General features: G+C 41.1%; 1 long non-coding RNA gene, 2 other non-coding genes and 1 pseudogene across 3 annotated transcripts; 1 reads left to right on the top strand and 3 right to left on the bottom strand.

The window, feature by feature from the left end:
• Positions 1 to 17,744: 17,744 nt before the first annotated feature.
• LOC125937176 (uncharacterized) lies at positions 17,745 to 17,857 on the bottom strand (annotated as a pseudogene).
• A 1,422-nt stretch (positions 17,858 to 19,279) lies between these two features.
• Positions 19,280 to 46,628, top strand: LOC125936661 (uncharacterized). Its single transcript, XR_007462091.1, has 2 exons — positions 19,280 to 19,366; positions 41,874 to 46,628. It is a non-coding gene; the product is annotated as an uncharacterized LOC125936661 (long non-coding RNA).
• On the bottom strand, positions 26,110 to 26,213 carry LOC125937230 (U6 spliceosomal RNA). Its single transcript, XR_007462314.1, has one exon. It is a non-coding gene; the product is annotated as a U6 spliceosomal RNA (small nuclear RNA).
• Positions 46,629 to 49,132: 2,504 nt separating the features above from the next.
• Positions 49,133 to 49,263, bottom strand: LOC125937204 (small Cajal body-specific RNA 20). Its single transcript, XR_007462299.1, has one exon. It is a non-coding gene; the product is annotated as a small Cajal body-specific RNA 20 (non-coding RNA).
• Positions 49,264 to 65,563: the final 16,300 nt, after the last annotated feature.

Here is a 65,563-nt window from a genome sequence, read left to right as displayed (position 1 = left end):
GGGCTGATGGCTCGGAGCCTGGAGCCTGTTACCGATTCTGTGTCTCCCTCTCTCTCTGCCCCTCCCCCGTTCATGCTCTGTCTCTCTCTGTCCCAAAAATAAATAAAAAACGTTGAAAAACAAAAATTTAAAAAAAAAATTTTTTTTTAATATATATAAAAAATAAAAATTTAGAGGCTTCAGTATTTTCAGCACTCTGCAGGCTGATTTGTGGGTACAAAATAAAGGCACAGTCTCAAGGCATCGCTGGGTAGTTTAGTTGGTGAAACACCCAACTCTTGATTTCAGCTCAGGTCACAATCTCAGCATCCTGAGATTGAGTCTCGAATAGACCTCCACCCTGAGCATGGAGCCTGCTTAAGATTCTGTCTCCCTGGGGCACATGGATGGCTCAGTCAGTGAAGCTTCTGACTTTGGCTCAGGTCATGATCTCATAGTTTGTGGGTTCAAGCCCTGAGTTAGGCTCTCTGCTGTCAGCTTGGAGTCTGCTCTGGATCCTCTGTCCCTCCTCTCTGCCCCTCCCCATGCTCTCCCTCTCTCTCCCTCTCTCTCTATCTCTCAAAAAAAAAAAAAAAAGATTCTCTCCCTCTCTCTCTAAAATCAGTTTCCAGTTTAGTTAGGAAACACCTGAAGGAACAAAAATCATGTTCAACATAGTGTTTTGCATTAAAATTTTGCATGAACTCAATACCTTGAACATCATACTATTAATAATAGCATATTTAAATGACAATAGTTTGTAAACTATTTTCTATACATTATCCCATTTATTCCTCTAAATCTGTTTATTTATTTATATCAAATGAAATTAATTGATGGGATCAGACTATGATGCAAGTGGTCACAGAATCTTCTGGAAGGAGCTGATTGATGTAGATCATTATAGAGTTAAGGAGTATTTTTTCAACATTTTATTATGAAAATTATCAGTTGAGATCATTGTATGTGCCTACCACCTATTTTCATTTTTTAAAGTTTATTTATTTATTTTGAGAGAGAGAGAGAGAGAGAACTCACACAGGGAAGGGGCAGAGAGACAGAGAGAGAGAGAGAGAGAGAGAGAGAACTCACACAGGGAAGGGGCAGAGAGAGAGAGAGAGAGAGAGAGAGAGAATTCCAAGCAGGCTCTGTGCTGTTTGCATGAAACCCGACATAGAGCTCCTTCTTATGAACCATGAGATAATGACCTGAGCCGAAATCAAATGTTGAATGCTTAACCAACTGAGCCCTCCTGGTGCCCCCACCTATTTTACATTTAATATTTTGTAATGTTTGCTTTATCACATAACTATGTACCAACCCTCTGTCTATCCCTTCATCCAGCTTAATTTTCAATTTTTTTAATTTTTTATTTTTAAGATTTTATCTTTGGGGCACCTGGGCAGCTCAGTTGGTTAAGGATCCAACTTCAGCTGAGGTCATGATCTCAAGGTTCATGAATTTGAGCCCTGCATTGGGCTCTTCAGAACCCACTTGAGATCTTCTGTCCACCTCTCTCTCTGCCCCTCCCTGCCTTTCAAAAATAAACACTGAAAAAAATCTTAATGGGGCGCCTGGGTGGCTCAGTCGGTTAAGCAACTGACTTCAGCTCAGATCATGATCACTGGGTTCGTGGGTTCCTTGGGCTCTGTGCTGACAGTTCGGAGCCTGGATCCTGCTTCAGATTCTGTGTCTCCCTCTCACTCACTCTGCCCCTCCCCCTCCTCCTTCCTCTCTCTCTCTCTCAAAAATAAATATTAAAAAATATATATTTTAAGAAAAAAAGTCTTAAAAACATTTTATCTTTAAGTGATCTCTACACCCATTGTGGAGGTCAAACTCACAACCCCGAGATCAAGAGTTGAGTACTCCACCGACTGAGCCAGCCAAGCACCCCTTTAACACTTTTTGAATAAATTATAGACATCAGTACATTTATCACTAAACACTTCAGCATTGCATATTCTTTTATTTTTTATTTTTTTAATGTTTATTATTTACTTTTGCAGGGGGGAGGGGCAGAGAGAGAGGGAGAAACATCTGAAGCAGGCTCCAGGCTCTGAGCTGTCAACACAGAGCCCGATCCTGGGCTCGAACTCACAGACTGTAAGATCATGACCCAAGCCGAAGTTGGAAACTTAACAGACTGAGCCACCCTGGTGCTCCAGCATTGCCTATTCTTAGCTAGAATTTAGTAGTTATGATTTTTTTAAGGAGGTAAATTTTACAGTGATATGCACAAATCTTAACTGTACTAATAGATGAGTTTGACAAATGCATACAAATCAAGTAATATTTAAAGTGAAGGAATGGTAGAAGCAGGAATAGAGAACCAGACAAAGCAATATATATTTATCCTAAAATATCCTGATTTGACTACCAGAGAACTGAATAAAACATTGCAATTTAGGAGGCAGTGTATTGTTTAAAAATGTCTGCTAATGAGGCTAAAAATGGCTCAGTTGGCTGAGCATCAGACTCTTGATTTTGGCTCAGGTCATGATCTCACAATTTGTAGGTTCAAGCCCCATATCGGGCTCTGTGCTGACAGCATGGTACCTGCTTCAGATTCTCTCTCTCCCCCTCTCTCTCCCTGTTCCTCCCCGTACTCTCTAAATAAATAAATAAATAAATAAATAAATAAATAAATAAGTTTAAATAAATAAACATTTTTAAAAAATGTATTTGTTAATAGGGGGGCACCTGGTAGAGCATGAAATTCTTGATCCCAGGGTTATAGGGTCGAGCCCCACATTGGGTATAGAGATTACTTAAAAGTAATAAACAATCTTGGGACTCGGTCAGTTGAGTGACTGACTTTGGCTCAGGTTATGATCTCACAGTTCATGGGTTCAGGCCCTGCCCCATGTCAGGCTCTGTGCTGACAGCTCAGAGCCTGGAGCCTGCTTCAGATTCTGCATCTCCTTCTCTCTTTGCCCCTCTCCTGCTCACACTCTGTCTCTCTTTCTCTCTCTCAAAAATGAAGAAACAATGATAATAATAAATCTTAAAAAAAGTATCTGCTAACAGGTCACCCTGAAGGGAGGAAAGGAAAGTACAGCAGGTCAGAACCTCCCCCACAGCAGTCCTTGGGTCCAGATAACTTCTCTCCTGAACCTCACTATTTTCTGGGAAATGGGTTTGATGCTCGGATGACCCATTCATTTGGCTGGCAGACATATACGGACACTTGATGTCGGTCCTGCGGCAGAACAGGGCCTCAAGCTGCAGTCACTGTCTAGCCCCCTTCTGTCCCTCCTCTGTAGGGCCCAGTGTAAGGATGCTGTGGGGTTGAAACAGGCTCATGATGGATCCTCAATAAACAGTAGTCAAGTGGAAAAAAAAATCTGTTAACGGAAGCAAAAAGAAATGCAATCAAGCATAACACTGCAAAAGATTTGGGATTTAAGCGAATCTAGCAATAGGAGGATCCTGCTGACGCATCACAAGATGGAGATATACCTTGAAAATCATGGATGAAAAACAAAAGAAGCATCAACACACAATGATTTTGAATGAAAGCATGTGATTACATGATATGAGTGAATGGTCCTGTACAATGAACAGCCCAGAAAAAAAAGGATGTATTTAGCAGGCTCATTCATTCTTTTTTGGAGCCGGAAAAAAATAAGTCCTTAGCAATTATTTTCTGGAGGAAGCCCAAAGAGACATTATACGTCTAAATATCTCTAAATAACCAAGTCCTACATCCTTATATAAGTGAAACATCTGAGTTGGAATCTATGCAGCATGAACATGACTTGTATGCAGTGGTTGCAAAAGAAAATAGAGATGTTAGCAAGAATGTGGAAAAAGTAGAACACTCAGACATCACTGGTGGAAATGTAAAATGGTGCAACTCCTGTGGAAAACAGTTTGGCAAGTTTCTCTAAAGGTGAAATATAGAATTACCACATGACCCAGTAATTTCACTCTTAGGTATAGACCTGAGCACTGAAGATGTATTTTCAGGGGACCTGTCTGACTCGGTAGACCATGTGACTCTTGATCTTGTTTCAAAAATACTTAATATGTTTTCAAACAAATACTATACACAAATTTTCATAGCACTACTATTTGTTATAACCGAAAAAATGGACACAATCCAAATGTTTATCAACTGATGAATGCATAAACTGTGTTTATATCCAAATAATGGAATATTATTCAGCCATAAAAAGGAAGTACTGATACATGCTACAAAGTAAATGAACCTCAAAAACATTATGCTAAATGAAAGAAGCCAGACACAATGTATTATCATAGGAAATGTATTATCATAGGAAACATTCAGGGACACCTGGGTCGCTCAGTCATTTAAGCATCCAACTCTTGATTTGGGCTCAGGTCATGAACTCACAGTTTGTGAGATTGAGCCCTGCATCATTTTTCGTGCTGACAACCTGCTTAGGATTCTCTCTCCCCCAACATCAACATAAATAAAAAGAAAGAAAGGGAAAAAAGAAAGGAAAAAAGAAAAGGAAAGAAACATTCAGAATACGTAATTCCATAAAGATGGAAAGCTGACCAGTGGTTGCCAGGGAGTGTGGGGAGGGAAGTATGGGGAGTGACTATTTAATGGGTATGAGATTTCCTTTTGGTATGATGAAAATGTTCTGGAACTAGCTAGTGGTTATGGTTGCATAACATTGTGAATGTACTAAATGCCAAAAATTAGACATATTAGCATGGTTAATGATTAATTTTATGTTATATGAATTTTACCTCAGTAAAAAAGAAGGGAAAAAAAGAAAAAGAAAAGGATCCTCTAGAACAATATGCTGGAGGGAGAAAATGGAAATGAAAAGGCCCCAAATCTCTGCTTTCTAATATATATATCTTATCGTGTAATGGCTTCATTCTCCATTTCCAGGATATTGAAATATTTCCTTTAACAAATATATACTGAATTTTTACTATGTGGCAGTCCCAGGCACTGGGAAAACAAAGGAGGACAAAAACAGTCATGGCCCCTGCCCTCCTGGAACTTACAATCTAGTTGGAGGAGGCAGGAGTTAATCAAAAGACTGTAACAAGTAAAAAGATGTACAACTGTGAAAAATGCTACAAGAGAAGTCTAAGGTGTTATGAAAACATTTTAAAGGAAGATTTAGTGCAAGGAATAGCATTTAATAGGTAAAGAACAGTTCAGTCAAAGAATAGAATATGCAAAAGGCCTGGTAGCAGGAGGAAGTATGCTGTCTTTAAGGATCTGCCAGAAGGTTATGTGACTGTAGCAAAGAAGCTTATGAAAAGCCAGACCATGCAAAGCCTGCCTATCAGGTGAGTCAGTTATTAGATATTTTTTCAGCTCCAAATCTACCCTCTGCTTTATGATTTTGGGGTTGGGACTCTGCAAATACTTTGCCTTTGCCTACTGGCTCTCTGTTAAGCTCGCCTAATAGAGACTACTAGAAGAACACTGCAAGGCTCACAAGGAACGATGGAAGCCTTCCTGCTTGCTTTCTGTTGCCCTCTGTGGCATCCAGCAAAGCTTCAATTCTAGCAGTGGCAGCTCCTTCCCATTACAGCAGCTCAATCAGTTTGCAGTTTTTACAACACTCATAGAACCAGTCTCATTATTCCCTCTTCAGAGACACTGGCACTGACTGCCCAGTGTCTTCTACTGGCCGGTCTGGGTCCGAACCCCATGGGGCCCTTCCTCTGAATTCACAGACACAAGCACCTGCCAAGCAGCACCTTCTCTTCAGACATCTGAATTTCAGCTCTGTTTGGCCCTTCCTTTATTTGTTTGTTTGTTTATTTATTTATTTGTTTATTTTTAAGTTTTGTGTTTTAATAATTCCAACCTCTTCCCTTTGTTTCCTAAGCCCTAGGAGTGGTAGCTGTTCCTGCAATTACTACCAATGTGATACCTTCGATTTCTCATTTTACTTCCTCAGTTATATAGTTAACAATCCATTATATTAAATTCTCTTTGGTAAAATGTGGTTTCTGCCTCCTTAACATGAATGACGACCGGTATGTAAGGATCTGATATTTAGTCCTCAAGGTCCAGTTCAAATGCTACCTTCTATGTGTGTCTTTCCCCATCACCCTCAATTAAAATTATTCTTTTAGTTAATTCATTTTTCTTCCCTTCAGTTATTTTTTTTTTACTTTTTTTTAAAGTTTATTTATTTTTGAAAGAGAGAGAGAGCACGCGCGGGGTGGGGGGAGGTGTAGAGAGAGAGGGACAGGGGATCTGAAGTGGCTCTCTGACAGCAGAGAGCCCAATGTGGGGCTCAAACTCACAAACTGTGAGATCATGACCTGAGCTGAAAGTAGGACGCTTAACCGACTGAGCCACACCCAGGTGCCCTCCCTTCAGTTAATTCTTAATGCCTTTCTTAAGGGCTATAGGTTTTTGTTTTTCTAATCATAAGCCAAATCACACCCACATACCTAATAACATCCTTCAGTTGCCCTACAATTACATTGAAACCTCTTCACTCAAATTAACTCTGTGGATCTAAGAAATTCACCCACCAATTCAATCTAGTAGAGAAGGGTAGAGAAGGGTAGGTGTAGAGCAGACAGGAACAGGCATGGCTTCTCATCCATTCTCCTACATATTGTAATTCTGTATAATTTATTTAATCTTTTAGTTAGGTTTCACTTTTCCCAGCCTCACAGACGGCTATGAGGATTAAGTAAAATGATATGAAGAAGACTAAGTAAGATAATGTATGTGAATAACTTAGCACAGTGTTCAACTCACAGTAAACATTCAAAAACATGAGCTATATTATTCAAAAAAACCCAAAAACATTAGCTATTATTTTTGCTATTGTTTCTGATTTATCCAGCTATGAATACCAAGATAAAATGTTTGTTTAGATAAAAAAAACAATGCCCATGTATATTTATCACACTCTTCCTTACAGATTCCCCTTTACTCTCTCTGTTCCAGGCAACTGGCTTCCTTGTTGTTCCTTAAATACCCAACCTACATTTGTACCTATAAGAACCTTGCATTTATGAAGTTTTGCTTAGGACATTCTTCAAGACAGATGCAAGTCTGCCTCCTTACTATTTCCTTAAAGTCACTAATCAGATGTTAACTTATTAAAAAAAAATTTTTTTTTTTTTTAATTTTAGAGAGAAAGTGTGAACAGGGGAAAGGGGCAGAGGGGATTGGAGAAAGAGAGAGAGACAGAGACAAAAAGAGAGACAGAATCCCAAGCAGGCTCCACACTCAGCTAGGAGCCTGCCTCTGGGCTTGATCCTATAACCCCAGGATCATGACCCAAGGAGCTGAAATCAAGAGTCAGGTGCTCAACCGACTGAGCCACCCAAGGGCCCCTCTGTTTTAAATTCTTTTTCTCTTAGAGAGAAAGAGCATGAGTGTGGGAGAAGGGCAGAGGGAGAGAGAGAATATTCTTTTTAATATTTATTTGGAGAGAGATAGTGCAAATGGGGAGGAGCAGAGAGAGATTTTTTAACGTTTATTTATTTGGAGAGAGAGTGCAAATGGGGAGGGGCAGAGAGACAGGGAGGCAAAGAATCTCAAGCAGGCTTGCACAGGGGTTGCTGCAGGGCTCGATCTCACAAACTGCAAGATCATGACCTGAGTTGAAACCAAGTCAGATGCTTAACCAAGTGAGCCACCTAGGCACCTGAGAGAGAAAGACTCTTAAGCAGGCTCCATGCTCAGCACGGAGCTTAAATGTGGGGCTCGATTCCATGACCCTGGATCATGATCAAGGGTTGAAATCTCAACTGACTAAGCCATCCAAGCACGCCTAGATGTTACCTTCTCTGTGAGGCTTTCCCTGACCATCCTCTAACTCTCTCTAACTACTTATTCCCCTTTCCTGTTTTATTTTTCTTCATAACATTTGTCATCATCTAACATACCTTATATTTTACTTATTTGTTCATTGCCCATCTCTTACCATTAGTCTACAGACTCCATGAAGGCAGGTACTTTTGTTCATTTTGTTCATTATTTTGTCTCCAGGGCCTTGAATAATACCCAAGACTACCAATGGTATGCTGATAAATTGTCTCTCTAAAAAAAACAAAAACAAAAACAAAAACAAGAAAGCCTGATGTGTAATATTTGCCATAATGTAAATATTCCCACTATTGCCTATTTTAAGCTCCAACTGAATATTTATCAGCTCTTGCAAGCCAGAAGAGGCTGGCTCCAGCAGGCCACTATATGTCAGTAACACTGAGGGACTCATTTAACTTGTCTTAAGTCTCAGTTTTCCCATCTGTGAAATATCTGTGGGATAATAATAATACCTACTTTATCAAGTTGAGACAAAAGTTAAATAATTTAATACAAGTAAGGCACATAAATCAGTAGCTGTAACATAGTGTTAGTTTCATTATTTTTTATTATTTATATATTTATCACGTTTACTCTTCTCTATATGCCACCAACATTTATTTGTCATTTCCGATATTTTTTTTTTTTGCTACATTTTCCAATGCTTGTATTGATTGAAACAGGGCTATCAAGTTCTATGGTGTTCTTTGATCCATCAACAGAATACCTAGTTTGCTGGCCATGGATTTGATGATAAGCAACAGGTACAAAATTTTGGCAAACATTTCTCAAGATGATGACTTATTTCTTAAAGTTTATTTTTATCTATTTTGAGAAAGAGAAAGAGAGGGTGCAAATGGGGTAGAAAGAGAATCCCGAGCAGGCTCTGCACTGACAGCAGGAAGCCTCATGTGGGGCTCACACTCAGAAACCGTGAGATCATGATCTGAGCTGAAATCAAGACTTGGATGCTTAACCAACTGAGCCACCCAGGTGCCCCTCAAGATGGTGACTTATTATCATATTTCTCCTTGTGTTCATGATTTTTAAAAATATTTTATTATTAAATTTTTTTTTTAAGTTTTTATTTACTTACTGAGAGAGAGAAAGAGAGAGTAGGGGAGGGGCAGAGAGAGAGGGAGAGAGAAAATCCTTAGTAGGCTCCACACAGCATAGGGCCTGACGCAGGACTCAAACCCATAAACCATGAGATCATAACCTGTGCTGAAGTCAGACACTTAACCAACTGAGCCACCCAGGTACCCCCTTTAAGATTTTGTTTTTAAGTATTTTCTACACCCAACATGAGACTTGAATCACAGCCCAGAGATCAAGAGTTGCATGCTCTACTGAATGAGCCAGCCAGGCACCCCATTTTTTAAAAGGATTTTGGGGCACCTGGGTCGCTCAGTCAGTTAAGCGTCTGAATCTTAATTTTGGCTCTTGGTTTCAGCTTAGGTCATGATCTCACGGGTCGTGGGTTTGAGCCCTGCATGGGTCTCTGCATTGATAGTTCAGGAACTGCTTGGGATTCTTTCTCTCTCCCTCTCTCTCTGCCTTTCCCCTGCTTGTGCTCTCTCTCTCTTTCTCAAAATAAACTTAAAAAAAGATTTTATTTTGAAATCCTGTGTTCATAATCTATTCATTGATTTTGATCATTTTCCTATTGGAGATTCTCCTATAATGGAGTGCAGTGGTTTCCCACTGACAGTTTGGGGAGCACAGAGGAATCCAGAATGCCCTATCATCTGTTTTACCCCACTTTTTAATCTGTTTGTAAAGTCTCAGATGGCCTGTATCTCCATGCCTAGAAAATATCTGTCCTTAAATACGTTCGTGTTTTATCCTCTAGGAAGTTGGCCATTATCCTGCCTACACTTGTTAGACTCCATCAATCTCTCATTATTGCTCTTATTGGATTGTAATCCAGCTTACACATTTGCCTTTACTACCAGATTGTGAGCTACTCTGAGAACATGGACTGCTTCTCCTTTATCTCTATCCTTCCCCTCTCCCCTAGCTCCTAGCATCCTGCCTGGAATGTACTGGTTGTTTAACAACTATTTGTTGAATTGGTTGGGGTTGCTTTGGAGATGCATCAATGTAAAGCCGGGATATAAAAAGGAAAGATGAAAGATCTTCTCAGATATAGAGCACGTTGCCCAATGACAATTAAGTATAGACAAGCAGGGCATGTTCTCACACAGACAGGAATTCTGTACAATTCGATTGCGTGGGTGAGTTGAAAAGTCAGAGACGATTTCTTTGGAAAGATACATAAGTACTAATTTGTGAAAGGTCTTCCATGCTCTGCTAGCCAGTGATGTGCTGGAGGGTTTGTACCAGCTCATGAACCAATTATTAAATGTCCAGGAACTTGTGGAGCCAGTTGATCTCACACTGGTAGTTTGAAATCAGCCCCAGTGTGAATATTTACACTACAGATAGATCTACACATGCTTAAAATCGACCTGTTATTTTTTTCTCAGTTGTTCACAGGCCACTGAAAAGTTTGGGACATCACATTTAAAGAGTTGTTAAATCTTATAAGGTTGTTATAAAGATTAGGTGAGAAAATAAATGTGTAAAGAAACTTAGAATAGAGGGCATAATGGAAGTACTCCAAAAACATTGTTTGATATTGCCATCCATGAGACATTTTAAGTACCTCTTTCATGCTAGACATTATTCCATGCACTGGGGATATAGCAGTAAACAAAACAAAGTCCCCACCCTTATCAATTTTAAATTCTGAGGATATGAAAGATTATTATTTATTCATTTATTTTTATTCGTTTATTTTAATGTTTATTTATTTTACAGAGAGAGAGAGTGCATGAGCAGGGGAGGGACAGGGAGAAAGGGCGACAGAAGATCCGAAGCCAGCTCTGCTGACAGCAGAGAGCCCAATATGGGCCTTGAAGTCACAAACTGTGAGATCATGACCTGAGCTGGAGTTGGGTGCTAAACCGACTGAACCATCCAGGCACACCTGAAACAGATCTTAAATTTTTTTTTTAATTTTTAAAAATTTTTATTTATTTTAAAGAGAGAGAGAGAGAGAGAGAGAGTGCATGAGCAGGGGAGGAACACAGAGAGGGAGACACAGAATCCTAAGCAGACTCCAGTCTCTGAGCTGTCATCGCAGAGCCTGACACTGGGCTCGAACTCAGGAACTGTGAGATCATGACCTGAGCCGAAGTCAGACACTTAACCGATTGAGCAACCCAGCGCCCCTTAAAAAAAAAAAAAAAAAGTTTTATTTGTTTAAGTAATCTCTTCCCCCAACATGGGGCTGGAACTCAAGACCCTGAGATGAAGAGTTGCATGTTCTTCTGACTGAACCAGCCAGGCACCTAAATAAATACATATTAAAAAAGGGGGGGGGTAAGATAAAGATTTGAAATACAATAGGAAGGGGAGATAGGCAAAGGTGAGTGTGTAGGAGTGAAAGAAAAAATTGAAAATCTATAGGGAATATAAATATAAATTTTATTTCCCCATCTGGCCTTTGAAAAGTCAGAGGTCCTACCCCAAGGCATCTGATGGGAGGACAGAAGCCTTCTGGGGCAGGGAGAGTTAAATGTGGGCAGGATCCAACTCTCTTGTAATTGTCAGGTTTTGTCATTTGGGTTTTTATGGCAATTTTCGTCTCTACTTTAGCCAAGTATGCAGAGGTTTTTGCCTCTATTTTACCTCTTGCAATGAAAAGCCTCCCCTGAAAATAAAAGGAGGAGGAGGGATGGTGATTTAGCAACTAGGATAAATAAACCTTTGAAAAGTATAGAGACCCAGAGGTGCCTGGCTGGCTCAGTCAGAGGAGCATGTGACTCTTGATCTTGGGATCATGAGTTTGAGCCCCACTTTGGGTGTAGAGATTGCTTAAACAAATAAGTAAACTTTAAAAAAAAAGCATAAAGACCTAAAAAGGGTTTATGAAGAAGCAAGGAAAAAAAAAAAAAGACAATGATATAGTCAAAGAGAGCAGAAAAAGTGGAATAAGGTGTGAGAGTACCTGGGACTACCTGTTTCTCCATAATTATCACCCAGTGACTTTTAGAGTGCTATTTAGAGCCTGGAATTTGGAATTAAGATTGGATGTGAGATATGGTTTTAGTCCCAAGGGAACCGTGGGCTGTGCTGGGTTGGGTGAAGTCACGGAGGTGAGATTTCAAATGCACAAGTGTGGGGCAGCAAGAAGGTGAAGAGAGCTTTTGGGTCTTAGTGAATCAATAAACAGGCAAGAAGAAATCCAGTGGGATTTGGGCAGCAGAATGTCAGTTATTAACGTTCTTCACCATCACCACCATCATCATCACTTTTTTTTTAAACTTCAAATACATGTAATTACACGGATATACTCAGGATATACTCATATTCTTGGTTCACTATTTTCATTAAGCCAGCCCAACTCCACTTTTTCTCTTTTTCTCCTGTATTGAATATACAAGGCTGTTTAATGAAACATTGTTTATAACAATTGGAAACGTTATGAATGATCATCACTAAGAATTAAAAAAAAATTTTTAATGTTTTATTATTTGTTTTTGGGAGAGAGAGACAGAGACAGAGTGCGAGCAGGGGAGGGGCAGAGAGAGGGAGACACAGAGTCTGAAGTAGTCTCCAGGCTTTGAGTTGTTAGCACAGAGCCCAACTCGGGCTCAAACTCACAAACTGTGAGATTATGACCTGAGCCAAAGTCGGAAACTTAACTGATTGAGCCACCCAGGCACCCCACTAAGAGAATTATTTGTTGCAACATTGTTTCTCTTCCCCCCTTTTTTAAAATAAAATATCTCCCCAAAACATCATTTAAATAATTAAAAAAATTTTTTTTAACATTTATTTATTTTTGAGACAGAAAGAGACAGAGCATGAATGGGGGAGGGTCAGAGAGAGGGAGACACAGAATCTGAAACAGGCTCCAGGCTCTGAGTGGTCAGCACAGAGCCCTACGCGGGGCTCAAACTCACGGACCCCGAGATCATGACCTGAGCTGAAGTTGGACGCTTAGCCGACTGAGCCATCCAGGCGCCCCTTTTTTTTTTAAAAAATAATTTTTTTTAAACGTTTATTTATTTTTGAGACAGAAAGAGACAGAGCATGAATTAATTTTTTAAAATATTTATTTATTTTTGACAGAGAGACAGAGCATGATGGGGGGAAGGGCAGAGAGAGAGGGAGACACAGAATCTGAAGCAGGTTCCAGGCTCTGAGCTGTCAGGACAGAGCCCAATGTGGGGCTCAAACCCATGAACCTCAAGATCATGATCTGAGCCAAAGTTGGACGCTCAACCGACTGACCCACCCAGGCACCCTCATCATCAATTTTTTAATCCTCCCGAGACTGGGCTTCATTTTAGCCAAAACCATGTTCTATCTTAAGTAGGTTTTCTTTTTTACCCCCTTTTCACTTTTTCTTAATGCAGCATCGTTTATGAACATTGGAAACAAAGTGAATGGCCCCTCTTTGTTTGAGTTACACTTCCTTAGCCTCCATTCCCAGTCTCATTTCCCTACATACCTGAAACTATCTGTTTATGTATGTTATATTTGTGGATAGAATAGAATTTTTAAATGTTGTTCAATATATAATATTTTCCTTAATGGCTTGTCCTTTCATGCTTAAGGATATTTTATTCTACATCAAAATCATCAAGATAATTTCTGATATATCTCTTTTAACGACACATGGGGGGGTGACATTGACATATATGATACACACAATTGTGCAGTGTGTTATACACATTTGTAAGTAGAAACTAGAACATTACTCATTTCTTTCCTTACCAGGAATGAAAGTAAATGAGACTAAGATAATGGGAATAATTTTGAAACTGCTTCTGTCGCTTAAACTGTAAATAAATTGCTGGATTTTAATTATTGCAAGTAACAGATTACTTGCGACACATTTTGCAACTGTGGAGTTATATATCTTTGCGGAATCTATAGAGGGCAAATTGCAATCTCTAACAAAGTTATAAATGCATATATTGCTGTGGCTCATAGCTTCCATTTCTGAGAATTTAGAGTACAGTTTGTCTGTGCACATGTGCTTTACAATTTGTAAATGGAACATTGTTTTTAAACTGCAAAAGATTGGAAGTACCTGTGTGGCTCAGTCAGTTAAGCATCTGATTCTTGATTTCTGCTCAGGTCATGATCTCATGGTTCATGAGATTGAGCCCTGCGTCAGGCTCTGCACTGACAGCTCAGAACCTGCTTGGGATTCTCTCTCTCCCTCTTTGCCCCTCTCCCACTCACACATGCATGCTTTCTCTCTCAAAATAAATAAATAAACATTTAAAAAGAAATAAATTGCAAAAGATTGAAAGCAACCCAAATTTCCTTCAATAAGGGACTGATGAAGCAAATTATAGTACATCCACACAAGGAATACTATGCAGCAATAAAGTAAAACAAGATAATGAGGAAATTATTTTTATGCCATTGTACAAAATGTATTCTAGGGTGTCTAACCTTGTTTAGCAAAAAAAAGTAAGATGGAGGACAACATATATAAATGCTTCCTTTTGGGGGCCCCTGACTAGCTCAGTGAGTAGATCACGTGACTCTTGATCTTGGGATTGTGAGTTGAAGCCCCACATTGGTGTAGAGATTACTTAGAAAAAAAAATCTTAAAAAAATGCTTCCTTTTGAATAAAAGAGTCAGAATATATTTGAATTTATATACATATATATATAGAGAGAAATCCTGAAAGGGGGCGCCTGGGTGGCTCAGTCAGTTACGTGTCTGACAGCCTGTTTGGGATTCTCTCTTCTTCTCTCTCTGCCCTCCCCTGCTTATGCTTTCTCTCTCTCTCTCAGAATAATTAAATAAACTTAAAAAAAAAAAACACCTGTGTGGCATTAAAAAAAAAAAGAAATCCTTAAAGTCTTCCTAAGAAAGTAAGAATAGTGATTAACCAGTGGAAATAGGACCAATGACAGATAGGAATTTGAGGGAATTTTGTATTGTATACCTTTTATATAGTTTCTGGCATTTGAACCATATGACAAACCATTAACTATTTAAAATTAAATTATAAGACTTTTGGGGAGTGGAGCACCAGCAGATTTAGAGACTGTTCATTTCATCAACTTTTTAAACCTCCATTCCATTCTTTTAGTCCCTAGGGCTAAACTCCTCCCCCCTTTCTCTTTATCTCTGATTGGCATGAGTTTCAACTCACAAGAAATATGCATTAAGTATGCTTAAAGTACAGGGAACAGTGCTAGGTATTGGGGTCCCCAAGGTATAGAGCTGAACAGGACATAGTCCCTTGAAGTGGTCCAGGGGAATTTTATCACTCTTTTTAGTAGCTAGGACAAGAATAAAAAAATGTTCTCTCCTTTTCCTCTTCTCCCTCCCTTCTTATAATCTTGCAAAATGCTGGAAATTCCTACTTAATTCTCCTCCCCCTCACCTGGAGAGCACTAAGGCTCAAGAACTTTCCATCAGGTCCAGACTGGAAGACCTCAGGCCAGGGCCAAGACTCAACTTGCTTCCCTTGGGCCCCTGGCGCCTTGTGAAGGTTCTTGGACCTCTCAGATGCTGCTGTGACTGTGGTTTCCGGCTTCCTGAGTTCTCACACTCAGCTGGGTGCTGCAGATATCATGCCCCAGTTCCTGCTCTGGAGACTGACAGGCTCAAGCTTGGTGATGCTCTGAGTATATGGGGTCTGTTCAGTATGAGTCACAGCTAAGGGGCTTGATTTCTATTTTAGTTTTCCCCTTTACTCTGGACAGACTCATTGTAAATACCTTGGGGTTGCATAAGGACAGAGTGTAAAGGTTTGCTAGCTAGAGGCTGAGAAAGATTAGTTTTCTCTAATTGAATATCCTATCTCACTTAAGGCCTTTAGTTCTGCTTCTCTTTAGTCAAGGACATTTTGAATACTCCAGGTGATGACGAATCTAGGAAGGAAGCAATCAGAAAATCATTTATATAGAGCTTTGCAGTTTATAATACATTTTCTCATATGCTATTTAACCTAAATGTGACAATTTAAGAAGAAAAGTAATGAAGAGTAATGAAGAGTAATGAAGAGATGCTTAGGGAGTGAGAGGACTTTCCGTGTAGCTACTGAATGCCTCTTGTGCTGCTGTATACCTTGGGTGTATGCACAATTTTGTTGTGGAGCTGTCATTTTACAGGCTGAAGCCAGGGTTCTAAATTGGTTAGATACTTAGCAGGAGAGATTCTACTCTGTGGAATTGAGGCTGCTTTACATTCATTCACTTATTCACTAATTACAACTATTAGTTGAATGCCTATTTTGTATGAAGAAAGGATCTAAGAAATAATTGGGAGGTTGAGACCAACTACTAGTGAGATGCTGAAGAGGTTGGTTCTTAAGGCCCAAAGATGGATGCAGCCAGGGAGGCAGTGGTAAGACCAGGCTTTTGATCAGAATTTGGCAAATGGAGTTCTGTGACTAGCAGCCAGTGAACATCCAGTTTAGAAGAAGCTGGCAAGCCAGGTTTTGCAGGAATCAGAAAGAGTTTAACTCTCAAGATACTTTATTCATATCTGCATCAAGTTATTTTTGCCTGGCCAGCATCAGTTCTCCCCTCCCTCCCCAATTTGCGGGAATATCCTTAGGGGCAGATTGCGCCTCTCCTCTTTCCCTGGCAGCTTGAACTAATTCATGTGACCTGAGATTGACCAATCAACAGCGGCTCCTGGCCAAGATTTTTTTTTTTTTTTTTTTTTTTTTTTTTTTGCCTTTTAAGTGAGTGACTCAAAGACAAAAGGATGTTAGGATTGAATCCCAGCTGTGGTGTGTAGTGCTGCTGGCAGAAGCAGCTGCTTCCTGGTGAAGCTCCTTTTCTGTCTGCTGATTTTCCAAGCCTGCCCTCCTCCATGCTCTAGGCCCTCGATATCCTTTTTTTTTTTTTTTAAGTTTATTTATTTATTTAGAGAGAGCGAGAGCGCATGTGTGAGCAGGGGAGGGGTAGAGAGAGAATCCCAACCAGGCTCCGTGCTGTCAGTGTAGAACCCCAGGTGGGGCTCGATCTCACGATTGTGAGGTCATGACCTGAGCCAAAATCAAGAGTCCAGCTGCTTAATGTACTGAGCCACCCAGGTGCCCAGTCCTCAATATTTCTGTAATATAGTTCTCTTCTGCTTGTGTTGGCAACAGTGTCAGTGATTGTACTTGCAACAGCCAAAGAGAATTTTAACTTACAGGGGTGCCTGGGTGGCTCAGCCGGGCAAACATCCGACTTTGGCTCATATTATGATCTCACAGTTTGTGAGTTTGAGCCCTGTGTCGGACTCTGTGCTGACAGCTGGGAGCCTGGAGCCTGCTTCAGATTCTGTGTCTCCCTCTCTGCCCCTTCCCCGCTCACGCTCTGTCAATCTGTCTCTCAAAAATAAACATTAAAAAAATTTTTTTTAAGAATTTTAACTTACAAATTGTGATGATGTTTTTAAACTTTTTTTAAAGTTTATGTATTTATTTCAAGACAGAGAGAGTGAGCAGGGGAGGGCTAAGAGAGAGACAGAGAGAGAGAATCCCAAGCAGGCTCCTCACTCTCAGTGCAGAGCCTAATGTGGGGCTCAAACCCATGAACCGCGAGATCATGACCTGAGCTGAAACCGAGAGTCGGACACTCAACCGACTGAGCCACCCAGGTGCCCCCAAACTGTGATGATTTCTTTTCCAGGCTTTGAGATCCTTGACAGTAGGGCCCAAATGCCATTCTGCCCTGTGTCTTTGGTGCCCAGTTCAAGCGTGGATCTCAATGCATACATGTTGAATAAGTGAAGAAACATGTTGTATTTATGCAGGAGTATTGAGTCTGGGATTCTTGACATTACTATGGTTGTGGGACAATAAATTCTCCATATGCCACAACAGCCACTAACATTTGAATGATTTCGTGTTAAACCAAGAAGATCCTGGGAAGGTCCTTTCTTAGCTGTATTGGAGCACTTAGCTGAGTTTATGCAGGTGGTTCTGGTCCTCAGATTCCTGAAAAAAATTTGTTTACAATGGAATATTTCACTAATTTGCATGCTATCCTTGGGCAGGGGCCACACTAATCTCAGTATTGTTATAATTTTTGTATATGTGCTGCCAAAGTGAACACAACTGAAGCTTTTGTCCCTGGTTTCCCAGAACCTCTTCCTAAGAGCACTGCCCTCTGCCCCAAAGTAATGCCCTCTTCAAGCCTGATAGGCTTCTCTTTCCCTTTCATTCTTTCCACAGATACACATTGAATATCTATTATTTGTCAGGTTTGACAATTCAGTTAATATAAGACAGCCCCTAATTCTAATTTAGGAAATAGACAAATACAATCAAGAGAACAAATGAAATAATTAAAACTGTGTTAAGTGCTTTGTTGAAAATGAACAGTGATAAGGCAGAGAGTAATTGTCATGGGGCAGGCATGTGATGGAGGGAAGCTCTTCTAGATAATGTAGCTGAAGAGAGTTTCACTGAGGAGATGATAAACTGAGACCTGCATGATGAAGAGTCAGCTTTGCAAAAAGCAACAGCTTATTCAATGACCCAGGAGCTGGAAAAGAACTTAGAAAGAGCCATAGAAACTGACAGAAAGTGTGGCCAGGGGATGAGCAAGGGTGAAGGATGCAGATGAATAGACAGATTTGTTGTTTTAAGCAGTACAGTGACATAATCGGACTTACATTTTACAAAGTGCAATCTGGCTGCTTGGTCTTTCCAATGTAAAATAAAGTCCTCATTGGCTCATAAATAACAATTGTTTAGCACCTCTCCTTGGGACTTCCAAATTCCTTTGGGAAAACATATCATACCCTTTTGGTGTGGTTGCAACTCTGATCTCGCTCCCCAAAGGCAAACTACAGGTCCTCTCCACACCAGCAGTTGGAATCCTTTCCTAGGAGTTAATGAGGCGAAGTAGAGAAGGTATTAGTGCAAAGACCCCGAGGCGGCAAGCAACCTGGCTTGAGCAGAGAACGTTTGGAAAGCGAGATGTGAGAAAATGTGAGACAGGTAGGTTAGGTTCAGCCTTTGAAAAGCCTGATTGATAGGCTACCATGAAGATTAAGATTTCAATCCGAAGAACAGTGAGCAACGGGCTTTGAGCCGGGGATGGCTGTGATTATACTTGAGTTTTGAAAAGCTTCCACCTCTGTATGTGAAGAACAGATTGTAAAGGAAAAGGGTAATGCGATGGAGGGGACCACCATCATCCAAGAGAGAGGTGGTTTAGACTGCAGTGTTGGCAATGGGATGGAGAAAAGTGGGAGGCTTCGAGACGCATTTAGGAGACATTATTCACAGGTGATGCATAGTGTCCAGTCCCAGGCTTCGTGTAACCTCAGTGGTTATGGGTGAGTGGGGACTTCGTGCTGTGGATCCGGGCGCCAGCGTGGTTCCCGCGCGTCAGGGCAGGGGGCGTGGCCCGCCGGAGCCGTCGCCACGGGGATCGGGCGGGGCGGGGCCGAGGGCGGGGCAGCTGGGGCGCTGCGTCACTCGGTGGTGGCGATGGTGCGTGTGTGTGGGGGGCGGGGGATACGCTGGGCGCGTCCCGGGGGTCACGTGGTGCGCAGCACGCAGAGTCCTTCTGTCGGTTGGTCCTGGAGCGGCGCAGCCGGAGCGGGGCTGTGAGGTGAGCTCGCGGCGAGGCGCGGCGAGGAGAAGCCGGCTGGCTGGGGCCGGGTTGGGCCGGGCCCACGCCGTGCGCGCCGTGCTAGCGGGAGCGGTGACGGCCTCCACCGCTGCTCGGGTTCCCTGCCCGGCCTCGCTCCCGTCCCGGCCCCGCTCGCCCAGCCCGGAGGGAGGCCCCGGGACCGCTGTTGAGAGCGTGGCGGGCGTGCGAGCGGCGCCCAATCCCCAGGGCTGCCCTAGGGAATGACGGCGGCCGCGGCCAATCAGCGCCGCCCGAGGGGGCTGGGCCGCGGGGTGCGGGCTTGGGGCGCGGAGCGGGCCGTGTTGGGGGTGGGGGGTAAGGGCTAGGGCTAGAACCTGTGCTGTTGTGGCCCCCGAGAGCTCCACCACCAGCCTCTGCTGTTGCCTTGTGCTTTGGGAACGCGTTTTCTTTTATTGGCTCTTTTATCCTATTCTGGGGGAGCACACCCCTTTCTCAAGCCCCTGACTATGGGAGTGTCCCCTTTCTCTATAGTTTAGAAAATGTGGTGCACCCCCTTTCTTAAACTCCAGCCCTGGGGTTTTATCTTAATTTCCAAAGTCCCTCAAACTGAGGATGTACCCCATTTCCCAAGCACCCACCCCCAAACTGGGAGGACACTCCCTTTTCCGAGCCTCAATTCTGAATACGCACTCCATTTCAAATTTTGGGGTTTGCCCCATTATTGAGTCTCAGATCTGGGGTCCAATAGCCAACGTTTTGGGGATATCTATATTCCCATAAATCCAAGGAAGAATCCCGTTCTCCAGGCCCCAGATCTTGCAATATGCTTTCCAAGATTTCTTAAATTTGGGGGCCACTTCATTTCCCCAGCCCTTCAAAGGTGGGGGGTGCACCTCATTTCCAGAGTCTGCGATCCAAATCCTGAAGTTTAAAGATAGATATTTGCAGTTGCACAAATAAAGGAATTCACTGCTTTTTCTAGTCACTGTATTCTTGGGGTTGCACCCATTTTCATGAGTTCCTCAAATTGAACTACCTTATTTCCTGGAGAGATTGGTTTTCATTCTGAAAGTGTATTTATTTCCTGTGCCTTCAAGATGTACAGAGTCCACCCTTTTTGGTTACACAGTTCTCAGGGTGCAGCCACCTTCCTGATGCTTATTAAATCTCAGAGGGCACACATTTTTTCTGTCCTCTCATTTCCCGGCCATGATCCTTGGTTCTTGAGCATGCCTCCTGTTCTTTTTAGCTTTTCTGTTATCCAAGACATTCTCATTCCTCAGTTTCCTTTCCTCTTTGGAACCCCATTTCCTTTTTAGGTGCTCTCCCTGTTGGTCAGGGCACCCATTTCCTCTTCCTTTGGTGAATGCGTATCTTTCTTCAGCACAGCACTTTCTCTGCTTCTGTGGCCTTTTTTCTGAGCACACTTCCTATAGTCACACCTCCTGAATTCCCCTCCCCTAAGGGGAAGATTCCCCCTCCTAAAGGGTGCCTGCATGTGTGTCTACTTTATCTTTTATCTTTCTGTTTTCTACTAACAGAAACTCTTCTGTCTTGGTTCGCCTTATCCCATTTTCTGCATTTTTCTGAATCCTAACTCTCTTTGGACGCCGCTCTGCTTACTGGTGTCTTTAGAGGTTTTCCCTTTTCTACTCATATGGGAGGTGTGGCCTCAGGTCCAGGACTGCCTTACCCCCCAGCATGGGTTTAAACTGGAAAGGAATCCCTTCGCATTTCTTTGGTTGTTCACAGGACTCTTTATTATCTGGGTAGTTTGCTTCCTATAAGATTCTGGTTAGATGGGTACTGTTTTCTTCTTTGCTTTTTTCCCCAGTATTGGGAAAAAAATCTGAAGAGATTCTTCTAGTCTTGCTTCCAGCTCATTAAGCTTCCTCCCTACTTTGGCTTTCTTCCTTCCTTTTATCAAGAAAAGAGGTCATTTGGAGGAATCTCTTCGTCACTCTTTTTGTTCTTGTCTCTGAGGTGCAGGTGGGGGATGGATACTTATCTCCCCCCATCATTTTCTCACATGTCTGCCAAGCCTTGTTCCCAGTCCCCACCTTAAAATCTCTAAGTATCTGGGACCTCTTGTCTCTTAAAAGCCTCTCAGTAGGTTCTTTCTTTTGTATTACCCTCTGCCTTTCCGGATCTTATTCAGGGCTTCTCTGCCTGCACCCCTAACCGGATTAATTTCTCCACAGCTGGAATCCCAAGTGCTTATGGGATAATGATACATCTGACCTTTCTCCCTTTTGGGAAGTACTTGAGTGTGCAGCTGTATGAGGCCTCAGTGGGGGAGAGAGTTTGGGCCTGAGAAGCTACACTGTCAGGCAATGAAGGTACTGCATTTTCAGGACCAGGTCCTTCTGAATCTCATTTGGAGATTGGATGTTTGCCAAGCACCTGCTTCTTAGGGATGCTGGGGGATTTAATGATACTCCCAGGAACCTGTGGAATTAATGGGGCTTGTGGAGAAGTGCTCTGAACTCAATGTTGGAACTTGAATAAAATTAACCATTATTGTATTTCAGAACAACTAAGCTGTTTCATATTTCATGTTCATGAAGGCCCTAGAGCTAAGGTGTTTTATTTCAGGAAGTGAAATGTATGCCACATTTAGATCATATGGTCGTTAGTAAGTACCAAATTGATTAAAAAACATTGGAGGTCTGTCTCAGCAGTACCCAATAAAATATGATTACAGAAAGTGAGCAGGTATTTTGTCTCTTTATATGCCTGTTTGGTACTTTGTTTGGTACTGCTATATACGGTGCATTTTTAAAGTATTCTATGTCAGTGCTTCTCAAACTTGAACGTGCACATAAATTGTCTATGGGGGGAGGGTCTTACTAACATGCTAATTTTTATCTAGTAGGTTAGGGTGGGACCTTAGTAGCTGCATTTCTAATTCCCAGGTGATGCTAATGTTACTGAACTACACTTGGAGTAGTGGGGTTCTATACACAAAGCCACGGATATCTCTGGAAACAAAAAGGTGGTGGTTAGCCTTTTGCTGGGGTATTATTTTCCACTTTCTCTTTATCCAGACACATCCCTTCAAGTTTGTACAAGGCCATGGTCCCCTTCTGAAGACTAGGGGGTTATACTTAATTACAGTTATTCTAGCATTTAGCTTTTAAAACCATGGTTAAAATTTCTTTGGGAGTTTGAATTTCTATGTATTTTGTCAAATTTAAATGCTTAAATATTTGTTTCTTAATTGTGAATATAATTCTTTTTTTTTTAAGTTTATTTATTTATTTTGAGAGAGAGAGAGAGAATGAGCAAGGGAGGGGCAGAGAGAGGGGTAGACACAGAATCCCAAGTAGGCTCTGCACTGTCTGTGGGGCTCGATCTTGAGAACCGTGAGATTGTGACTTGAGCCAAAATCAAGAGTCGGACGATTAGCCAACTGAGCTACCCAGCCACCTCTAATTTTTTTTTTTTTTTTAAAGTAAACTTTGTGCCCAACGTGAGGCTCAAATATACAACCCTGAGATCAAGAGGTGAGTGCTCTACTGACTGAGCCAGCCAGGTGCTCTAGTTGTCAACATCATTCTTGACATGAAGTCTTCTAGTAAATAAATACTTCAGAGCCGATATGGTAGTTAGCCATCTTGTGTCTCTAATTCCTCACTTGTCATCCTACTATGGGTTGGAAAGAAGTCTGAGATACCCCAGGTTATCAGGCTGATAGGTGTTGGAATTTCCAAGGAGTCCTTCTTGGTTTTCTAGGTTCTGGAAATTGGCCTGGGAAAGGCAGGTGCCTGGACCTTGGATAGAAGCTCCTGGCTTATCTCTGTATGAGAACTTCACAAAGGGGAATGCTGGTGGGAAGGTGACATTCTTTGATGGGGATTCTATGCTGGGGATGCTCTCTCTGTTTTTGTACCAACATCTCTATTTCTGAGTTTTAGTGGGTTTTTCCTCCCTAAATGTCTTGAGTCATCTGTACCTATTTCCCTGGCTGTCATCTATCATGGCCTTTTCCAGCATGATCCTGTTCTGGGCCCTAATCAGGACAAACCTGAATGACTAGACTATTTTGTGTCCTGTGCCTCCCCCTCCCTCTCATCCCTCACATGAATGTCAGATCCTCTTCAGTAACGGATTTGATCTGGATTTGGCTCTAGTCCCAGCTCTTCCACTCACTGTGAGACCCGAGGCAAGTCACTTAATGCTAGTGGGCCTCATTTTCCCCGTTTGCAAAATGAGGGGCTGATTATCTCCAAGGTTTACCCTGCTCTGAGTCTTTGTTAGTACCTTGCTTAGAAACCCAGTGTCTGTGGGAGCATGTTGTTAGATCTGATTTCCTTCACGTGCTCTGTTGGGCAGGCTGCCAATCATTCCCTCGTCCGAGTCACTCCTGCCACTGCCTCTTTTCTAGCCTAGGCAGCCAGCTTGTCCTCACACCCAACTTCAGCATACTTCTGCCTCCATGTCCTCTGCCAGTTCTATGCTTTATTTCATTCAAAATTGCCTAACCTTCTCAGTGTTCTTCAGTGTTCATTCATCGTTAGGTACGTCCCTGAATCACTAAGAGGGAGTCTTGTAGTTTACATACAACCATGTTTGTATCTCTTATCTGATATATATTTAAAAAGTGTTTTCTTCTCCTCCCCACCCCAACTTTCTTTTTTGCTTTCAATTAGCAGGCTAGGCAGAATGAAATTTAAAAGGGAAGCAGGCAGTTTGCTTTTGGCTGGAGTATGAGGAAAGTGAGATGTAATGCTTTTAGTCCTCTTCTCCCAAAGGTCTTGCATATCAGTGGGGAATCAGCTACCTGGTACTTCTTCCGGGACTTGAAAGGTGCTCAGACTCCCTGCCTGTAATTTGAAAGTGTATCCTGAGTCCAAACACTATTTAAAAATGACTTCTAGGGGCGCCTGGGTGGCGCAGTCGGTTAAGCGTCCGACTTCAGCCAGGTCACGATCTCACGGTCCGTGAGTTCGAGCCCCGCATCCGGCTCTGGGCTGATGGCTCGGAGCCTGGAGCCTGTTTCCGATTCTGTGTCTCCCTCTCTCTCTGTCCCTCCCCCGTTCATGCTCTGTCTCTCTCTGTCCCAAAAATAAAATAAACGTTGAAAAAAAAAAAAATTTAAAAATAAAAAAAAAAAAAATAAAAATGACTTCTAAGTGCTTTTCTTCTTAATGACACACTCAGCCATAAAACCTCAGACAAGAGTTTGCTAAGGGGGATGACAAGTAATCTAGATTTCAAATAATTTCATCAGTGAGTAAAACTAATAGTTCTTTGAGAACACCTGATTATCTTCAAAGGCAGTTGCTGACACTGCCTAGAAATCAGGGCTCAAGGTTGTCTCTAACTCCCCAGTCTCCCTTCCTTTTTAGGAGCTACTGGGGGGAAGTTTACAGTTTTCATGATAAACATTCTTTAACCAAAATGTGTGCTTAGTTAGAGCCTCCTTGGTTGGATTGTAAGCTCAGAGAAAGGGAGGATGTTCCTGTTTTATTCATCTCTCTCGGCAATTGCCCCTTATAGGTTGTTAACTGACTAACCTTAACTTAGGGTAACCTACTGAAAATTGAAACCCCAATTTATAATGCTGTGACAGCTTTGCTAGGTCTTAGGCTAGGTATCCAGCTGTTCTTTGCTTTCTTTGACCAAATAATGGAAGTAACAAGCTTGCAGAAATCCCATAAAATTTTAGGAGCCTGGTGTGAGTCACTGAGCATAAATAGGGCAGTTTGTATGAAAGGGAGGTGGTGGATCCATGGACTTTGGGGAAGGATTTAAAATGATGGTTTGTGGGTGCCTGGCTGGCTCAGTTTGTAGAGCATGTGACTCTTAACCTCGGGGTCGTGAGTTCTAGCCCCACACTAGGCATAGACCTTACATTAAAAAAGAAAAAAATGAGGGCGCCTGGGTGGCTTAGTTAAGCGTCTGACTCTCGGTTTTGGCTTTGGTCATGATCTTGAGGCTTATGGTTTTGAGCCCTAAGTTGGGCTGTGTGCTGGCAATGCGGAGCCTGCTTGGGATTTTCTCTCTTATTCTCTCTCTCTGCCCCTTCCTTGCTCACACTATGTGTCAAAATAAATAAACTTAAAAAAAAAAAAAAAAAAGATTTGATTTGATGAGAACTTATCCCATGTCAGGAACATAATTCTAGGATTTTAAAGGCTGACTCCCAGGCATCTAAGGTGACAATTTCAAGCTCTTTTCATCTTAGTAGAGACCTGATTTTTTAAAAAAATTTTTTTAACGTTTTACTTTATTTTTTAAGAGACAGAGAAGGACAGAGCATGAGCAGGGGAGGGGCAGAGGGAGAGGGAGACACAGAATCTGAAGCAGGCTCCAGGCTCTGAGCTGTCAGCACAGAGCCCGATGCAGGGCTCGAACTCGTGAACTGCGAGATCATGGCGTGAGCCGAAGTTGGACGCTCACCTGACTGAGCCACCCAGGTGCCCCAATAGAGACATGATTTTTTAAAGGTCTCTTTCCCACATGGAAAAAGTGCACAGCAAGGTGGATTGACATACCTTTGTTGCTTCTACAGGTGGACAGATGTTGGGATTTCTAGATTGTGGAAACCTGGCTTGGAAATAGGGACATTTTACAATAATAATAAACATAGTGTTTTTTTGAGCACTCTGTTGGAGCTTATTGAATCTTTACAATTTATCTATTATCCTCACCTAGTAGATGTGGAAACTGAGAGTAAATAACTTGTCCAAGGTCATTTGGCTAATGGAGTCCAAGTTTCTTTGCCTGCAATCCTGGTGCTCTTTTTTTTTTTTTTTTTAAATATGGAACAGTTCACAAATTTGAGTGTCATCCTTGCACAGGGGCCATGCTAATCTCTGTATTGTTCCAATTTTCGTGTATAAGCATGATTCCAGTGCTCTTACATCCTTATTTAAATGCCTTACTTTTCTACCCAGAGGTTTGATTAAACTTTAATTATAATATCAAACAGGTGTCAGTCTGGAACCCAGAACTGAAGTACTACTGAGAGAAGAGGTGGCCTTGCCATTTCATCCCAGATTTTGTTCCTGACCATGCAAACATGCCTCAGTTGTAGAAGCCAAACTCTTCTAGCTCAGGCTGCCTTTTTTCCCTTTCTTGAGGCTCCTGGGCATGGCTGAGTTGTGCTGGTTGATTGTCCCTTGGTCCCATGGAGTGGTGAATGCTGTCCAATGTCTTTTTTTTTTATTTTTTTATTTTTATTTTTTATTTAAAGAAAAAAAAATTTTAACGTTTATTTATTTTTGAGACAGAGACAGAGCATGAATGGGGGAGGGGCAGAGAGAGAGGGAGACACAGAATCGGAAGCAGGCTCCAGGCTCTGAGCCATCAGCCCAGAGCCCGATGTGGGGCTCGAACTCACGGACCGCGAGATTGTGACCTGAGCTGAAGTCGGATGGTTAACCAACTGAGCCACCCAGGCGCCCCTGTCTTTTTTTTTTTTTTTAAAGTAGGCTCCATGCCCATCATGGAGCCCAACATGGGGCTTGAGCTCACGACCCTGAGATCAAGACCTGAACTGAGATTAAGAGTTGCCTGCTCAACCGACTGAGTCACCCTGGTGCCCCCAATGTGCTTGGATGAGTAGGACATTGGTTATGTTGTGATCTATATAAGAATTGTACCTCTGTAGTTCAGAAAGGCAAGATAGTTAAAGAGGCACCTATCTGTATGGCTGTATGGGATGTGGTGGGAAGGACCAGGATTTGGAGGCAAAATGCCCGAGTTTGAGTTCTATCACCTGCCATTATCTTGGGACTACACATAACTTGGGCATGTGGCTTAAACCTCTTGGGCTTCTCACCATGGCATGGGCAGTGGAGGCAGACTTCCAGCATAAGTAGTTACTTAACCTCCCTGGACCTCTGTTTCCTTACTCAAGTATCATCATAACTGCCTCACATTGATCATTGGAGGTATCAGTAAATGTTACCCTTTCCTTCCATTCCCTAATCTTTAAAAATGGGAGTAAGAAAACCTAATGTATAGGGTTATCAAAATTTGGTAAACTGTGAAGAGTTGAGTGTATGTTATTGTTATTCTGTTTTATTTCTCACAAATTATTTTTAAAATCTCTTCATGTTTGCTAGTTGTATTTTATCTGTAACTGTATCAGTAGTATCTATAAGAGGGAAAGATACTTAATTTTTTTTTCGTTTTTACACAAAACATCTTAATAGTAATCCCTTACTATCATTAGTATGCAGATATCCCAAGGCCTCATTTATTTTTATTTCCAAAGGCCTTACTATTATTATTATTATTATTATTAATTTTTTTTAATGTTTATTTATTTATTTTTTTTTCGAGAGAGACAGAGCGTGAGCAGGGGAGGGGCAGAGAGAGGGAGACACAGAATCTGAAGCAGGCTCCAGGCTCTGAGCTGTCAGCACAGACCCCTATGCAGGGCTCAAACCCACGAACCATGAGATAATGACCTGAGCTGAAGTCTGTCGCTCAACTGACTGAGCCACCCAGGCGCCCCACTATTATTATTATTTTAAGTTTATTTATTTTGAGAGAGAGTGCAAGCACATACACACACGTGTGTGCACGAGTGGGGTAGGGGCAGAGAGAGGGAGAGAGAGAATCCTAAGCAAGCTCTCTGCTGTCAGGACAGAGTCCAACATGGGGCTTGAGCTCATGAACTGTGAGATCATGACCTGAGTTGAAATCAGGAGTTGGATGCTTAACTGACTGAGCTACCCAGGTGCCCCACCAAAGGTCTTACTTTTAGAAGTAGTATAAGTATAGGGGGTCTTAGAGGAGGTCCTGGCTCTTAAAGCCCAGCTCTTCTGCCTGGCTAGGTGACCATGGGCAAGTTATTTGCTCTAATTCTCCTATTCTTCTGTAAAATGGGATAATACTGCCAAATAATCTGCATTGTTGAGAATAAGATATTTGTCAAGGATTTAGCCTGTGAAGTAAATGTTAGCCATTTCCTGCTATGAATGAAGGCCACGGGGCACCTGGCTAGCTCAGTTGGTAGAGCATGTGACTCTTGACCTCAGGGTTGTGAGTTTGAGCCCCATATTGGGTGTGGAACTTGCTTAAAAATTTTTTTAAAAACGTTATATATATGTTTATATATTCCATGAATATAAGTTAATATTTAAAGAATAAGGCTAAGTGAAGACTGACACTTAGCCGGCTGAGCCACCCAGGTGCTCCAATGATGTGTTTGTCTTTAAAACCCCATACGCAGCCAAACAGTTGTAATTCAGGAAAATGTCTTTGTATCCCCCATGGAGTAATGGCTCCATATCTAAATTGTTTGCTTGGGGCACCTGAGTGGCTTAGCTGTTTAAGCGTCCAACTTTTGCTCATGTTATGATCTCCTGGTTCACGAGTTTGAGCCCCGCATCTGGCTCTGTGCTGACAGCTTGGAGCTTGGAGCCTGCTTTGGATTTTGTGTTCCCCTCTCTCTCTGCTTCTCCCCAACTCATGCTCTTTGTCTCTCTCTCAAAAATAAAAACATTAAAAAAATTAAAACAAAGTTTTATGATATAGTGATACCTCAATTAAGGAGTTATGTAAGAACAGCTTAGTTGGGTATGTTTTTAAACACTCCCTTATCTGAAAGGAAGCCACACTAACCCACTCCACAGTTACCAACATTTATAGATAGACTGGAGCTTCCTGTCACTGAATATAACTTTTCTTAGGCCAGGGAGCAAAATTGTAGTCTTGTCTTCAGGTGCCTCATTCCCTGTGCCTTGCCTTCCTCCCCCTGCCCCTAAAGAGTGGTAATGGTTCCTACATTTGCCCGTGGAGCCTCCGAGTGATGGTTGTCTTGAATCCCTACCTCCGTCTAGGGGAATGATACTTGTCTTTTTTCTTGTTTTTGATACTATTGTGTCAGTGAGGAAGTTGACATTTAACAACCACCTGACCACCACATAAGGACACTGCTTGTTGAATGCTGAGGGTTCCAATGAGGGTGTTTAGGGCCTTGTGAGAGATCATTCAGAGACCTGCAGTTTCAGTGTAGCATGTTGAGTGCTCTGGCCCAGAGAGTGGGCCAGACTGCCGTGGGAGAATACCAGAGTGGGCTGCTGGCCCAGCAAGCCCTTCAAGGAGGTGCGGAAGGACTGGGTAGAGGAATCAGCTTGTTTGAGCAAAGGTCCTGGAGGTTGGAACTACAAGGAGTCTGGCTGTGTGGCTGCAAGAGCAGTACTTTGAGAGCCAGGCTGTGTGCTAAGTAATTTCTCTCTTCCCAGCACCCGTATGAAGGCATGAAGTTGGTACTGTACTGTTCCTATTTTACAGATGAGGAGCCGGATGCTCAGAGAGAAAACTTGTGCAAGTTATCTGGAAAATGTTGGAGCTGGGATCGAAACCCAGGCTGTCCCACTCCCAAGAATTCTGACATCTAGCCATTGTGTGCTACTGCCCCTCTGTTAAGCTTGCCTACTTTCCTATGAAAAAACAGTATTTTATTTATTTATTCTTAAAAGTTTACTTATTTTGAGAGAGAGAGAGAGAGAGCACACAAAAGCATGAGCAGGGGAGGGGCAGAGAGAAGAGAAGTCCAAGCCAGCTCTGCACTGGCAACATGGAGCCCTGCTTGAGATTCAAACTCATGAATTGTGAGATCGTGACCTGAGCCGAAATAAAGAGTTGGATCCTTAACCGATTGCCACCTAGGTGCCCTAAGAAAAATTTTAAAAAGTTTTATTTATTTAAGTAATCTCTACATGTCACATGGGACTTGAACTCACAACCCCAAGATCAAGAGTCTCAGCCTACTTTCCTATGTTTTTTAAAGCTTTTTTTATTTTTTAAAATTTTTTTTTTTTCAACGTTTTTTTATTTATTTTTGGGACAGAGAGAGACAGAGCATGAACGGGGGAGGGGCAGAGAGAGAGGGAGACACAGAATCGGAAACAGGCTCCAGGCTCCGAGCCATCAGCCCAGAGCCTGACGCGGGGCTCGAACTCACAGACTGCGAGATCGTGACCTGGCTGAAGTCGGACGCTTAACCGACTGCGCCACCCAGGCGCCCCTTAAAGCTTTTTTTAAAAAAAGTTTATATATTTTGAGGGAGGGAGAGTGTGAACCTGTGTGTGGGGGAGGGGCAGAGAGAGAATCCCAAACAGGCTCCACGCTGTTTGCACTGTTAGTGGGGTTCAAACCCATGAACTGTGAGGTCATGGCTTGAGCCGAGATTGGGAGTCAGATGCTCAACTGATTGAGTCACCCAGATGCCCCAACAGCTTAGTTTTTTTATTTAAAAAATGAGAATTGGGGCACCTGGGTGGCCCAGTCGGGTGAGTATCTGACTTTGGTTTAGGTCATGATTTCATGGTCTTTGAGTTCAAAAACCCTGCATTGGTCTCTGTGCTGACAGCTCAGAGCCTGGAGCCTGCTTCAGATTTTGTGTCTCCCTCTTTCTATACCCCTCACCTCTCACCTTCTGTCTCTTTCAAAAATAAATAAAAATTTAAAAAAATAAGAACCGAGAATCATCATCATCATCATTATAAACCTAAAAGACACTAAATGGAATGATGGTTATACACAGCACATAGAAGAGGGTCTGTAATAAAATAGGCAGTCGGAAGATGTCAGTTTATAAGACAATATTGATTTGGATCTGGGGAGGTTGTGGCTAGGGGCTTTGAGCTCCACTGAAAGAAAGCTGTTGTAGTAATTGGATTAGAACTGGTGGGGGCCAGAATTGGAAGAGACTTAGAAGTAGGTGTTACAAAGTGGTGACTGTGAGTTGGAGGCAAGGGTGATGCCTCCGTTTCTAGCTTGGCATGTTGGCCAGTCTCCGTCCTTAAACTGTGATGAAAAAAGAAGGAACTTGTGAGGGTAGGCTGGTTAGTTCAGTGAGGTTGAGTAAGGTGCCAAAGGTCATTGAACAAATATATTCTGGAGCCAGTCCTGGGCGTGAGGCTCTTTACACTGCTTCTGGGAAGATCCACTGATTTGACCAGCTCATTCTCAGTAATTTGGAATGAGTAAACTCAACTTGTGTTTGCTCTCTGAATTTTAATTGTGGAAGGAAAAGCTTGGCTTTTGGAGAAAGCATTTCTAGTATCTGTAAAGAGGGTAGAGAATTTTTGGCTTATTTCTTTTTTTCCCTTCCACCTTTCCTGATTTCCCCCCTGTCCTTTGCTTCCTTCCTTCCTCCTTCAAATAAAAGAGGTTAATTCAGCTCTTAACAGTGTGACCTGGGGAAGGGCCTGAGGAATGGAACTGGTCTTTACTTTAGACTCAGTCTTCCTTCTGTGTCCTTGAGGAAATGAGGGTAGTGGTAGAGGGGCCCTTGCCCCTACTTCAACCAACTTGTCATCTCCCCAGGCTAAAGACATACTTCTTACGTTCCTTAGTATATTGGATATTTTTTGTTAATATTCCATGATAATATTGACTGTAATCCTTTGTGTCTGATGTCCTTTTTGCTAGTACTACTATTACACAACCATAATATCACTAGTACTGGATATTTAGTGTTTACTGTGCTCAGTATTAGACGTCTATTAACTCACTTATTTCTCACAACAACCCCAGGAGGTAGGGGTTGGGTTATCAATTCCATTTTGTAGATGGGCAAGTAGAGAGAGATTCAGTGATTTTTCTCATCTTAACTCAGCCAACAATAAGTGGAGCCAGGATTGGTCAGAATGTGAGTCTGAAACCTGACTGTGCTCCCATCCTTAAGCACTCCTGACTGTCCTCCAAGACAGAACTTTGGCAAAGAGTCCCCTTGGAAACTTCCTCCTGTGAGATTGCCATGTCACTGGACCTGCTGATACTGTGTATGCTTTTATGGGACAGCACGGTGGGCTGCAGGGTAGTCAGTTTCCACCTCCTAGGGCTGTGAAGGAGAGGGGAGCTCATTCCCACCCAAGGCACCTTGCCTCTAGGACTTCCCTTTGCTGAAAATTTTCCCTTGGATCTTCTCATGGTTGTCTCCTGGTCATTTAGAACTCTGCTAAGACCTCAGCTTCTCAGAGTACTTTGTAACACTTATCTAAAGTGGTCCTCCCATGTCACTGGTTCACATTATTTTGTTGGGTTTTTCCCCACAGTGCTTATCCTGACAGAAGTTATTTTCTTTGTGTAACTTGTTTATTGCCTGCCTTCTCCATTAGAGAACAGGGTTGGGGTAGTCTTCCCTTCCCAGTATCTATCTCCAGAACCTGGCACATAGGCATTCAGTAAATATTTATTGAGTGAAGGAGGCATGAAGATTTAAGCTGGTCTTTCACTTGAAGTGTCCCTCCATTGAAAGGGGGTTGAATTAAGTTTCAGAGGCACCATCACCACTAAATGGAGGTTGAATGCAGGCCTGGTGGTAAGCACTGTTGAGTTATCACAAAGCTTGTTCTATAGTTTCTGGTGATTGACATTCTTCCCTTGAGTGTCCCAGGGTTTATTTTTCCTTATATCTTAGCTGACTTGTTGAAAGGTCTTGTTCCATACCCATCTATCACTTTAATTCTTTATTACTTTAAGTCCTTGGTTCCTTCTTGAGCATAATGGGGTTGCTGAGGGCATGACCTCCATTTACCATGGCTGCAGTACTCTTTCACCTCTCCCAAAATGAAACCCAGAGTTTTTGTCAGTACAACATTAACTGTAAATGTATTCTAAGTTTGGAAAATTCTGCTGCCATTTTTTGAGTACCTACTTTGAGTTAGACAAGTAAGGACTTTGTAGATCTTTTCTCACTTAATCCTTATAGCACCCAAGACAGAGGCCATTATTAAACCTCATTTGATGAGTGAAGAGAACTCAAAGATGTAGCTCATAAATAAGCATATGTGGTGGTTAAGAATCTGGAGCTGCAGGGTCTAAGGTTCAAATCCTGGCTCAGCCTCTTACCAAATGGGTGTCCTAGGATGTCCCTAATTTTGTTCCTGTTTTCTCATCTTTACAATGAGAATTAATGCCACCTACCTCTGCAGTTGTTTTAAAGATTACATGAGTTAATATATGTAGAGTTAATTAGCTATTGTTATTATAAATGTTTTTCAAGTAGGTCTTGTTAGTCTGCCTAAGGGTATTTTCTATCCTTTTGTAAGGTTAGCTCACATCACCATCATTTTATTTTTTAATTCATTTATTTGGCATCTGTGAGCATTAGTCCTTCCTTTCCCTAATGGAGCTTGTAGTGTAGTCCTACTACATTAGGTTTATTTAAAACTTTTTTTTAATGTTTATTTATATTTGAGAGAGAGAGACAGAGACAGAGCATGAGTGGGGGAGGGGCACAGAGCGACTAAGACTGAATCTGAAGTAGGCTCCGGGTTCTGAGCTTTCAGCACAGAGCCCCATGTGGTGCTTGAACTCAGGAGCTGTGAGATCATGACCTGAGCCAAAGTCAACGCTTAACTGAGCCACCTGGGCGCTCCTACATTAGGTTTTATTTAAACATACTCTTGTTTTTAGGGGCATCTAGGTGGCTCAGTTGGTTAAGCTCCCAATGGTTTCAGCTCTGGTCATGATCTCATAGTTCATGAGTTCGAGCCCCATGTTGGGCTCCATGCTGCCAGCGTGGAGCCTGCTTGGGATTCGATCTCCCTCTCTCAGTGCCCCTTCCCCCACCTCTTGTTTTTAAATTGTTTTTTAATGTTTATTTGATTTTAATGTTGATTATTTTTTTATTTTTGAGAGAGAGAGAGAGAGAGCGCGAGCATGAGCAGGGGAGAGGCAGAGAGAGAGGGAGACACAGAATCTAAAGCAGCTCCAGGCTCGGAGCTGTCAGCACAGAGCCCAATGTGGCGCTCGAACTCATGGACCATGAGATCATGACCTGAGCCAAAGTCGGACGCTCAACTGATTGAGCCACCCAGATGCCCCTTAAACATGTGAACTAAATCTACTTTCCCCAGAGTTTTATCTAAAGAGCTATTTTTTTTTTTCATTTTCACAAATGATTTATTTTTATCCTGGGCTGTATTCTTCACATTAAGGTTACTGAGTCCAAGTGTATAAGCAGTTTTACAGCATGTTCCTTGCTTGCAGATTGAGGTGTAAAAAGACAGCCCTGGTGAGGGCCCTAGGCAATAGTTCAGATGTTCGGTTTCCTCACAGCTGAGCCAGTCTTAGATTTTGGCCTTTCTGAAAAATTAAATATTCTTGCTTGTTATGTAATGGTGTGATAATTCTGACACAACATCTGGAAAGCAGCCAATTACTTGATCTTCCTGCCTGTATTCAAATTGTGTTTGTATCTAAAGGCATGAATATAAGCATAGCAACAACTTTGGTAAAGGAGAGAGGAAGGCCCTTTTTCTTTTTTCTTTTTTCCTTAAATGTTTCTTTATTTTGATAGCATGTTCACAGGCAGGGGAAGGTACAGAGAGAGAGGGAGAGAGAATCCCAAGGTGACAGTGCAGAGCCTGTTGTGGGGCTCAAACTCATGAACTGTGAGATCATGACCTGAGCTAAAATCAGGAGTCGGATGCTTAACTGATTGAGCCACACAGGAGCCCCTAGAGGAATAGCCTTTGAGAAGTGGTTGGTGTATCTCTGGGAAAATCTTGTTACTTGTTGTAAGTATCTCCTGCTTTGGAGGACCTGCAAAGCTGCTGGCTGCTCTGCACCTCGGTTTTCTGTCTGTGCCACAGCACTATCACATGTAGTCTTAACTAGATCACATGGCAGTTGTGAAGGTCTGGTAAGACAGTATAAGAATGAAAGGACTTTTGTATATTTAAATGTTATGAAGAAATATGAAGAAATAACAAAGAAGGAACCCAAAATTAAAATCTTACTGACTAGATAATCCCTGTTGACAATGAAAAAAAAAGTAAATTCTTGGGACGCCTAGGTGGCTCAGTTGGTTAAGCATCCAACTCTTGATTTCAGCTTGGGTCATAATCTCATGGTTCGTGAGATTCAGCCCCTTGTCAGGCTCTGTCCTGACAGCACAGAGCCTGCTTGGGATTCTCTCTCTTCCTCTCTCTCTCTCTCTCTCTGTTCCTCCCCTGCTTATGTTCCCCCCACCCCCCATCTCTCATGTGTGCTTTTTCTTTCTCTTTCAAAAAATACATTTAAAAAATTACTTTTTATTTCTATTTATTTATTTATTTATTTATTTATTTAGTAGGCTCCATACCCTGAGTGGAGCCCAATGTGACGCTTGAACTTGTGACCCTGAGATCAAGACCTGAATTGAGATCTAGAGTTGGATGCTTGGGGTGCCTGGGTGGCTCAGTTGGTTGAACTTCTGACTCTTGACTTTGGCTCAGGTCATGATCTCACGGTTCGGTTCATGGGATCGAGCCCTGCATAGGGCTCTGTGCTGAGCATTGAGCCTTCTTAAGAGTCTTTGTCTTTATTTGCCCCTCTCCTGTGTGTTCTTTCTCATAATAAATAAATAAACATTAAAAAAAAAAAAAGTCAGATGCTTAACTGACTGAGCCATCCAGTTGCCCCTTAATTTTTTAAAGTTATTTTTCATTTTTTTACTTTGAGAGAGAGTGTGCGTGCATGTGCACACCAGCAGAGGATGTGCAGAGAGAGAATCCCAAGCAGGTTCCAAGCTGTCAGTGTGGAGTCCAGTGCTGGGCTCCATCTCACAAACCATGAGATCATGACCTGAGCTGAGATCTAATGTCCTGATGCTTAACCGACTGAGCCACCCAGGCCCCCTACCCTTGCAAATACATTCTTAAGGTTAGAAAATTCTACCAAAATAGTAAGATAAAAAATGAAAGGTTAAATTTTCATGCTCCGTTCCTCTCATTAAGGGAATGTCCTTAAATAGTTTCTTGGTTCCTTCTAAGAAATAATTTTATACATATGCTGTGATAGTTGTGTCTAGGGACACCTGGGTGGCTCGGTTGGGTGTCCAGCTTCAGCTCAGGTCATGATCTCACCATTTGTGAGTTTGAGCCCCACATTGGGCTCTGTGCTGACAACTCAGAGCCTGGAGCTTGTTTCAGATTCTGTGTCTCCCTCTCTCTCTGCCCCTCCCCCACTTGCACTCTGTCTGTCTAAAAAATAAATAAACATAAAAAAATAGTTGTGTCCATATGTCTGTTTACATTAAAGGGATGGTACCATACACATGCCTCTACATCATGTCCTTTTTACTTGACAGTAAGTCTTGCAGATGGTTCCATATCAGCATCTACAGATTGCCATTTTTCCTTTTAATGGCTGTACAATATTCTGTTGTCTGGATGAACCATAATTCACTTAACGAAGCTTCTTTTGATGGATATACTAGCTGTAGAAATTTCAAAGCTATATTAATCATCGTTACAGGTAATTGGGCAGACTTTGGGGGATATATCTGTAGGGTAAGTTACTGGCAGTGGGACAGCTGGGTTGCAAGTAAATGTATTTTTGTAGATAGTGCCAAGTTGCCTTTAGAAAAGCTTTTCCAATTTATGCTTCTACCAACAGTGTATAAGCATGCTTTATTCGCCTCATCCCTGCAAATACTAGTTATCCTACCTTTACATTTTTTGCCTTAGAAGTGAAAAATTGTTATTTTGATTTGCATTTCCTTTAATAAGTTAGTTGTTTGGCATTTTTGTTCTGGTTTGTATGCAGTCTTTGTTAATATGGGAAGTTAGCTCCTTGTCACATGCTCTGCAGTTATTTTCCCCCATGTTGAGAAAGTGCCCTGTAAATAGTATTACAAGGCACACAATTAAAGCTTTCATTTTATTGATACAGGAGCATTGACTGCAAATACTGTATTTAAGGAAATAAGTCTTTCTATCTCCTTTGTGGCAGTGGGTTCCCATTGTAGGGAAATTTGAATGTAAAGGAGTAATTTGAAGTCCTGACAAGGTCTTTAAAATGGAATCCTAGGGGCGTCTGGGTGGCTCAGTTGGATGCTCAACTTATGGTTCCTGAGTTTGAGCCCCACATCAGGCTCTGTGCTGACAGCTCAGGGTCTGGAGTCTGCTTCAGATTTTGTGTCTCCCTCTGTCTCTGCCCCTCCCCTGCTCACTCTCTGTGTGTGTCTCTCTCTTTCAAAAATAAATATTAAAACAATTAAAAAAGTACGGAATCCTATATAAATACAGATTGCGTTAGGTTTTTTTCTCTCTTAGTTTTTCTCAGTGTCCTTATTGAACATATTCCCTTTAACTCTTAACTTGGAAGTTGGAGCTTTTTGGAAGAAAAAGCTAAGGGCCTGAAGAATGGATAAGTTAAAAACCTTAGAATCTTAGCCTTTTTGAAAATAATTTGTGTTTGAAACTAAATGTGAGAGGTAAAAAAAAAAAAAAGACTTATGTAATTTTTTTTTTTTAATTTTTTTTTTTTTTTAATTTCCTGCTTCTGTCTGGACTTTTTTGTTAGTAGTTGTCAAATTATTTTTTTTTATGTTCGTTTATTTATTTATTGAGAGAGAGAGAGAAAGAGACAGTGTACGCATGTAGGGGAGGGGCAGAGAGAGAGAGAATCCCAAGCAGGCTCTGTGGTGTCAGCCCAGAGTCCAATGCTCGGCTCGATCTCTCACCTGAGATCATCACCTGAGCCAGTTTCAAGGGTTGGATGCTTAACTGACTGAGCCACCCAGGTGCCCTGTTGCCAAATTAAATTGGAATTTTGGGGTACCTGGGTGGCTCAGTCTGTAGAACATATGATTCACGATCTCAGGGTTGTGAGTTCGAGCCCCATGTTAGGCGTAGAGCTTACTTAACAACAACAACAAAATTAAATTGAGGCTTTCAGATGATTTCTTGGGTGGCACTCCCCTTGCCCTTTGTTAGAGCTTGTTCATCTCTTCCAGTGTTTGTCTTTCTGGGTGGACTGGAGCGGGGACTGAGTTGGATTTCTTACTCCTACTAATTTCCAGCACAATGCCTTACTGATAGTACTAACTAATCATTTATTGAATGATTTAACGTGAAATCGAAAAACAAATGCTGCCACCCCAGAACAGTGGTAGGAAGATTGGAGATGGGACACAAAAGTCAGATTAGTCCTTAGTCTTATTCTTTGTGATACCAGGGAGTGAAACCTCAAACAAGTGGGTCAGAGTCAGAAACAGGTTTTTAGTTCATTTGTAAGGAAGACCTTCTGACAATTCAGCCTCAAGAGTAATTGTTTCCTTCATTTCAGCCACTGGGAATAGTTTGCTCATCTTCATTCATTTACTGCCTCGTTCCCACACTCCTCCTGTATTTTAGTGGGAAGCCTCCTTGGGTACCTGAGGAGAATTTGTGTGGTGAAAGAATTAATTTAGAAATCAAGCAGACTTGAGCTTTTTGTTCTGGGGCTTGTCACTTGGCACCTGAACCTTAGCCAAATTATGCTAAGCCTAATTTTCTCATTTGTGATAATAGAATTATCTATTATCTAGGGGTGCCTGGCTGGCTCAGTTGGTGGAGCATGCAACTCTTGATCTCGAGGTTGTGAATTTGAGCTCTGCATTGGGAGAGATTGCTTAAAAAATAAAATCTTTGGGGTGCCTGGGTAGCTAAGTCGGTTAGGTGTCTGACTCTTTATCTCAGCTTAGGTTGTCATCTCATGGTTTGTGGGATCGAGCCCCGCATCCAGCTCTTCATTAACAGCATGGAGCCTGGTTGGGATTCTCTCTCTTCCTCTCTCTCCCTTCTTTCTCAGCTCGCATGCCTGTGTTCTGTCTTAAAGTAAATAAACGTTAAAAAAATAAAATCTTTAAAAGAAGAATTATTAATAGCTAATAACTCTTTTATAGTCCTTACTTTGTACCAGCCCTGTGCCCCTTACATGGATTATCTCATTTAATCCTCACACCTGCTGCCTGGAGATAGGTACTATTACCATCACTAACCCCTTTTAAGGAGAGGAAACAAATTCAGAGGGGTAATTTACCCAAATTCATTCAGCTAGTAAAGGATGGATCTGGGGATTCAAACCCAAGCATTTAATCCCATTACATTATGTTACATACATGGCGTCTGTAAAAGGGAGCTGTCCCCCTGCATGAAGTCTGACAAATGCTAGTAGCTCAGTGAGTGTTCAGTGCCACTCTGCCTTTCTTGTTTGGCATCACTTTTTTTTAAAATTTCTTTTATAAGTTTATTTATTTATTTATTTAGAGAGAGGGAGAGTGCGCGCTCATACTTGCACCCTGGAGTGTGTGAGGGAGGGACAGAGGAAGGAGAAAGAATCCCCAGATCAGGAGTTGCATGCTCAGGCATCTGGGTGGCTCAGTTGTTAAGCATCTGACTTCGGTTCAAGTCATGATCTCACAGTTCATGAGTTCCAGTCCCACATCAGGTGAGCTCATGGCCCTGCTTCAGGTGAGCCCCTCTTCTCTCTATCTTTCTGCCCCTCCTGGGATTTTCTCTTTGTCTGCCCCTCACTCACTCGTGAGTATGCTCTCTCTCTCTCAAAAAAAAAAAAAAAAAAAAAAAAGTTGTTTGCTTTACCTACTGAGCCAGCCAGTATCACATTTTCATATAATCTGGGAGGCCAAACTGTTAATCTGTATATTACCTATTGTGCATGAAGTCAGAGGTAAAAAGATAATTTGAGTGGTATTTGGGCCAAGCCAAAATGAAGACTTTTATACTGATTGGATTTACTTATATCAGATTTGATATTTTCCTGGAGAATGTTAGGTAATGCCAGTCAAACCTCTGACTCTCCCTTTCCTAGGGTCCTTATAGTGGAAACACTCCTTAACATAATAACTTTTCAGTTGATTAGAATGTTTCAGCTTCCTTAAACTGTCAACCATTTCTGCCTTCATTTGACTTGGTTTGCAGCTTTCCCCAGTATCAGCTCATCAGAATTGGTTGTTTAACGCTTAACTCATCCTTCAAATTACATGTTTTGTTTTTTTCTTGGAATATTTCCGTTGTGAAAAATTTTAAATTTATGAAACTGTTTGAAAGGAAAAGAACAGGGACACCTAATTGGTTCAGTTGGTAGAGCATATGCCTCTTGACCTCAGGGTTGTTAGTTCCAGTCCTATGTTGGGTAGAGCTTACTTAAAAAAGAAATAAAAGGAAAACAATCACCTATAGCCCCCCCCCCCCTTTTTTTTTTAAAGCAGGCTCTACGCCCAATTTGGGGCTTGAACTCATGACCCGGAGATCAAGGGTTGTATGCTCTACTGACTGAGCCAGCTAGGCTCCCCTGTACACACATGAGTTTTGTTTGTTTGTTTGTTTGTTTGTTTTTTAGAGAGAGATTGTGAGTGTGGGAGAGGGCCAAAAGGAGAGAGAGAGAAAGAGAGAATAAGAATTCTAAGCAGGCTTCACGCTCAGTGCAGAGCCCAAGTGCCCCCAACATGACCCTGGGATCATGACCTGAGCAAAAATCTAGAGTTGGATGCTCAACTGACAGCCACCCAGGTGCCCGCCCCAACACACGAGTTTTAATGTGAGCTCAACGTGCTGTAATTTAGGATTCTGTCTTTTCATGTAATGTATTGCAAACAAATTCTTCCTAGGATGTGGTGGCATTACACATCAGATATGAGGATCCACTTCTGTTATTTTTCCACATTCAGTCCATGGCAAAGATTTTGCTTCTGGTATGAGGCGGATGTTGCCCTTGGCAGTACTCTTACGTTGCTTGGGCAGTGTAGGCTTTTGAGACCCAAAGTTTAGTGGGAGAAGATGTAGCGAGATATAGCCTACTGTATGGAGGTGGCCTGCTTAAGTGCCCCGAGAGCTCAGAGTGGCTACATCTCATCTCCATTAGAACCGTCATTGGCCCCTAAAGATAAATTTTATTCATATAGAAAATGACCACCAATCCATACCCAAAGGTTTGATAAAGAGTTACTTAGGAAAAATATAAATTGTCAGAATGAACTCAAGAACAGGCAGAAAATATAAATATATCAAAGAAAGTACAAATAGATCTTGTCTAGCCTTCCAGATAGGGCCAGAAGTCAATGTCTCAGCTTTTGTTTACTTCTTATGTAGTACTTAAAATTCATAGAAGTTGCAGATTGCAGTTATTCCATTAATCTATTTTTTTAATAACACTACTTTTTTTTTTTTTAAGTGTATTTTGAGAGAGAGCAAAAGAGAAAACGAACGTGAGCGGGGGAGGGGCAGAGAGAGGAGAGAAACAGAATCCCAAGCAGGCTCCACACTGACAGTGTGGAGTCCAACTCGGGGCTCGAAAATCTGAACATTTAACCAACTGAGCCAGCCAGGTGCTTCTGTTTATCTGTTTAGTGGCTATATTTTTGTCTTTCCCTAGTGGACAGAGGCTTCATGTGGGCTTATGTCCCTTTTGGTCTTGGCTGTTTTTTTTAAATAGTCTCTCAGCAGATACTTGTTGAATGCATTAGCAAATGATTGAATTTAACCTGGAGAGTAATTGTTTTGGAGTTCTGAGAGGTGCCCCTTATAGGTGAGTCCTTGGTAAGCAGTGTTGAGTGGGGGTCTCCTCACAGTCCTAGAACTACAGGATGCTGCATAATAGAGGAGGAACCAGTGGAGGACACATCTATGTTAGAATGAGAGCAGGCATGAAAGAAGGCACTGACAGGGTTTCCTGGAGCTTTGTGTTTTGAATAATTCCTGTTTGTCTTTTATGTGTAGTGAGTGATGCTACACTCTGGGCAGACTTTCCCTAAGTTTCATAAATATTTAATTGCCTTTTTCAGGAGAATAAAGGCAGCCCCGCTGATGACTGAAAATGACAAAGCATCCACCTAACAGAAGAGGAATCAGCTTTGAAGTGGGAGCCCAGTTGGAAGCCCGGGACCGATTAAAAAACTGGTACTTTTACATTTTTCTGTTAATTAAATTCCTTCAGTAAAGGATTTTTGCTAGCACTGATAAAGAGGGCTTTTCTTAAGTGTTCTGTAGTTTTTTCCTGCTCCCTGACTCTTGGAAGGTGGAAGGAGACTTAAGCCTAGAGCCGGGGGAATGTCCTTTCTCTTTGGTGCTGGGATCCATCTGTCATGGAGAGCATCCAGTGACTATTTGTTAATACTTGTTTCCCCTTTCTGTGTGTTTGTGTGAAGGAGTTACGGGAAAAAGAAGCATAGATGGCTATAAGGAAGGGACGAATTAATAGTGGCAGCTCTCTTGATCTTGGGTACCTGTCTGGAAGAAGAGAGGAGAGAAAAATCAGGGATGGAAGAATGAAGGAAAGGGATTAGATTGGAATAACTTGTGTGTTGTGAACACCCCATCCTGTTTTCAGAGTATGTGGTATGGTTGAAATTTAACATCACTCTGAAGAGGTGATTAAATTTAGAGACTGAGGGCTTGTAATCCTGACTTGTCATTGGTTTATGACCTCTGACTTGTAATTAGCCTCTTTGAGCATCAGCTTTATCTATAAATGTGTGGGTACTAGTAGTATCAACCTCCAAGTTTTTTTGAGAATCACGTAGTAGAATGTGGGGAAAGACCTTCCTTATCAACTATAAAATGACGGTTGTTGAGGACATCCTAGAATCTGGCCATTTGTTAATGCTTAATGGAAAGGTGGGGGTTTCAGAACTCAAACCTTTCTTAGTTGTTGTTGTTGTTGTTGTTGTTGTTTTAAAGTTTATTTATTTATAATCTGCACCCAAAATGGGACTCAAACTCATGACCCCGAGATCAAGAGTCACATGCTCCACCAGCTGAACCAGTCACATGCTCCCCTTTCTGAGTTTTTATAAGGAAGAGTGTAGCTTTTTTGGGGAGTTTTCTGAAAATAAGCTGACCAGTTCCTGGGGTGTAGGTAGAGAAGACAGGGGAAAGAGAAGCGAGGAAGTGGCTGGGGCAGAAATGTCTCTGCTGCTTTTTGGGGCTGGAAGAATTGGTATATGAATTACAAACACTTTGAACACCTAGTTGTTGTAAGCTGTTTGTATCATCTATAATTATTTCCCTTTTTGGTTTCTCTTAACACTTTTTAAGGCAGCTTAATCAAGGGAGGGAATTCTTTTTAAATGTGGAAAAAAAGTAAAATATAGAAAAAGTAAAAAGTACATCTAGCTGTAAAATAATCTGTGTACTTGTCACTCAGAATAAATATCAATAAAATACACTAATATATAAAATTTAATAATAAAATTTAACAAATTAGTAAATATCACTCAGAATAAATAAAACATTTTTATTATATTTATGTTTTAAAAGATAAAAGACATAAAACATTTCTTATATAATAGAAGTATATTTTATACCCTTACCAGTTCAGTTCCCCTTCTGTATTCCATGGAGGCAACCAGCATCCCAGACTTATCCTTATCCCAGTTGTATCCTTTCTGTCCACGTTTTTACATTTTTACTATGTATATGTATGCATAAATAATAGAAATATTTTAGGTATTAAAAATTAATATAAGTAGTAGTATATTATTTGTTTCTTTATGATTTTGTGATTTAGCTATACTGATACATAAGATACTTATCCTATATTTATTTATATTTAATTTTTTTGTACTTTATTAAAACATTTTTTTTAACTTTTTTTTAAATGTTTTTATTTATTTTTGAGACAGAGAGAGGCAGAGCATGAGCAGGGGAGGGGCAGAGAGAGAGAGGGAGACACAGAATCTGAAGTAGGCTCCCGGCTCTGTGCTGTCAGCACAGAGCCTGACGCGGGGCTCGAACTCACAGACTATGAGATCATGACCTGAGCCGAAGCCGGCTGCTTAACCGACTGAGCCACCCAGGCGCCCCTAAAACATTTTTTTTAATGTTTACTTTTGAGAGAGAGACTGAGTGTGAGCGGGGGAGGGGCAGAGAGAGAGGGAGACACAGAATCTGAAGCAGACCAGGCTCTGAGCTGTTAGCACAGAGCCTGATGTGGGACTCAAACTCACGAACTGGGAGACCATGACCTGAGCTGAAGTTGGACGCTTAACCAACTGAGCCACCCAGGCACCCCTCATTTTATTTTATTTTATTTTATTTTTATTTATTTCAAGTAAGCTCTAGGCCCATCATGGGGCTTGAACTCATGACCCTGAGATCAAGAGTCTCACACTCTTCTGACTGAGCCAGCCAGGCACCTCAGCAGCACTGTGTTTAAAGTGAAAAACTGGATGCCTCCCTGGCTCAGTCGGTACAGCATGCAGTTCTTGACCTTGGGGCCATGAGTTTGAGCCCTACATTGGGTGTAGAGATTACTAAAAAGAATAAAAAAAAAATAAACACAGTGCTACTGTGAACATCTCTGTAAATGCCTTTTTGTGTCCATTTGCAAGAATATTTATTGGGCAGTGACTTTTCAAACTTGTTTTATGGCAATTTATAGTAAGAAATATATTTTAAATCCAGGGTAGTAACCATCCGTATACACACATAAATTTCAGGGAAGCAAAATTCTTTAGTAACCTTTCTTAACCTTAGTACATGCATTATACTTTGATGTTTTTCTTCTATGTTGTGTGTTTCCTGACCATATGCACAAATGCTGGTCTAGAATCATTAATTTCATTTTATAATCGAATGGGTCATGAACTACTGTTTGATAAGTCCTACTCCAGTGAATTCGTTGAGTAATATACACATTTTCAGTTTTATTGGAACTTGCAAAATTTATCTCCAAAATGCTTCTACTAAATTGCTCCCACCAGTAGTACATAAAACTTCTTGTTTTTCTACATCCTTATCAATTTTTGCCTTTGACAGACTTTCTGGTTTGTCAGTCTGTTGGTTATAAAACTTTTATTCTTTGTTCCCTGTACTTCTGGTGAAGTTGAGCATTTTCTAATATCTGTGTTTTGTGGCTTGCTCTTGACTATTTTTCTATTGGATTGTTTGTCTTTTCTTAGTGATTTATCAGTATTTTACTAATATGTTATCGATTCCAATTCTTTGTTAGTTTGTATTGCAGAAATCTTCTAGTCTGTAGCTTGTCTTTTCAGCTTACTTCTGATATCTTTCATGGGATGTAATATTCTCTGAAATTCTTCTAAAAGTTTTAAAGGTTTGCTTTTTACATTTTGATCTTTATCTACCTAGAATTAATTTTATGTATGTGATGAACTTGGTCTAATACTCGTTTTTATTCACCATATAAATAATCAGTTGCCCCAGCATCTTTTATAGGATAGTCTGTCCTTTCCCCACTGATCTGCAATACTACTTCTATATATCAAATCCCATAACATGGGTCTCTTCTTAGCTCTTTATTTTATTAATTTATATTTACTCTGGTGCTACTAGCAACACATAATCCAATAGATATTGCTTTAAAATAAATCTTTTAAAATTAATTGTGAGAGAGAGAGCGAGTGAGCGAGCACGAATGGGGAAGGGGCAGAGAGAGAGGGGGAAAGAGAGAATTGGTCCAACCAAGCTCCACATTGACAGTGTAGAGCCCGATGCAGGGCTCAAACCTATGAACCGAACTGTGAGATTATGTCCTGAGCCAAAATCAAGAGTTGGATGTTCAACCGACTGAGCCACCCAGGGGCCCCTAAAGTAAGTCTTGATATCTGTTAAGACAGGTTTTGCCTTTTTGTGCTTTATTTTCTTTGTTGTATTCTTAGACCTTTACTCTTATTTTTTAAACAGTTGAAGTATAATTGACAGTCAGTGTTACATTAGTTTCAGGTGTAGACATTTGCTTTTAACATGAATAGCTGTATTTGTGTAGTTTCTTAAAAACTGTTGTAGTTTCACAATAAATTGCATTGGATTTATAATTAATTTGGGGGAATTAACATCTTTATGATAGAGTTTTTACTTATGAAAATATTATTTTTTTGTATTTATTCACATTTTCTTTTATGAACTTGTTTTATAACCTCCATTTTGCATATTATCTGTTAGACTTATTCCTAAGTACCTTCTAGTTTTTGTTGGTTCTGTGAATGGATCTTTTTATATTATATCTTTTCTTTGGTTATTGGTGGTGTGTAGTAATGCTGTTGAGTTTTTATTGTTGTTGACCAAATTCAGTGTGTGGACTTTACTGAGATAGCTCAAAAACAATTGCTAAAAAAAAGATTTATGACATTTATGATATTGTTGGATATTTGAACATTGATTAATGATATTAAAGGATCATTGTTAACTTTTGTAGGTATGGAAATGATATAGCTATGTTTTTAAAAAGTCCTCATTTTTTAGAGATTATATACTGGCATATTAATGACTACAATGAGGTGTTGTCTGGGACTTGCTTCAAAGGAAATAGGAAATGAGGAAAAGATGGAGAATGGGGAAAGCAAAAGTGGCAGTGAGTGATGGGTATGTGAGGGTTTATTGCTGTTGAGTTTTATATACTAATCTTGTATCTAGAAACCTTGCTGCATTTTCGTATTTGTCCTACTAGTTCTTTTAAATTTTATTATTATTTAAAAAATATTTATTTTGAGAGAGAGAAAGAGAGAGACATTCCCAAGCAGGTTCTGCGCTGTCAGTGCTGAGTCTGACATGGGGCTCAATCTCAGGTACCTGAGAGGTCGTGATCTTATGACCTGAGCTGAAATCAAGAGTCAGATGCTTAACCAACTGGGCCACCCAGGCGCCCCTTGACCATATGCATTTTTGTCTCTTCAGTCTGTTAGTATGGTATATGACATTAGTAGAGTTTCTAAGCTTGAACGATTCTTTTTTTTTCCTTCCAAGATTTTATTTAAATTCAAGGTAGTTAACGAATAGTGTAGTATTGGTTTTAGGAGTAGAATTTAGTGATTCATTACTTAATATAATACCCAGTGCTCATCACAAGTGCCCTCCTTAATGTCCATTGCATTTAGCCCATTCCCCCACCCACCTCCCCTCCAGCAACCCTCAGTTTGTTCTCTATAGTTAAGAGTCTGTTAGGTTTGTCTCCTTCTCTGTTTTTATCTTACTTTATTTTTCCTTCCCTTCTCATATGTTCATCTATTTTGTTTCTTAAATTCCACATATGAGTGAAATCATATATTTATCTTTCTCTGACTGACTTTTTTTGCTTAGTATGATATACTCTAGTTTCATCCATGTCGTTGCAAATGGCAAAATTTCATTCTTTTTGATGGCTGAGTAATATTCAATTGTATACATATATGTGTGTAAATATATATACATGTATATATTATGTGTGTGTATAATCTATATACATACACACCACATCTTCATTATCTGTTCATCAGTTGATGGACATTTGGGCTCTTTCCATAATTTGGCTATTGTTGATAGTGTAATGTTGAATAAGTCTTGACTATGTTCCTGGATAAATCCTATTAGATCATTTATATAATAAATTATATAAACGTTTGCTAATATTTTATTTGAGATTTTCATATCCATGTTCACTAGTACTTTTGGTTTTGATCTTTTCTTGCCCTATCCTTGTCTGGTTTCAGTGTGTTATAGAAATCTTAGAAAATGAGGTAGTTTTTTATTTATTTCCTCTGGAAAAGTCTCTTGAAGCTCTGCTAAATCTTGCTAATACCCTTTTTTGCAAAAATAAAAAAAAAATTTTTTTTGAGAGAGAGAGAAAGAGTGGGCAAGAGTGCAGGGAAAGGGCAGAGGGAGAGGGAGAGATCGAATCTTAAGCGGGTTCCTCGCTCAGCACGCAGCTCAATCTCATGACCTTGAGATTATGACCTGAGCCGAAATCAGGAGTCAGACACTTAACCAACTGAGTGAGCTTTACAGGTGCCCTTGAAAATAAATTTTAGACTCTCAAATCAAATACTTTAATAGTTACTGTTCTGCTGTGTTCTTTTTCTTGAGTAAATTATGTCAATTTTATTTATGCTTATGTCATATCTTTTTCAAGTATGTTAGCAATATAACACTATTTATATAATAAATAGTAAGTAACATAGGAGAAAGTTACTTGTAAATCTACCATCCTAACTACTTAGTCTTTTCTGTAATTGCTTATGTATGAAATAGGTATGACCACGGGGTGCCTGGCTGGCTTAGTTGGTAGAGCATACAACTCTTGATCTCGTGGTCATGAGTTCAAGTCCCATGGTGGGTGTAGTGATTACTTAAAAAAAATTCTGTTAAAATAAAATAGGCATGATCAGTGTGTACATAAGACTTCTGTACTTTTACTTTTTTAGTCATTATGAAAGCATAATACAGTAGATACTTGTTCTCTTAAGTGGGTAAACAATATTTCAGATTGTTATTCTACCTGTGTAGAACTTTTTGTTTCCAATTTTTTTTCACATTTCCACAGAAAGTGGTGTATTGCCTTTAGAACAAAATAAGATACTTTCAGAACTTTTTTTAGTGGGGGCACCTGGGTGGCTTAGTCGGTTGAGTGTCCGACTTCAGCTCAGGTCATGATCTTGCGGTTTGTGAGGTTGAGCCCCGTGTCGGGCTCTGTGCTGACAGCTCACAGCCTGGAGCCTGCTTCAGATTCTGCGTCTCCCTGTCTCTCTGCCCCTCCCATGCTCATGCTCTGTCTCTCTCTGTCTCTCAATAATAAATAAACATTAAAAAAAATTAAAAAAAAAAAAGCTTTTGTTAGTGAAGAAAAACCGTTAGAAATTGAAAACTTTTCTAAAATATTATTTGGCAGCTGATCAAGTAGGCCCTTTAACTTAGCAAACTTACTACCTGCAACTGTGTGGAGCCCAAGCTGTCCGATTAGATACAGCTAACTGCTTAGAAGTGTGGTTTGCGCTTGTGGCCAGAGTACCAGCTATCACGTCTGACCTCCTTGGCCTTGACACCAGCAGTACTTTTTCTCCAGCACCCACTCACAGCTCTTCCTCACCACCCCCTGCCTCGCAGCCCTGTACAGGACCCTGTTGAGGTGTGTTTGTTAGGTGTTGCCTATGGGGCAGGCAGGGGGCCAGGCTACTTTGGGGGCAACAGAGGCCAGGATCAGCTCCTGAGAGCCTGGCACTATCCAAGGAGAGCCAGAGGCCCCACTGCCAGTGCTGCCACTTCAAACCTTCGTCTGGCTGTGGGGCCACCATGCCTGGTGTAGAGCAGGTGGGGGGCTCCCAGCAACTACAGATGTCTGAGGTAGGAAAACAAGGCTGCCAGCTTGTGGCAGCCCCAACAGTGATCCTCAAGGGCTGATCTTGGCCTCCAACCCTGGCTGAGGAGAAAAGGGACCACCCATTGTCCCATAGGAGAGAGGCCCTCCAACTTTTTTTACTTATTTACTCACTTCTGTGGTAATTTAGCAAACTATCTCAGGCAGTGAATAGAATGCTGTCCTACCCACTTTTACTCTAGTTAGGGGAACAGGATCTTGTCAAGGGGATAGAGGGACCTCCTTGTGGCTAGAGTGGTCTGTTTTTAGAGTGGAATGTGGATGGGGCTAAGGGAAAGGATGTGTATAGGCCCAGGGGAGGATGAGCTATGCTCTGCCTGGGGAGTTGGGAAAGCCTTCTCGGAAAAGGTGAGAGTGGAGCCATAAATAAAGCTGCAGTGAACATTTGGGCAAAAGCAGAGTTTTTTCAGAGGGGTAGGATATCCGGTCATAGAATCAGTTCTAAGGATTGAATGGTTAGGTCCCTTTGAGTGCAGGTCACTGTACCAAGAAATCCAGTTGTCCTTGAGTCACATTCAGGTAAATTTGCTACCTCGAATGCCTTTTTCAAACAAATATAGCAAATCAACAGCCCAGCCTGTGAACTTAAAGTTGTAAGCGTTTCTACAAATGTTTTTAAGCTCTTATCTGGTGTACTGACAAATGATTATAACTGAGGGTGAAGAGATGTGGATTAGAGTCTCATATACTCTAATTACTTGGGTTTACTCGGTCAAGTTACTTTACCTCTCCGAGTCTCAGTTTCCATGTAGGCAAAATGGGGAATTATAATTGGATTATGTGGATTAGATAGGATTAGTCCTGTGGGAGCATTTTGTATTCATTGCCAGGAAAATACAGCTACTAGTTTTCTTCTTAATCATGTCTACTATAAAAATGAAAACATTATGGCCAGTTTGTAAGAAGTTTTAGGACCAAAAGTATATAAACTTAACATTTATAGTCCTGTATCCACTTCATGGATTATCTAGTTTAATTTTCCAGTTAACAGTACCATGAGGTATGGGTGCTGTCATTTACCTTATTTTAAAAGTAAGACAAAGGGGGCTCAGAGAGGTAATGTTATTTGCTTAAGGTCACACAGGATTAGGACTGGGATTTGAACCCAGATAGACTGAGTTCATGGCTTCTCTGAAAAACCCAAATTCTCTGGAGTGTTTAATGTTAGACTCCTAAATTCTATTTATTTATTTATTTATTTATTCATTCATTCATTCATTCAGTCTCCTGACTCCTGTTTCCATTATCAGAAACAAATTCTGATAATGTTCATTTGAATTCCTAATGCAGAGGACTGGACATTTGTTTGACTCTGAATGCTTTGAGAAATAATGGAGGAGGGACGCCTGGATGGCTCAGTGGTTAAAATGTCCGACTCTTGATTTCTGCTCAGGTCATGATCTCAGGGTTCCTGAGATTGAGCCCTGAGTTGGGCTCAGTGCTGACAGTGCGGCACCTGCTTGGATTCTCTCTCTCCCTCTCTCTCTGTCCCTCCCCTGCTCACACTGTCTCTCTTTCTCTCCAAATGAATAAATAAACCTTAAAAAAAAAAAAAAATAACAGAGGATTTGTGGCCCCTGGTGGCTGGTTCAGTTGGTAGAGCATGCGATTTTTCTTCATCTTGGGGTTGTTTGACCCCCATTATGGGTGTAGAGATCATTTAAAAAGAAATAAAGAGGCAGTGACTTAAAAAATAATAATGGAGGATTTGTTTTATTATCTTTATTATTTATTATCTTTGTTATTTATTTATCTTTAGAAGTGGTGGTGTTTTTACCCTGATAAATGATTTGTTTATATTACAATAAGTAGTATATCTGCAGGGCAGAGCCACATGTTGAATGTGTGTTTTTAGTACATTGGGATAAGATGCGGTAGTGGGATTAGGGTCTAACTCTTCATCACTTACTTCCTTTTGATTTTTAACTTCTGAATCCTTGGATTTTTTGTTCTTATTTTGAAGAGACTAAAGTAAATGAGTGTCAGCTTTTTTATTATGAAAATTTTCAAACATAATGAAAAATTGAAAGAACAGTGAGATAAGCACTATACCTTCCACTTGTATTTACTAATTGTTAACATGTAGCCAATTTGATTCATACACTTTTTATAATTTTATTAATCATGATTAGTAATAATTCCATAATATTTAGTGTCTAGACCATATTCAGATTTTCCTATTGTCCCAAGAATGTCATTTTTCAAGGTTTCTTTATTTTAGAGAAAGAGAGCATGAGTTGGGGAAAGGGGCAGGGGGGACAGAGAGAGAGAGAATCCCAAGCAGGCTCCACGCTCAGCTCAGAGCCTGACACAGGGCTCAATCCCACAACCCTGGAATCAGAACCTGAGCCGAAATCAAGAGTTGGATGCTCAACTGACTGAGCCACCCAGACACCAAGAATTTTTTTTTTAATTTTTTTTTAATGTTTACTTATTTTTGAGACAGAGAGAGACAGAGCGTGAACAGGGGAGGGGCAGAGAGAGAGGGAGACACAGAATCTGAAACAGGCTCCAGGCTCTGAGCTGTCAGCACAGAGCCCGACGCGGGGCTCGAACTCACAGACCGTGAGATCATGACCTGAGCTGAAGTTGGACGCTTAACCGACCGAGCCACCCAGGCACCCCAAGAATGTTGTTTTTAGAAATTGAGGTTTACTCAATCAAGATTGGCACATTACATTTTTTTAACATTTTAAAAAAAGTTTATTAATTTTAGGAGAGAGAGAGAGAGAGAGAGTGTGTGTGTGTGTGTGTGTGTGTGTGTGTGTGTGTGTGTGAGAGGTGGGGAGAAGCAGAGAGAGAGAGGGAGAATCCCAAGCAGGATCTGTATTGTCAGGGCAGAGCCTGATGTGGGGCTTGACCTCATGAACTGTGAGATCATGACCTGAGCTGAAGTCAAGAGTTGAACGTTTAACAGACTGAGCCATCCAGGTACCCCCATTTTTTTTAAAGATTTTATTTTTAAGTAATCTCTGCACCCAATGTGGGGCTCAAACTTACACCCTGAGATCAAGAGTTGCATGCTCTTCCGACCGAGCTAGCCAGGCACCCCTACGTTTTTGGTTTTATGTCTCTTTAGTTGCTTTTATTCCATAATAATCCTTCACCCCTTTCCTAATCCCTCCCCCACCATGGCATTATTTATTTATTTTTAAGAGACCTGAACAGTTTCGTAGAATATTCCATATGTGGGGTTGGTCACATTGTTTTCTCATGTTGAATTCAGCTTGATTCATGTATTCTCTTATACTTCCTGTAAACTGGAAGTTAGATCTAGACAAAAGAGTAAACATTTTTTTGCAGTGTTTCAGTGGTAATGATGTGTGTTTCATATTGTATCACATCAGGGGACACACAAAACTGGGTTGTCCCACTGTTCCATGTGGTGACTGCCATCCCTCACCATTTTAAAGGTACATGTTTCTCTGTGAAAGTAGTAAGCAATTTGTGGGGATGCTTTGGTATGTTTCAATATCCTGTTACCCCACACCCTTTACCTAATGATTTCAGCATCCATTGATAATCCTTACCTGAGTAAGTTATTACACTGGCAGTGGAAGAATAATGATTTTCTACCTCTGTCATTCCCTTTATGTTTTGTGTTTTATTGGTTGACATTCTCCTGCAAGAAGAACTTTTCTTTTTTCTTTTTTCATTGTTAAGAATCACCAAGACTGAGATTATTTAGTGTGGTGTTGTAGTCAGTTACATTCATTATTCTCTTTGGTGCTAAAATTATCCGAGAGTTAGCCAGTGGGAGGCCTTTTAACTGGGTTCTTTGTACTTTTGACACACTCCTATTAGTCCTCGAAGTATTTTCTTATTTTCTGGTACTGCTAGAAGCCCCAGATTTATCTTGCACATGCCCCGATCCAGACCCTGGACTCTGCCATTTCTCCAAGGAGTCCTAATTCCTTTCAGTTGGAAGTAGTATTTAGAAATTAAGCTTTGGACATTGGGTGTGTTTATTCCCGCTACAATGTTACTGCTTTTTGGCCTTTTCAGTGGATGAAGCTAAGAAATAAAATTTTTGAAAAATTGTGAGTTCATTTTGGTATTTCCAATTTAAATTTAATATTTGGTAATTTATATTTTGATTTTTCTTTTTGCCTTTTTTCTCTTACTTTGAAAATTTTTATTTCTTTTTTTTTAAGGTTTTATTTTTTAAGTAATCTCTATGCCCAGTGTGGGGCTTGAACTCACAAGCCCGAGATCCGAAGTCACATGCTCATAAGGAACACCTAACGAATTCTCTTATGCTACGCTTTTGCCAGTCTATAATTATTTGATTTGATTATTTTTTATTTTTTATTTTTGTTCTTTTAAAAGTTTTTTACAAATTTATTTTGAGGAGGGGAGGGGCAGAGAGAAAGAGGGAGAGAGGGAGAATCCCAAGCAGGGTCTGTACCATGGCCAGTGTGCAGAGCCCAACTTGGGGCTCAAACCCATGAAACCACGAGATCATGACCTGAGCTGAAATCAAGAGCTGGATGCTCAACCAGTTGAGCCACCCAGGCACCCTTCTTTAAGACTTTATTTTATTTTTACTTATTTATTTAAAAAAAACTTTAATATTTATTTATTTTGAGAGAGACAGAGAAAATGTATGCACACATGCGAGTGGGTGAGTGGCAGAGAGAAAGGAGAGAGAGAATCCCAAGCAGGTTCCTCACTGATAGCATGGAGCCCAATATGGGGCTCGATCTCATGAACTGTGAGATTATGACCTGAGCCCAAACCAAGAGTTGGATGCTTAACTGGCTGAGCCACCCAGGCGCCTCAGAGAAATTATTTATTTAATTAAAAAAATCATTTTTTTAATGTTTATTTTTGAGAGAGAGAGAGAGAGAGAGAGAGACTGAGCGTGAGTCGGGGAGGAGCAGAGAGAGGGAGACACAGAAGCTGAAACAGGCCCCAGGCTCTGAGCTGTCAGCACAGAGCCCGATGCAGGGCTTGAACCCACAGACCGTGAGATCATGACCTGAGCCAAAGTTGGACGCTTAACTGACTGAGCCACCCAGGTGCCCCTAATTTTTTTTATTTTTAATTAGTTTTGAGAGAGAGAGAGCATGAATGGGTGATGGGGGGAAAGAGAGAGGGAACCCCGGGCACCCCGAGAAATTTTTTTAATATTGTAGAATTAGATAGTTATGTGAAGGACTGACCATGCCAGGCTCTCCATATGCAGCTTCTCCATTAAATCTCAGGAAGCTATGTTGTTATGTTGTTTATTGTTTCAATTTTATAAATGAAGGAAGAAACCAAGGCTCACAGAGGTAAGTCCTTTGTTCCTAATTTCACAGCTGGTGACTGGTGGAGCTAGGATTGAACCCCTGTTGATCTGACTCCAAAGCCTGGGTATGCCTCCTAGGTGATTCCTTTCCCTAGTGATATTTTCCTGAGTGCTCTTCCATGTTTTCTGAATTTGCTGCTAGGTTGCCAAAAAACAAAAAAGACATGAAAAGGGTTAAAGTATTTTTCGAACCTCATGTGACAGTAGATGTGTAGGGAGATACAAATGTGATCCAGAGTGGGTGAGAGGTCTTTCTTGATTAATGCTGTGATATTTTTAATAGGTCTGTATCTTTGATTTATTTGATCTGAAATGCTTATAGAGAAGCCTAGTTTCTCTCTTGTCTACTACACATATTATACTTCTGTTAAACAACAGTAGTAATGGCAGCTAACATTTGTCAGAGATTTGCTTTGTGTCAGGTATGATGCTAATTGCCTTAATTGCTTAGGCAAGCCCATTTAGAACTGAAGCTCAGAAGTAAAATGACTTGCCCAAGATCACAGATTAATCACTGATGAATCTGAGACTTAACCTGTTTTTTAAAAAAATGTTTATTTATTGGGGTGCCTGGGTGGCTCAGTTTAAGTGTCTGACTTTGGCTCAGGTCAGGATCTCACAGTCTGTGGGTTTGAGCCACATGTCCGGCTCTGTGCTGACAGCTCAGAGCCTAGAGCCTGGTTCAGATTCTGTCTCCATCTCTCTCTGCCCCTCTGCCACTTGCGCGCTCTCTCTCTCAATAATAAATAAGAGAGAGAGAGAGAGGTAGAGGGGCAGAGAGAGGGAGAGAAAAAGAATCCCAAGCAGGCTCCACACTGTCAGCACAGAGCCGGACGCGGGGCTTGATCCCACAAACTGTGAGATTATGACCTGAGCCTAAATCAAGAGTTGGATACCCAACCTACTGAGCTACCCAAGCGCCCCTAACTTGGTTGTGTTAGACAACTGTTTTATGTATCTTACCAGAAATCATTTGTAAATCATCTAAGCCAGTTTTTCTTAAATTCTAGGGTCCCAAAGAAATCATAGATTTAGGATTTTTATTATTTAGGGAGGGGAATTTGTAAAATAAAGATTTAGATTTTCCATGGAGGTTGTTACTTCTTAAAAAAGTTTATCTCACCAAACAGGCTGTGGAGTACTGATAAGAATTCATCTTCTAATTTTGGACCTACCACTTTGGGACACACTTTCCAGATATCCATTTCCTACTCTCTGGATGGCATAATTCTGCCTGCCTCTTTACCTTGTGCAGATGAACTGACTTAAGATGTGAGAGGCTTCAGTCTCCTAGCAGTGATGTTCGGTGGATAGAACAGAAACTGCTAGTTCTGCCACCCTCCGCCTTTTTCCTATCATCTATCAGGAGCACACCATCTGCCTTGAACAGTAGGCCTCGCCTTCTCTGTTCTACCCAGAACATGGTGAAAAACTCCTTCTGTCTGTTGCTTTCCTAACTCTTTGGCACGTTTCCACTGCTTTGTTTCCATTTAAGTTGATCATGGTCTCTTTCCATTTTTTTGTACAAAGGATTTTAAAATCTGAGTTTCATTGTGTCCTTAGCTCTTGTCTCACTTTTTTTTTTTAATTATATTTAAGCACTGGGGTGCTTGGGTGGCTTACTTGGTTAAGCATCTGACTCTTGATTTTGGCTCAGGTCATGATCTTACGGTTTGTGGGATCGAGCCCCACATCAGCACAGATCCCATTTGAAATTTTCTGTCTTCCTTTCTTCTCTGCCTCTCCCCTGCTCTCTTTCAAAATAAATAAATAAAAAAGATTATATTAGAATTATTTGCACTGATCAAGTCTGAGTTTCTGGTTCTTATCTCTTCACTTCTTGTACCATCTTTTTTTTTTTTTTGGTACATCCTTTTTTTAAATGTTTATTAATTTTGAGAGAGAGGCACATGCAGGGGAAGGGCAGAGAGAGAGGAGAGAGAGTGAATCCCAAGCAGGCTCCACACTGTCAGCAGAAAGCCCAATGGCAGGGTTTGAACTCTGGAACCATGAGATCATGACCTGAGCCGAAAGAGTCAGTTGCTTAACCAACCGAGCCACCCAGGCGTCCCATGGTAATTCTATTTTTAACTTTTTGAGGAACCTCCACACTGTTTTCCAGAGTGGCTGCACCAGTTTGCATTCCCACCAACAGTGCAAGAGGGTTCCCCTTTCTCCGCATCTTCGCCAACACCTGTTGTTTGTTGTGTTGTTAATTTTAGACAAGAGTTGTTTTAGTGGAGCACTGGGGACAAAATCCTGATGGGCATGAGTTCAAGAAAAATGGGAGAGAGAGCTGGTGTGGTGCACAAATGGAGGAATTGGCCATTTATAGGAGCAGATAGTTCATTTATTATAAAGGGAAGAGGAAGACTGGGTGTACAGATGGAAATGAAGGTTGACTTGTGGGATTGATGATGGGAGCATGTGTTTTTTCTTTTTCTTGTGTGTGTTTTCTATTTTAAAATTGAGTTATAATTTATATACTGTACAGTTATATGAGTCTTGCCAAACTCATAGTCATGCATGCACCACCACAAAATGTAGAGCGCTTTTATTACCCCACAAAATTTCCTTGGATGCCTTTCTACTCCTTCTGCCATTTCCAGCATCTGTTACCCACTGATCCTGTCCTTGTCCATGTAGTTTTACTTTCTCCAGAATGTCATATAAATGGAATTGGACAGTGTGTAGCCTTTTAAATTTGTGTTATCATATTCACTTACCATAATGCATTTGAAATTCATCCACACCTTTGCATGAATCAGTAATTTCTTCATTTTATTGCTGAGTAGAATTCCATTATATGGATGTACCACAATTTATCCATTTACCTGTTCAAAGATATGAATTGTTTCCAGGTTTTACTAAATAGGAATACACTTTTGCTTACAGATTTTGTGAGAACATAAGTTCTCATTGTCTTGGGCAAATGCCAAGGAGTGTGATTGCTGGGTTATAGGTTAAATGTATGTTTAACTTGTTGAAAAACTGCCAAACTGTTTTCCAGTGTGGCTATTCCATGTTTGCATTTCCACTGGCAATGCGTGTGAGTCCCGGTTGCTCTATGTCTTTGCCAGCACTTGGTGGGATTCTTTTGTTTCCCTCCTTTTTTATTTTTCTAAATTGAGTTATAATTTATATACCATAGATTTACTCTTTTAAACCATACAAATCAGCGGTTTGTAGCATATTCACAAAGTTGTACAATTGTTGCTACTCTAATTTCAGAATATTTTTGTCACCCCGAAAAGAAGCCCTGCATGCATTAGCAGTCATTCCTTTTTCCCCTCAGCTTGCCCCAGCCCTAGGCAATTACTAATATACTTTCTGTCTCTATAGATTTGTCTGTTCTGGGCATTTGCTCAGAAACTGAATCATACAGTGTTTTTCTTTGTGACTGGCTTCTTTCACTTAATATATATATTTTTTTTAATTAAAATTTTTTTTCAAGAATCATTTTTGTCGTAGAATATATCAACATTTTTTTTAAGTTTATTTGAGAGAGAGATAGGAGAGCAGATGGGGGAGGGGGCAGAGAGAGAGGGAGACTCTGAGGTCTGAGGTGTCAGTGCAGAGCCTTATGTAGGGCTCGAACTCACGAATTGTGAGATCATGACCTGAGCTGAAATTAAGAGTTGGATGGTTAACACACTGAGCCACCCAGGTGCCCCAATAAACATTCTTTTTGATGGGCGAGTAACAATATTCCATTATAGGGATATACTATATTTTGTTTATCCATTTATCAGTTGATGAGTGTTTGTGTTGTTTTCACTATTTGGTTATTAGGAATAATGCTGCTATGAACATTTGTGTATGAGTTTGTATGTAGACATATATTTTCATATTTCTTGTGTATCTACCTAAGAATAGAATGGCTGGGTCATATGCTAATTATCCTGTTTAATCTTTTGAGGAATTGCCAAATTTTCCCCTACAGCAGTTGCGCTGTTTTACATTCCCACCAGCAGTGGGATTCTTTTTTTGATTGATTTTATTTTTTAAATGAAATAAGGAAATCCTCAGCTAAGGTTGAAAATCAAAAGGAGGAGGGCTTGGGTTTGAGGAAAGAAGATATTAGGTATGAAATGTCATTTAGGAGAGTGAAGAAGGATTGGATATGAGAAATGTGGTAGGATTGCTGATGCCATCAAATGCCACTAAAGTCCCACTGGAGGTTGGTGGTCATGGAGTTTTTCAGTAAGCTTTTTATGTTATTTTATTTTTTTAAGACTTTATTTTTAAGCAGCCTCCATGCCTAACATGGAGCCCACACTCAACCCTGAGATCTAGAGTTGTATGTTCCACCGACTCAGCCAGTCAGCGTCCCAGCTTTTTATTTTAGAATAGTTCTAGATTTACAGAAAAATTCCGAAGATAATACAGAGTGTTCCCATATATGACACACCCAGTATTCACCACTCTTAACTTTGTACATTAATAATACAGAAATGTAAGGTACATTTGTTACAATTTATGAACCAATATTGGTATATTATAATTGACTAAAGTCCATACTTTATTCATACTTCCTTAGTTTTCCCCTAATGTCCTTTTTCTGTTCCAAGAACTCATCCTGGATACAACATTGCATTTAGTAGTTCTGTCTCCTTAGGCTGCTTTTGGCTGTGTCAGTTTCTAGATTTTACTTGTTTTTGATGACCTTTTATTTATATCAATGTGGACTCCTACTTCTTTTACACTTTGTGTTGTAATCCAATACTGCTTTATTTTGTTGCTCTTGTTGTATTGGGAGCTCTTTCAGTTGGCTCTTGTGTCCTTTTTTTTTTTTTTTTTTTTTTTAAGATTTTATTTTGAAGTAATCTCTGTACCTAATGTGGAGCTTGAACTTTACAACCCTGAGATCAAGAGTGGCATGCTCTATGGACTGAGCCATCCAGGTGCCCCTCTTGTATTCTTTTGACATACTCCAGTGATCACTCTGTGTGTGTTTGTGTGTGTGTGTGTGTGTGTGTGTGTGTGTAACACTTCCTTCTTTCTGTCACTACAAAATATTCTAGGCTCATCTTGTATATTCCTGTCCCAATCCTAGAATCAGCTAAGACCTCTGGTACCTTTTATTGGAAAATGGTATTAGACACAGAGATTTGGGTGCTAGGTATGCTCATTGCTACTGAGGAATTGTTGGTTCTAGTCTCTGGATTATTATTCTTAGAGTAAAAGACAATATCTGTATTTTTTTATTTTTGAGAGAGAGAGCTCAAGTAGGGGAGAGGGGCAGGGCGGGGAGAGAGAGTGAGTGAGAGAGAGAGAGAGAGAGAGAGAGAGAGAATGAGGATCTTAAGCAGGTTCCATGCTCAGTGTGGAACCCTGTATAGGGCTCGATCCCACAACCGTGAGATCAAGACTTGAGCTGAGATCGAGTTGGATGCTTAACTCACTGGGCCACCCAGATGCCCGCTCCCTTTTTTAAACGGTCAAGTTCAAACAGTTTTAAACAAGTTTTAAACAGCTCAACAAGCTAGAATGTCTAGAACCCCCTTGGAGTTTCCCTAACTCTTTTCTTCACCCCATCATCTACTCCATCAGCTAATCCTGTCAGATTCAGCTGCAGAATCTGTCCTGACTTTTACACTGGCTGCCACCTCCACCCTCCTGCTCTGGCCTCAAGCTTCCATCATGGATCTTCTAGACCTTGGCACTAGCCACCTAACAGGTCTCCTGCATCCTTCTGTACTGAGCTTCCTCCTGAGGCTCTTTTCCACTCAGCAGCCAGTGGTAGGCCCTGGATTTTTATTTTTTATTTTTTTTTCCTTCCCACTCCCTCCTTTTATTTTTACTTCTATTTTTTCTTCCCTTCAACCCTGAATTTCTATTTCTATTTATTTTTTATTTTTTTTGAGAGAGCATGAGTGAGCTAGGCACAGAGAGAGAGGGAGAAAGAGAGAGAATCCCACAAGGGGGAGAGGGAGAGGGAGAGGGAGAGAGAGAGAGAGAATGAGAATGAGAATGAGAATCCTGAATCCTGAAGTGGGGCTTGAGCTCACCCAGTGTGGGGCTTGCAGTCACAAACTGTGAGACCATGACCTAAGCCAAAGTCGGATGCTTAACTGACTGAGCCATCCAAGTGCCAAACTCCTGAATTAAAAAAAAACAACACTTTGAAAAAAAAAAAACTTCTCAACGTTTATTTATTTTTGAGAGACAGAGAGAGAGGATAAGTGGGGGAGAGGCAGAGAGAGAGAGGGAAACACAGAATCTGAAGCAGGTTCCAGGCTCTGAGCTGTCAGCACAGAGCCTGATACGGGGCTTGAACCCACAAACAGTGAGATCATAACCTGTGCTGAAGTTGGACGCTTAACTGACTGAACCACCCAGGCGCCCCCAAAAAACTTCTTTGATACTAATTTTCATGGTCGTTTACAGTTGTAAGACTTTGATTGAATTAATAAAAGAGCAAAGATGCTACTCTTTTTAAAATTAAAAAAAAAAAAATTTTTTTTAAGTAATCTCTGTACCCAACATGGGGCTCAAACTCACAACCCCGAAATCAAGAGTTGCACACTCCAGAGGCACCTGGGTGGCTCAAGTCGGTTAAGCGTCTGACTCTAGATTTCAGCTCAGGATTGATCTCACAGTTTGTGCGTCCGAGCCCTGTGGTTCATGGGTTCGATCCCTGCATCGGGCTCTGCACTGTCCGCATGGAGCCTGCTTGGGATTCTCTCTCTCCCTCTCTCTGCCGCTCCCCTGTGTTCTCTCTGTCTCAAAATAAATAAATAAACATTAAAAAAAAAAAAAAAAAGAGTTGCACACTCAACTGACTGAGCCAACCAGGCACTCCATTTAAAAAAACTTTTTATTGAAGTATAATTTATATTAGAGTGCACAGATCTTAAGTGTGTAGCTTGATGAACTTTTATACATGGATACACGTGTATAACCACCACCCAGATCAAGATACAGACCTGTTGGGCACCTTAGAAGACGCTTTTTCCCCACACTGAGTCATACTGCCTGCTCCGTATCCAAGGAGACCACCTTTGGTGGTCTTGCATTTCAAATGAGACCCATTAGCATGTTGAGTACGTTCTCTAGCCCTAATCAGCTGCCTGGGTGGAGAATGTGGAGAATCTGATTTACCTAGGTTTAGGGTTTATCCAGGCAGGTCTGATGGAGGGGGAGAAGAGGCCAGGGAGTTGGAAGGAAGTGACATCAAAGGATAGGATTTCCAGGGTGAGAGTGAAGGTGACAGCAGGCAGAAGGAACGATGTGAGCAAAAGTATTCAGGGCTCAAGAAATATGTGTTCTCAGAATCTGGCCAGGGAACACATCAGGAGTGCTCGGAGATTGGGCGAAGAAAGGAAAATGTTAAGCAAGAGAGAGAGACATAGATTCTTCTTAGGAACAGAAAAATAGTGATGTTTATTCAGTTACCAAATATTTACCGAGTGTCGCTGTATCAGGCCCTTTGCCAGTGCTGATAGAGGGGCATAGGTTGCTTGGACGCACTGACTGTTCAACTGTTGCTGGTGAGGAATGATTCGGATGGAGAGGGGAGATGAATTCAAGACACTTCCGGAGTTAGAAGTGTCAGATGTTGATTAATGGAAGTAATGAAGGAGTAGGGAAAGAGTTAAGGCATCCAAAACAGTACAGTTTTTCTGCAGCTTAATAGTCAGCCTTTTGTTTTTCACTAAATACAACTTCCATTTCCATCCTCTCTCCAGCAAAGGCTGGGGATGGCTTAGAATGTTACTTTTGTGCATAGAACTCTTTTGCTTCTGGTGTCGTGCACAGAGCCAAGAATAAAGGCACACTCTGATTCTTGAAGTAAATGCGTGCTGTATATTTGCAGAAAGGGTGATTATTTATTTATTTTAATTTAATTAATTAATTAATTTTTTTTAATGTTTATTTTTGAGACAGAGACAGAGCATGAATGGGGGAGGGTCAGAGAGAGAGAGGGAGACACAGAATCTGAAACAGGCTCCAGGCTCTGAGCGGTCAGCACAGAGCCCGACGCGGGGCTCGAACTCACGGACCGCGAGATCATGACCTGAGCTGAAGTCGGCCGCTTAACCGACTGAGCCACCCAGGCGCCCCAATTTTTTTTTAAATGCTTATTTATTTTTGGGAGAAAGTGCACATGCATGCCAGTGGGGGAGGGGCAGAGAGGGAGGGGGACAGAGCATATGAAGTGGGCTCTGTGCTGACAGTAGGGAGCCCTATGGGAGGCTTGAACTCACAAACCACAAGATCATGACCTGAGCCAAAGTTGGATGCTTAACTAACTGAGCCATCTAAAGCACCTCAGAAAGCTGTTTATATATATAGTAAGAATATGGAAGCAGCCTGAATGCCCAACCCCTGCAGGAAAGTTTAGGCAAATTTTGAGCTAACCATCAGGTAGATTATTGGATGGCCAAGACAAAAGACATTTTTATGGACCTGTGTCACTGCAAGGATATTTACACGTGAAGTCAAATTAAGAGAAGTCCTCACTGACTTAGTCGGAAGATCTGGATACTGATCTTGGTTACACCTCTTCCTAGTCCCTCTTTTTTTTTCCTTTTTTTAAAAGTTTACTTACTTATTTTGAAAGAGAGGGAGAGAGCGAGCGAGTGAGCAGGGGAGGGGAAGAGAGAGGGAGAGACAGAATTCCAAGCAGGCTCTGCACTGTCAGCACAGACCAACTCGGGGCTTGAACTCACAAACTGTGACATCATGACCTGAGCTGAGATCAAGAGGGGGATGCTGGGGCGCCTGGGTGGCTCGGGTGGTTAAGCATCTGACCTCAGCTCAGGTCATGATCTCTCAGTTTGTGAGTTGAAGCGTCATGTTGGGCTCTGTGCTGACAGCTCAAAGCCTGGAGGCTGCCTTGGATTCTGTGTTTCCCTCTCTCTCTGCCCCTCCCCCATTCATGCTCTCTCTCTCTCTCTCTCTCTCTCAAAAATAAATAAACATTTATTGGCTTAACCAACTAAGCCACCCAGGCGCCCCTCCTAGTCACTGTTTTGAGTCTTAATCTCCATATATGTAAAATGCGTGCAGTGATAATGACAACTGCTTAAGTGCTCATGAAATTGTGGTAAAGATCCAGTGAGATACCTTATGTAATAGCAGTTATAACCCCCACAGTAAGTGACACACATCTGTTATTAATAGCCATGTTAGTGAGTGCTGACCAGTTGGAGTGGGAACTCAGAGGGAAATTTTTATCCTTTCTGGTCCTCTCCCCTACCCCCACACCCTGTAATGTTTCTTCAGTTTGTATTTCTGGTGTGTGTGTGGGGGGACCAAATAGATTCCTGCCAAGCACTGTCTAGCTGCTCTAATTTAAGCATGTGCACAGTGTGTAGGGTTGGGCAGCTTAATTTCACTCATAGGACTGAGCAGCAGGCCTTCTGGGATTTGAAGTCATTTACTGTGGACAAACCAAATATTGTCTCCCTGTGTTATATCTGCACTGTTCTCTGCCTTTCTGGACATGTACATGGCATTATTCTCTCTCATTTGGTGTGAGCTTCACTCTCCCAGAGTCCTCTCCTTACCTTGGTGGAGCTCTAGAGTAGGTTGACTTATCTGTTAGCTTAGAGCAGTGTTTCTCAAACTCAAAAATAGGACTGGTGCCTCTGACCTGTATACTATTTATGGATCCCACTTTTGGTAGCATTGGAGCAAAATGCTACTACATTAGCTCTGATAAAGATGGTCTAGATTATGGAAAAGCACAGCAAAACATTCTTCATGGAGACTTTGTGGACCACTAACTCTCTTCACCAGCACCCTGTGGTCTATGGGCTGCTATTGGGAAACAGTCACTTACGGCCCAGCTGCCCGTCCTTTCAAGAGCTATGGAATCCATATGGTTCCTGTGCAGCTCTCTGCATAGTTTTCTGTTTCCTTTGTCACTTTCAGTTTTCTGCACTACTTTGTCCTCTTTTGTGCTTCCATTCCTCTGTACCTATGCTGATTTACTCATACTATACCCAGAAATACTCGCTAGCCTCACTGCCTCCTTGATCACCTGGAAAATGCCTCTTCATCTTTCAGAATTGAAATCGAGTGTCTCCTCTTCACTAGCATTGTCTTGACCTCTCTCCTTCTTCCTTGGCCTCTTAATTTCCCTCTGGTCCTAGAACTGGTCTTTTGCTCCTCTGCACCATGCTTAACCTTAAGTAGTCTTCTGTTGTTGCACTTCATTATAATTACTTCGGCGTATAGACAGGTTTATTCCCCTGAGGATACTGTAGTGACTACGAAACAGATACTTTATGGTTTTCTGTAGTCTCTTAGGGAATTAGACCATAAACATAAGCAAGTAAATGGAGAAACATATGAAATAATTATACATTGGGGTAAATGCTATGAAGGAAGCAAATGGGAAACTGACATAGACTGGAAGGAGATGGGAGCTACTTGAGATATGGTAGTTAGGGACTCCAATGCTGTAGGAATGTTAGGCTGTTGCCTAGGAAGAGTAAGTAGGCAGGGAGAAATGTTTCAAGTAAAAGGAGCACACTGGGTATGGGAAGGTATGTGGTATGTCTGAGGAAATGAAAGGCCCAGTGTTTTATAACATAGAGTCTGTCTTCCTTTGCCAGCTGCTATGATCACACATCTTCATAGATTTGACTCTGTATTTCCAAACCCTGGCATACTTCCTGGCCCAGAGTAGGTATTCAGAAAATGTCTGTTGAATTGATGAATTTCCGTCCCCCCCCCTTTTTTTGGTCAATTTTCCTTGTCCCTTTATATTTGTTTGGCTACACTGGTGTTCTGTGGCTTGGTTGACTTAGTGAATAGTATGTTCCTTGCCTAAAATAAAGTCACCATAGTAACCTAATTTACTATGAAACTTATGTTATCTGTCTTTTCTAAGTTGAATTCTAGGTAAGTATGAGTTTTCAGTATTTGTTTGGCTTTGGTAGAGAGCTATTTTGTAACTAATTTTGTCATGGTGATCATAGCACTTGTGCATAAATCCCCTCCAATTTGACAGTTGTTATGCTGGGGTCTGTTTGTCTTTTTGACATTTGCAACATGGATATCATTGGTTTATTTTGATGATTCACCTTGCTTTGTGTATATATTCCTTTTTTAAAAAATGTTTATTAATTTTTGAGAGA

Source organism: Panthera uncia, assembly GCF_023721935.1.
Source record: "Panthera uncia isolate 11264 chromosome A3 unlocalized genomic scaffold, Puncia_PCG_1.0 HiC_scaffold_11, whole genome shotgun sequence".
Lineage (NCBI taxonomy): Eukaryota > Metazoa > Chordata > Mammalia > Carnivora > Felidae > Panthera > Panthera uncia.
Note: the sequence above shows the minus strand (reverse complement) of the source record. Positions and strands in the feature narration are given on the sequence as shown.